Source organism: Populus trichocarpa, chromosome 2 (assembly GCF_000002775.5).
Source record: "Populus trichocarpa isolate Nisqually-1 chromosome 2, P.trichocarpa_v4.1, whole genome shotgun sequence".
NCBI lineage: Eukaryota > Viridiplantae > Streptophyta > Magnoliopsida > Malpighiales > Salicaceae > Populus > Populus trichocarpa.
This window is the reverse complement of record NC_037286.2, coordinates 18,031,027-18,103,115: the sequence shown is the minus strand read 5'-3', so window position 1 is coordinate 18,103,115 and position 72,089 is coordinate 18,031,027. Positions and strand designations below refer to the sequence as shown.

The 72,089-nt window shown below is 35.8% G+C and overlaps 1 protein-coding gene across 4 annotated transcripts; it reads left to right on the top strand.

Moving 5' to 3' along the window:
• The first annotated feature begins 13,375 nt into the window (after nucleotides 1–13,375).
• Nucleotides 13,376–25,117, top strand: LOC18111287 (auxin response factor 2). Of its 4 annotated transcripts, none has more exons than XM_024595075.2 (14): nucleotides 13,376–14,244; nucleotides 14,559–14,671; nucleotides 15,020–15,115; nucleotides 15,271–15,327; nucleotides 15,611–15,769; nucleotides 16,007–16,091; nucleotides 16,517–16,607; nucleotides 16,874–17,038; nucleotides 17,160–17,279; nucleotides 17,499–17,592; nucleotides 17,686–17,857; nucleotides 17,958–18,607; nucleotides 24,256–24,446; nucleotides 24,602–25,117. In XM_024595075.2, the coding sequence occupies exons 1-14, from the start codon at nucleotides 14,109–14,111 to the stop codon at nucleotides 24,696–24,698; spliced, it is 2,226 nt and encodes a 741-aa protein (XP_024450843.2). In that variant the 5' UTR covers nucleotides 13,376–14,108; the 3' UTR covers nucleotides 24,699–25,117. The 4 variants fall into 4 exon arrangements, with proteins under 4 accessions (XP_024450843.2, XP_052306274.1, XP_024450844.2 ...); XM_024595076.2 differs by lacking the exon at nucleotides 13,376–14,244 and adding an exon at nucleotides 14,246–14,381; XM_052450314.1 differs by lacking the exon at nucleotides 14,559–14,671 and having other exon boundaries at nucleotides 14,103–14,244.
• Nucleotides 25,118–72,089: the final 46,972 nt, after the last annotated feature.

The following is a 72,089-nucleotide window of genomic DNA, read 5'->3' as shown; positions in this document are numbered from 1 at the left end:
AAAACAACCTTTCTTTTGAGGAAAAGAGATCGTACACTGACTTATAAAAAATTAACTGGCTTTATGGCGTCATTCATATACTTAGGGTTCTTAGATACTTTATCTCTGGATCCAAGTCTTTTTCCAATACTTTGGTTCTTAGATACAAGGTTACCTTTGGTTCAAGGTTCTATCAAACCTGATTTTCAGCTTTTTGAGTTGTTATCTACTTCATTTGGGGTTGCTTGACCACGTGATCAAGATGTTCACATCTATTGATATTAGAGCTAGGCTCTAAAAATTAGGTTATATCCTTTATTTTCTTCTTGTTAGTTTTGGCTTCCTTAGGTTTAGCTGTCTTTTATTCGGTTTTTCATTATTTTATGTCTAGAGCTTAGTAATTTATGTCTAAGGTTCTTTAAAAAAAGGGTTTTGTTTTATTTTATTGCTATCTCAAAATATATCAGTACTATAAAGAGTAAAAAAAAGTCTAAAAATCACTTTTGTCGAATCTATCACAGTACATAAATAAGGGAGAATTTGGACCAAACCAATACACCAAATTTTATGTACTAGGTCCAAGAATCCTAATCGCACCCAATATATATTTTAAACTCATTTGGAGTCCGTTTGCTATAGTAACCAAGGTCAGGATTAAAACTTGTCATAATGGGTCTAATTTGCGTCAGTAATTCAAACTTGTTGTGCTGCTGTTATTTTTCAATTATGATAGTATAATAACATCATAATTAATATATTTAGGTGTCATTTAAGTTTTTTTATATAACCTTTGCATCTTTTTTTCTTTCACATCTTAAAAAACATCTATTTTTTGTACAAATTTGCTTGTTACTCGTGAAATTGTAATCGTAGTTTTGTCTTTACTTCTTTTCATATTTTTCTTACTTCTTGAGTCATATACACATACTTGGATACACTTTTATGGCTGTTATGTTTAGTGTTGATTTCAATTCTACTAGAGTCAAAGAAAGGTGAGACAAGAGGAAAAAGGTGTAACGAGCATATTTGGGTGAAACATGAGAGGAGTATAAACACATAAGGGAGTGAGTGAGGAATATATATTTCTTGTCAACTAACAAAATTTTCAGATTCAAAGATGTGGAAGACAAGTAACAATATGGCACCACAGAGAGGAGACAATAAAATTACAACTCAGTTATGTATTATGAATCAACTGATGAATCACCAATAAATTTAGAGATAGGTTGGAAAAGCAACATGTTAATGATCATGTTAGGGTTCAAATTAGGTCTGAGTGAAGAGAATTTAATGTTAGAGGGGCTATTAAACAAGTTAACACTAATATGGATGAGTTTGTGGCTGATAATGTGGACATGAATGATGTTGATTTTGAAGATGTGTTTATGGGACATGGGGAGCATTTTAGATAACAACAAAATTGTCAGTATGTAAGGGAAAGATATGGTGATAATTTTGGCCAGAGAGGTAATTATAGGTACTAGGACCATAATGCCAAGTTAGGTGGAGATTTGAGTATAATTAAGTTGAAAATACCGTCTTTTCAGGGGAAGAATGATCCTGAAGTTTATTTAGAATATGAGAAGAGGTGAGTGAATTTTTTAGTGTCATAATTATCTGGAACCTAAGAAAGTCAAGTTTGCTATGATTACTTTTACTGACTATGTTATTGTGTGGTGGGATTAGTTAGTGAGAAACTGCAGGAGGAATTATAAGAGGCAAGTTGATACTTGAGATGAGATGAAATCCCTTATAAGGAGGAGATTTGTGCCTACCCATTATTATAAAGAATTATATAAAAGGTTGTAGAGTATAAGTCAAGGTGCAAAGAGTGTTAATGAGTACTTTAAAGAGATGAAACTTGCTATGATTTGAGCTAATGTTGAGGAGGATAAAGAGGCTACTATAATTAGATTCGTGAATGGCCTTAATCATGATATAGCTCGTATTGTGAAGTTACATCATTATATGGAGTTGGAGGAGATGGTACATATGGTCGTGAAGGTGGAGAAACAACTTAAACAGAAAGGTACCAATCGACAAAGCCAACTATTAAGCCCTTTGAGACCTTGAAAACCCAATTGGAAGGCTAACACTAAGGGTGGTCCATCATAGCAGAATGAGTAGGGCAAGGTCGAATACCCTAGAGAAAAGAAAGACACCTCAGTCATTGTTAAAGGTAACAATGTTACTCCTACTTTTCGTAATCATGATATTAAATGCTTTTGTTGTCTGGGTTTTGGTCATGTTGCTTTATAGTGTAAAAAAAACATTATGATTATGAAAGCTAATAATGAGGTTGAGACTGACGGGGAGGAAGAAAAGGAAAAGATGCTATCATTGGAGGATATCAATGATGTTTGTGTTGGGAATCTGATTGAGGGAAAGACACTTGTGGTGAGGAGAGCACTAAATATGCATGTCAAGATGGATGATTCAAAGGTCAGAAGGAGAATAAATTCCATACGAGATGTCATGTTCATAATAAGTTATGTAGCTTAATTATAGATGGTGGTAGTTGCATTAATGTAGCTGTTATTAAATTGGTGAGAAAGTTGAACTTACATACTACCAAACATCCTATACCTTATAAATTATAATGGTTGAATAATGGTGGTGAAGTGAAAGTGAATAAACAAGTTTTGATTGTTTTTTCTATTAATAAATATTGTGATGAGGTGTTATGTAATGTTGTGCCAATGCAAGCTAGTCACTTGTTGCTTGGTAGACCATGGTTGTATGATAGGAGAGTTATGCATCATAGAATGACAAATAGGTATTCATTTGAGATGAATGAAATACTTATAACTTTTGTATCTTTGACACCTAAGTAAATATATGAGGAGCAACTAAAATTGAAAAAGGAGAAAATGGTTAAAAAAAGAGAGCTTGTATATCAGAGGGACCTTCTTTGCTAACAAGGTTTTTGGTTTTGATGATGATGCTATTCTTTTTCTTGATATAGATTTTTTTACCTTAAAAGATGTTTTCCATGATATAGATTTGAGGTCAAGTCTTTTTAAAGAAGGGGAGGATGATATGAACCAAGTTAGGTTCGAAATTTGGCTTTAAAATATCCGCTGATTAGTTTTGTAAGATCATGTATATCTCTCAAATTGTACATTGTAATGAGCTAAAATTTTATAGGAAGATACTAGAGACATGGAATTATAATTTGGTAAATTTATAGGTCAAATGGAGTTCGAGAACATATTATTTTAGAGGGTCAAAGTTACTAGACAAATCTTATCAAATATGCCAAACTAGACCTTTGTGTACTGTTTGGGACATATATTTAGATATAAGTGGAATTGTTATGTGATTCAAACTGGTCTAGAAACTAGACATCTCAAGCCTTCCAACCATATATGGTAAGCTCAACAATTCATCCAGACAAAAGAGAACGGTGTGTTTGAAGTCAAGATTGAAAATCTGCAAAAATATTCAAAAATTAGAGATTCATGCTACATGGAGGAATTTTAACATGAAGACTTTGTTTTTATTATCCTATTTTATTTATTATATAATTTTTAATAATTAATTTTAATTTGGGTTTGTTCTGGCCACTTAGACATTGTTTTAGGAGTTTATTTCATTATTAAACTTATGTTAGTTGATTACTAGTTTAGACTCATTAGCTTGCAAATAAAAAAGGATCCATTAGGGTTAGTTAGAGAAGAGTATATTATGTTTTTTTAGCTGTAAATTTAAGTAGTAAGTTGGAGAATAAACGTGTGTCTTCCTTTTGTTTGTTTATGACAAAACAACCTTTTTTTGTAAGGACAAAGATCGTACATTGACTTATAAAAGATTAACTGGCTTCGTGGATCATTTACATACTTAGGGTTTTTAGATACAATGTTATCTTTATGTCAAAGTCTTTTTCCAATACCTTTGGTTTTTAGGTACATGGTTACCTCTGAGTTAAAGTTCTATCAAACTTGATTTTTAGTTTTCCGGGTTGTTATCTACTTTGTTGGGGGTTGCTTAACCACATGATCAAGAGGTTCGCATCACTTAAGTATTTGAGGGTTAACTGAGTGTTGAAGTTGTGCAAACTTTCACTTTTAAAATTAATGATTTGTATTATAGTTAGTAAAGGTGTTGTCCTAAAAAATTAAAGTGTTTAAAACTTAATTACCTAATCAAAATAAGTTATTTAACTTTAAATTAAATTTATATGGTTTGAATTCACTAAAAGAATTAAACTAATCTAAGCTAGTTATTATCAAACATAACAAAACTATTAAACATACTAGTTTGACTAAATTAACTAATATATAATTTAACAATAAGTAATTAAAAATAGGGTTTTGTTTATAAATTAAACTAACTAAAAACAACTTAAAAAACTAAGAAAACAAAAGAAATCAATTTTGAAAAGTAAACAGCATAATCGACATAATGTAAAACATATAAAGATAAAATTTTAATTTTAATTGTAAGAAGGTGTTCCTTAAGGATAATTAAACATTAATCATTTAATTTATAATCATGAATAAGTCAACCAAAACATGTTTTCTAATATAATTTATGATCATGAAGAAATCAAAAATGCAAAACAAGTTTTTCTACTTATCTTTACTTTTTAGTTAACCTAGCACCCATATATCAATTAAACCTAATCATATAATAACTTTCATTAAGCATACAATATTTAATTATGTGATAGCATTAAGATTAAGATATGTGCAATTAATTTATGATAATTAAACACGTACATAGAGTTAATATAAAAAATAATTATGTTGTTCAAATAACAAATAATCAAACATGAGTTCAAAAATTATATACTCTTACTACTTCAGTTAATTAGTCATGCATCTGACATAAAATAATCAACCAATAATAGATTTAAAATAAAAAATACATATTGTGCATCATATAGAATTTTGATCATCAATCATCAAGTTTAATCATAGAAAAATATAAGATAAATATGTATCACAATCGGATATAAAATAATTTTAAACATGAATCCTTATGGTAATCTAATAACCAAGAGCATTAGCCTTTTAAAATTAAAAATTAAGCTTGCATATAATTCATGTGTCGTAACTTCAAAAAAAAAAAATTACAACAATAAAATCCTCTTATGTTCTCATTTTCTATGCAAGTGATCTGTTTTTTTATAAAGGTCAGGGTCGATTATAGGGGATTGAGGAGGTGGAGAAGTTTTTCTAGTTAATAACTAATTCTTAATTAGATCACTTTAAAGTTTTCTTATACTAATTTTGATTTCTTGAATTGTGCATTGATTTTAACCTTATAGAAGAGTCTTCCTAGTCATGTGTGACCCTTTTCATATCATTAATGACTTCTGATGCGAACCTCTTGATCACGTGGTCAAGCAACCCCCAACAAAGATGATATTTCTCTAAGAAAGTCGAAAATTAGGTTTGAGAAGTGTGACACAATGAAAACCTATCCTAAGGCACCAACACTATCGGAATTGAATCGAATGACGCCACATGGTTAGTTATACCTTGATAAGTCAGATTTGATCTTTGTCCCAGCAAAGATAATGTGTTGCATCACGCAAAACATAAGTTTATTTCATAATCCATGGCCACCTTCTTTTCAGCATACAAAACACTTATATAATGCTTCAAATAACCCTAATAGATCCCTATATATGGGCTGATTTGAGTCCACTTGCAAAATTGATTCAAATAAGTAATAATAAACCAGAGACTAAGAAGAAAATAATAAAAATCCAAAATTAATATCCTAGATATGTTAGAATTAGATTTGTCACCCTTAAAAAGTCCCATTTAAACTAAGAAATCTGATCTGAATGTGAAATTAATTCTGAAATCTTCTTGCCTTGTTGTGTTTGGTTTCCTTGTTTTACATGGACAATTAATGTAGAAAACCTCCCTCTTTTATACCTGCCAATTTAGTTTCTTTTCTAGACTAGGAAAATAATTAATTAATCCTTCCTAGCTTAGGAAATTATATCTGGCAAGCCCCCCTAGCATCCTTTGTTGATAAGGAAACTTCCTTCTTTGTTAATAATATTCTCCTAAATAATAGGGAGAGTAATGAATGAAATTTCCTTGAATTTTAGGAGAATATTTTACTGATTTAAGTCCTCGTAAAATTAGGAAATCAACCCCAAACATTGATCCCAACATTTTAATTAACCCAAGTCAACTTTAGACCCCATGTGGCCTAAATCCATATTCATTAATAGGGACCAAATCAGACCCAAAATACAATTTAAATACACTTTTTTCGCTACCAACATCACATGCATAGCTTATCCTGATTTGGCTAAATTACCTACCAAAAGAATTGGGTCGAACCCATCATCCATAAAAACCTCAATCTGACCGAATACATCCCTAGGTAAAACCCCATTATAAAAAACCCAAGGCTAAACCATATACTGAATTGTATCAACAACCAATCTCAAACACATAATTAAATGCTTAATATAAGAAATCCAAGGTTGAACCTGAACTGTATCATCCCTTCCCTCTTCAAGAAGATTCACCCTCGAATCTTGAATAGGATTAGTAGCGACTTTATTAGCCTCTCGTTTAAGCCTTTAGAATTCTCTTATTGCTAACACCTTTCTCCAACAGTACTGTATGAAGTAGTGACTGATAAGAATTTAAATAAGCACATCGTACTAACCACTTGTGTACATACTTTTGAATGATAACCACAACGGTTCTCCTTCATCTTTCATTCTTTTGGCGTTGTACCTCTTTTTCCCATGAAGCTTGAAATTCATAGAATAATCTTCTACACTTATCAACTTCTAGTTCTAAAACCCCAAAACCATGGCTTAGTTTTTTGCATCCTTGAGCTAGAATCCTCCTTCGTTCCCTCTCCCTTACTAAATATATGACACAAATAGGAAAAAAAGAAGAAGAAGACGAAGGCACAACAAGAATAGAGTTTACTACATAAAGAACACTGATTTAGACTTGAACTTGCAAATCTAACTTTTGTTTGGACCAAAACTAATAGAAAACAAACATATGTGAAAGTAATGAAAATGACTAAAACAACAACCAAATATCCCAAATATAACGATAATATACTAGTAGGAATGAAATCAACATAAACAAAACAAATTTTGAAAGCTAACTCAAAACAGACTCGTTACGGCAACACAAAACCCAATTCTGGAACCTAAAGAAAAATATATCCAAATTACCTCAAATTTAGAAACTTTTGCAATTAGGACCCCCAGTAAACATAATATAAAATTTAAGCTGATTCCGAGTTGAATTGATATATAGACACGAAACAACCTTTTTAAAACTCGAATTTAGAACCTAGGCCTAACGATGTCCAAATGACTTGAAACTTGATATTTAGTGCGATTTCACACTAAATAACCAGAATATTTTTGAGTTAATTACAATAAGTTTTGATATACTGTCGCGAAACAGATGTGTTACAGACTTGTTTTAACCCAAATAATGTTTTCTAATTGCTTCCTCTTGTTTTTACTCTAATAAGAACACAATAAACACAAAATAACAAGGATAAACACAAGAAAGAAAACAAACACTGACCTGAAACAAAACAAAGATAGATGAAGAGAAACTGATGTGAAACAAATAGATAACGAAAACAAAAAGGATATAACTTGATTCCGGAGCCTAGCTCTGATACTAACTGATGCGAACTTCTTGATCATGTGGTCAAGTAACCCTCAACGAAGATGATACTTCCCCAAGAAAGCTGAAAATTAGGTTTGAGAAGTGTGACACAATGGAAACCTATGCCAAGGCACCAACACTATCAGAATTGAATTGAATGACGCCACAAAGTCGGTTATACCTTGATAAGTCAGCTTTGATCTTTGTCCCAGCAAAAATAACGTGTTGCATCACGCAAAACACAAGTTTATTTTATAAATCCATAACCACCTACTTTTCAGCATACAAAACACTTATATAATGCTTCAAATAACCCTAATGGATCCCTATTTATAGGCTGATTTGAGCCCACTTGTAAAATTGAACCAAATAAGTAATAATAAACCACAAACTAAGAAGAAAATAATAAAAATAATAAAAATCCAAAATTAATATCCTAGATATGCTAGAATCAAATTTGTCACCCTTAAAAAGTCTCAAATATACTAGAAAATCTGATCTGAATGTGGAATTAATTCTAAAGTCTTCTTACCTTATTGTGCTTGGTTTCCTTGTTTTACATAGACAATTAATGAAGAAAATCTCTCTCTTTTATACCTGCCAATTTAGTTTCTTTTCTAAACTAGGAGAATCATTAATTAATCATTCCTAGCTTAGGAAATTAGATTTGACAAACCCCCCCAAGCATCCTTTGTTGACTAGGAAACTTCCTCATTTGTTGATAATTATTCTCATAAATAATAGGAAAAGTAATGAATGGAATTTTCTTGAATTTTAGGAGAATATTTTATTGATTTAAATTTTTGTAGAATTAGGAAATCAACCCCAAATAAATCTGATTTGATTCCAACATTTTAATTAACCCAAGCCAATTTTGGACCCTATGTGGCCCAAACCCATGTTCATTAATAGAGACCAAATCAGACCCAAAATACACTCGAAATAAACTTTCTTTGATACCTAAAAACATCTCATACATAACCTATCATGATCTGACTGAATTACCCACCAAAAGAATTAGGCCGAACCTATCATCCATAAATACCTCAATCTGACCGAATACATCATTAGGTAAAACCCCATCATGAAAAACCTCAAGCTGAACTGTATACTGAACTGTATCAACAACCAATCTCAAACACATAACCGAATAATCACAGTTTCTCAAAATTTCCAACTATAAACCCATATAAACATAACATATATGTTCTACTAGTCCTTAGCCAGAGAAAAAAATGAAAAAGTCAAGGCTCATAAAACATAGGTTAAGCAAATAAAAGATAAATAAGCTCAAAATGGCTCATTAATGGATAACATGCTCTACATTGGCCTTTTAGGTTCAAATGGTTAAATTCTTACTTACCCTTATCATGTTCATGCATATATGTAATATAAATGTAATCTCTACAAGATATTAAACAAGTTTTGGAAATACATAACCTTTGAATGAATATCACACATCAAATATTCATGTTAGAGTCTTAAAAACTCATAAAAGTTAAAATCATCTACTAAGCTAACAAGACATATTTTCAAAGTCAATCCCTAAATTAATTAAGCTTTAAATATTACGAGTAAACCTTTTTATTTAGTTTATACCTTCTTCAAACTCACCTAGTTTAAGGACTCATGAAATCAATACCCCAAATATAAAACAATTTAGGATGAAATTCTTACAAGATTATCATCATTCTTGCATGACAACCTACTTAAATGATCAACAATATGGTTCTTAACTAATTTCTTGTTGTTTATTTCAAGATCAAATTCTTGCAAAAGCAAGATTCAACTTATTAATCTAGGCTTTGACTCTTTTGATATAAAAGGTGTTTAAGAGTTGCATGATCAGAAAACACGATCACCTTAGTTCCAAGCAAGTATGATTTAAACTTTTTAAGTGCAAAAACTATATCAAACAAATTTTTTCATTGTATGATAGTTGCATTAAGCCTAATCAAATGTGTGTGATGCATAAGAGATAACATGTAAATTCCAGCCAACTCTTTGACCTGACACAACTCTAACTACAAAGTCACTTGCATAACATACTTAAAATAAAGGTTTTAATTTGGTGGTTGCACAACGTGTTGAAGTTAGTTTCTTTTTAAGTTCATTAAACACATATTTACAAGTATTGTCAAACATAAACTTTGTATCCTTCACCAATAATTTGCATAGGAACAATGTTATTTTTAATAGTTCTTGATAAATCTTTGATAGAAACCTGTATGTCCAAAAAAAGAATGAACTTCTCGCTCACTTATGAGATAAGACAAGTAAAAGATAATATCTATTTTAGCTTTATCAACTTCCAGACCTTTAATAGAAACTACATGCCCTAAAATTATTTCTTGTTCAACCATAAAATGACATTTTTAGTTTTCATAAATCTTTTAAAAATAAGAGTTAAGTTTTCAAGACATGTATCAAAATAATTATCATAAATAATAAAATCATCCATAAAAATCTTTATGATTCTTTCTATATAATCTTAAAATATAATCATCATTCATCGTTGAAAAGTACCTAGTGCATTACATAAACTAAAAGGCATTCTCCTATACGTGAAAGTACTAAAAGGGTAAGTAAAAGTAGTCTTTCTTCTTCAGGTGCAATAACAATTTGATTATAACCACAATATCCATCAAGAAAGCAATAGTAAGACTTACCCATCAATCTCTCAAACATTTAGTCCCCAAAAAGGTAAGGGAAAATGATCTTCATATGCGTTCAAGTTCAATTTGCGATAATTAACACACATTCTCCACCCATTTTTAATGCGTGTAAGGACAAGTTCAACATCTTTATTTTATACAATAATAATCCTTAATTTTTTAGGAACTATATAAATTAGACCTACCCATTTGCTATCCAAAATAGGATAAGATTACTCCAACATCCAAAAGCTTTAAAATTTTAGCTTTCATTATTTCTATCATAAACGGATTCAAACACCTTTGCATCTCTCTTGTTGACTTTGAGTTCTCTGATTAAAGCATTTGATGTATACAAGTAAAAGAGCTAATTCTTTTAAAGTCATCCAAGTTTCATCTAATTACGGTTTATAGTCATGGAGATACACACAAGTCTATCTTCTTACATGTCTGTCAAGTTCTTTGTAATGATCATATATAACATCACATTCTTACTTAAAAAGATATACTTTAAGTAATTGAGTAAAGGTTCTAATTCAAGCTCGTGTGCTTGCAAAACAAAAGGTAAAAGCCTCTTGCGAGAGATAAAATAATAATGAAATTATATATGTATGACATAGCTTATAAAGCTTGCAATATCGTGACCGAATAAACCAAATCATCATTGATAACTAGCCCTATTTTTGTACAAGTCAAATCCAAACTTTGGCTTATCGCCACTTTTGCTACATACAAATAACATAATATATATTACCAGGAAATATTATGACACTAAAAATATTGAATTCAACTATTTCACCATCAAGTTCCATAGTTAATGTTCTTACGTACACATCAATCTTAGTTTTAGCTGTTATAAGAAATGATCTTCCTAAAAGAATAAGTGATGATTTAGTTGAGTTATCATCTTTAACGGAAAAAAATAGACCTTTAACTTGCACTAACACGTCATCAAACATGACAATATAATAAACAAATGAATGATCAACAAATTGAATAATAATACCAGTTTCAATTAAAAGACCAAGGTTAAGATTTTCATAAATAAATTCCAACATTACACTAATCGAAGCTCTTAAGTGACACATAACCTTTTTAAAACTTGTATCACTAATATAACTAGGAATACAAAATGAACCTTTATATTTTTCTTGGAGTGGGAATTTCTTTTGAATAATAGTAAATACATTTTCTCAATATACTTACTATTTCATTACCTTTGAGTTTCTCATTCCTTTTTGTTATGCACAACTTCTTAAGAAATTTTGCATAGTAAATGATATGCTTAATTGCATCAAAGAGTGGAATATTGATTTTAACATTTCTAAACATCTCTAAAATCTCCTTCTCTTGTTCTTCTCTCTCGCGTAACCTAAAAAGGTGAAGTTAGCTTAAAGGGATTGAAAGGTTGAGAATTTACCTCAGGTGGCATGAAGAATGGTTTGGTCATGTTTTGAGAAGTTCTAGAAGGTTCGATCATAAATGGGGATGTTTTGACCTCAACTTTTATTTAATCTTTCAATTTGTTAATATACTTTTCTGGTCCTCCCAATGATTTCCCCCCCCCCCCCAATGTGATAACATATTTATTCTCTCTACTAAGCATAGCTTGTAAAGGCAACTTTCCAAAAACTTGTGATTTCAACTTACTAACAACTTGAACTTGTTGTCCTATTTGTTTCTCCAAGTTTTGGATACTTAACCTTATTTTATGCTGAAATCACTTCATATTTGTTGTATTGACAAGGTATTTGAACCAAGTAATTTCATCATCTCCTTCGTATCCTCAATTTACGTTCCCCTATTTAATTGATTAACTTGGGGTTGTTGTGGTATAGGTTGATATTGTGTATGTTTTTGGTTTATGATTCAAAATCACCTCATTGATTTTCATATCTGGATTTGAACTTATAAAAATCTTGACTTTATGTCAAATTTTAAAATATTGACAAGTGGTGAAGTCTTTCGATTAGACATGTTTTATTGAGAATAAAATATCTAATCTATTGAAGTATTTTATTGAATGATTTATATTTTATGATAATTCTTGGTGCACCTTTTTTTATTTCAACTTGATTTATGTGTAAAAAGCGACACACAACCATGGTAATTTATTAGTTCTTATAGAATTCTTAGTTATAGTAATTCATTGATTTAGTTTTATAATATATGAATATTTTGATTTTTCTTTTCATTGAAATAAATGTATAATTTATAAAATCATAAAGATTAATTGACTAATTTTGCTCAACTATAGATACTGAGTTATAATTGACTCACGTTTAATTACACTATCTAAGAGTTGTTACACAATTCAAAAATATTATATTTTAAAAAACTCATTTGTTAAAATCGTATACACGTATCATCAAATAATTCAGGAATCCTGCCATTCCTACTTGACGAAGCCTTTATTCAGGAAAAAAAACACAAATAAAAAAGAAAAAAATATTATTCTAATTAAAAAAAAAGAATACACGTATCATCAAATAATAATCCAGAATAGCAGATGTCATAAGAAACTAATCTAATAGTTGTTATTATTATTATTTTTTACGAATACTCGTATCAATGCAAATAAAGCCTATGCCGATATTTCTTTTTAATGGTCCTGTATCAACATTTCATCTAATTAAGATATTTTTTTTTAAAAAAAGATATTTACATTTACTTTGAAAAAATTATCAATATTATTTTGGAATCGAGTATCATTTCATTGTATTAAAGATGGATGAAGATATGATCTGTTCATAGATGGAATAATGGATCACTGGACAAGGGATGATTATTAAATAAACTGATGACTTGATTAATTTAACTCTTAACCCATTCGATTCTTCCAGTAACAGTTCAACACATAGTCAAGGAAGTTGCTACTAGCTCCAGAATACAAACCTTACAATTTTCCCACGAGATTCATGGAAAAGATTCAAGTATCTACGTTAATTTGCAGTATTTAATTCTTGTCCTGGAGACAATGAACACGAAAGTCAGCACAGAACTTAAGACAAAGGGAGGTGTCCTGTCCTATGTAACTTTCTTGCACTAGATTTGCCTTAATGGACATATTAACAACTGTAGATGTTAGAGAAGAAATAAAGAAAAGTCAGCAGAGAGAAATTAATGAGATGAACCGGCCAGGGAAGGAGACGGTGCTTGCAATAAAAGACAAGGGGCGGGACACGGTGTCAGCTGACAAAGTATAGAAAAAGAGAAAAATATGAAGGAGAGGGGACGGAGATTGCCACGGCAGAGAGGGTAAAAGCAAGGTGCATAGGCAATCAAAGCACACATAGAAGAAATCGGCCAGCAAAGTGGCAAGTATCGCCAATACAGAAAACAAATGAGAAAAACACGGACCCCATATGGCTTTCAGCTTCTAATTATCAAGAGAATGAAGAAATACAAATAGTACCGCCACTACTACCTTTCTCCTCCCTACTATTCAGAGAAACACACTCACACATTCACGGAGATAGAAAGAAAGAAAGAGCAGTTTTAGCTTGTGTGATGCACAAGAAGTAGCGCAACAAACCGGCATCTCCATCTGGTATTCCTCCCCCGTTGCACTTCAATTTCAAACGTTACATTGCAATTTGAGCAAACCAATGTTTGTTACGCACCGAGGGCGTGGCGTGGCGGTGGTGGAAGAAACGGATCAAAAATTTAAGAAGAGCAAAATCAGTAATGGTATCACAATATTCATTGCATAGGTGGACACGGGACACCTGATTGTTAACTTTGTTATTTGTCTTCTTCTAGACTGTGTTGTCAGCCAGTCACAAGCAGGGGCAAGGCCAGGGCCTTTTTCTCTTTCTCATTTTTACTTACATCAATCTTGTTTTTAGCGAAAATGAGAAAGGGGGAGACGGGTAAGAAGAGGAGTGTCGCTGGCGAAGCAAAGACGTCAGGAAGTCATGAGGTTGGAGTACTTGAGACCACAAAATGGGTCAAAAATGGCTTGCCTCCTCCTCCTCACAACCCCCAAGGTTTTTTTTTCCCTCCAAATTTTCCCATTTTCTACTTTTATTTCTTATTACCATCCTTATTTTGTTATACATTGTGAAATATTTAGATGGTGTTTTCTGTAGACATAGAGAGAGCATAAATTTTCTTTAATGTTTCAGTATGTTTTTCTTTCTTATTTCACTCCTTTTTTTTTATATATAAAAAAGAAAGTTTGTTATGTCTCTTCATTCAACCATAATTGGGAACCTGAAATGATATTTTTTTAATTTTGGGATATGTGAATTTAATTTCGTAGTTGATCTTTTTTAATCTTTATATATTCATGATGTCTCAGAAAATAAAAACGATCTATATACTGAACTGTGGTATGCATGCGCCGGTCCTCTAGTTTATGTACCGCGAGTTGGTGACAAGGTTTTCTACTTCCCACAGGGTCACCTGGAACAGGTTCTACCTTTTTCTGTTTAATTGCTTTTTTTTTTCTTTCTGGAATTTATCTGTCACTTGATTTTTTTGCACATTTCAATGGTGTGTGTGTGTGTGTGATGAAGAAACAAGATTTTATTCCATTTTGTTTCGTACGAGAATTATTGCCTTGAATTGTTTCCATCAACGAGTGTGAATTTAAAAGAAACAAGACAAGATTACTTCTACTGGATTCCCAAAATGTTTTAATGCATTACAAGATGGTTCTGAATTCGTTTGTAATACCCACACAGAAGTTTAGAAAACTAAATGTTAATTTTATTTGCCATGTACGTTTCATTTTATATGGTGTTCTGTAATCTGCTACAGGTTGCTGCATTCTTGAATGAAGATAGTAAGACGGCAATGCCCATCTACGATTTACCTTACAAGATCCTCTGCAAGGTCGTCCATGTTCAACTTAAGGTATGCCACATTCAGGGCATTGTTTGTTTGTTTTATTTATTTGGAATGATGTGTGTGAATTATATGGTCTGAGAATCAGATAGGTTAAAAATTTGTTGCATTTTGTGAAGTTATGGAGTCTTGTAGTGTTCTAAGTGTTTATTGTCATCTTGCAGGCTGAAGCTAAAACAGATGAGGTGTTTGCCCACATAACTTTGCTTCCAGTAGCAGAGGTTAGCTAGCTGCTGATATTGTGATCCAATCTGCAATATGTTATGTTCATAAATGAGTGGATTCATTTGGTTTTTCGACGATGGTATTTCTATTTATATTCAGATCTTATTGATTAGTTAATATACATGACTGTACTCATTTTCTTGACAATGGAAAATCAGGAAATAAAATTTGTCCATTAAACTTCCATGGAGATGCCCGAATAATTTTCCTAAACCTTGTTTATAAATGTTTTGTTATTTACCTCAGCTATCACAATTTTTATGTGTTGTTTGCCTGCAGGGAGATGAGCTAAGCTCAAACAAGGATGGAGAGTCCCTTCTGTTGCATAGAAAAACTCGTGTGCTATCCTTTACCAAGAAACTTACTCCATCTGACACAAGCACACAAGGTGGATTCTCTGTTCCAAAGCGACATGCAGAAGAGTCCCTTCCACCTTTGGTTAGTATCCTTACAGTGATTTATTTAAGCAATCAACAACATCAAATCATACTGTACAGTCTGAACCCGTTGAGCTGTCATTTTTACTCATTAAACTACACATGATTTTCTTAGATAACTTCTTTGTGTTAGGCAGATGGGGATCAATTCCCCTATTGAATAATTGCAATTTGCCAACCTATGATGAACTATTTGTACAAGGAGATTTTGTATTCACATGTTATAGTGGTGGTGCAGGACAAGTCTCAGCAACCCCCAGCACAGGAACTTCTCGCCAAAGACTTGCATGGTTCTGAATGGCGCTTTAGACATATCTATAGAGGTAAATCCTACTTAACTATAGATCTCGAAACATCTAGGCCTGCAATAATTCATATGTACTTCTATTTGTCAATGCAGTGTTCAGGGACATGCATGATCATGTGAGCTTATTTGTGTGTGAAAAAGGAAGCATAGCTTCTTCTTTTTTTTTCTTTTTTTTTTATCTTATGTCCATATTATCATGTTCATATGGATGAAGTGTTTTTCTTTCAAGATTCAAAATGTTCTTCTGTTTCTACATAATGCTGAGGGAAAAGAAAAGGAAAATGTATTTAGCTTTCAAAATGAAATGACAATAGGCTCACTTCAATTCCTGTGTAATAGTCCACAATGAATTAACACCAATAAAAAATTTATCATATGAATCTCTAATGTTTTGTGGAAAATATTTCTTTTTAACCTTTGTTTTTGCCTGAATCATTGTAGGCCAACCAAAGAGGCATTTGCTTACTGGTGGTTGGAGCACATTTATCTCTTCAAAAAGGGTTGTTGCTGGGGATTCTTTTATCTTCCTTCGGTAATCTCTCTCTCTCTCTCTCTCTCTCTCTCTCTCATTGGTGTTTGTGTGTCAAAGGATTTGACATTTACTTAAATAATCTTTTTATAACTGATGTTTTCATGTATCCACTAAGCACTGCCTTCAGTGACTAACAATGATAAATTTTGAGGCTATAAGTCCTGTTTTGTATCTATATTAATTTTAGAGTAATTGTAATATGTTACAGGTTCCAGTTTTATTGATATCTCTTGATTTGTCAGATGAATAACAATATTTGTTTTCAGAGGCGAATCTGGAGAACTTCGGGTTGGGGTCCGTCGAGCAATGAAACTAGAGAACAATTTATCAGCGAATGTCGTAACTGCCCATAGCATGCAACTTGGAATACTTTCCAGTGCTTCCCATGCCATTTCTACTGGAAGCATTTTTACAATCTTCTTCCATCCTTGGTGAGTAATAGTTACGTGATGATTTATGAAGTCTTTAGAAATGGGTCGTTGACTCTAGCAGTTGGAATGGGCTTGCTATGTTTTTATGATTTGAGAAAAGAACTTTTTATCTCTTTTTCAGGACAAGTCCTGCTGAATTTATCATTCCATTTGATCAATACATGAAGTCAGCTGAAATTGAGTACTCCATTGGGACAAGATTCATCATGCAGTTTGAAGGAGAGGAATGCACAGAACAGAGGTGCCAAAACTTTTGGAACATTTTGCACTCTTTAACATATTTGAAAATCTTAGGATTCCTGGATCTGCCAACTGTTAATGGCATTTTATCTGTTATCTGTGATGAATTTGGAAGAACAGCTTAGCTATTCAATATTACTGTGATTTCACATTCTATAAACAGTAAATACGTGACAACAATGCACAGTTATGGCATATAATTCCTTCCTTTTGTCATCAGTACCTTTAGGATCGAAAGATGTGAGGGCACTGTAGTTGGTGCTGAAGATGTTGATCATATTCGGTGGCCCAACTCAGAATGGAGGATTCTCAAGGTAACAAGCCATTTTCTATGATTTAAATACATTATCTAGCCTCTTAAATAGATTCCATTTTTTTTACTATTTAATAATCTTGAGCCTTTATAGGTAAAATGGGATGCTGCTTCAGATGCATTCGTGCATCCAGAACGTGTTTCTCCCTGGAACATTGAGCCTATAGAACCTATAAGAAAGAAGCATGCTTCTCTTGTACATCAAGGAAAGAAGGCATGTATAGCAGACAAATCACTGCCTAGGTTTCTTATCTCTGTCAAGGATGGTCAGTTGCTATTTATCCATGGCTTCTCCTAATAATAGAAAATTGGAAGTAAAGTGTTTGCTTCTGCAATTTATGTTCTGAAATTCCTTTTTACTATCAGGCTTATTGCATAGTTCAGTTGAGTATGCAAATCGAAGCCACTTAAAGGTCTTCCAAGGTCAAGTAGATAGGGATACGGGTGCTAATAAATTTGGTGCATTTAAACAGCCTACAATAGCACATTTGCTTTCCCCTCCAAATCCTGAATGGAACTTCTCACCAATCGGAAAAGATAATCAGGAGCAGTTTTGGATGCATGGCCCCGTTTATCCGTGTCCCAGCAGTACAGTATCATTTCCTGGTGGAAACATAGCAAGGCTGGGTAATCCTAATAGCTGGTGCTCCACACCTAGCTCTTATGGAGTCCATGATAATGCTGTTGGAAGCAGAAGCTTGTCAGTTCCATTTGTCTCTCACAATTCTGGGTCTCAGAAGTGGAGAGGTTTTGAACTGAAGCATGCAAACGAAGTTCCACTTGCTGCCCCGCACAGTGGTGGCAGCAGTTATATGCTTTTCGGTGTCAATTTAGAAAATAATCCACCGGAGCTCCCTTCACCACAAGTTGCCACTTCTGTTGTGCTTGAAAATCACAATTATGTTCCCCTAACATCTCAGTCGAGTGTTTCAGAGCCATCAAAGAGTACATCAGGTGTTAATTCTGATAAACAATGCAGGAACTGTTCCTCGGCTGCTATTCCTAGTTGCACAAAGGTATTCTATTGTCTCTAGTTTTTTTCTTTCTTTTGTTTTAGGAAGTAGACCTTTTGAATTGCATTTTTAGAGGAGCTGCATACATTAAGGCTTAATTTGGTAATGCTGTTTGTTTTTGCTGTAGTTGTGGCTTTTGGAATGTGTTTGGGAAAAATTATTGTTAAAAAGTGGTGCACAACTAAAATGAAAAAAAATTAAACTTTAATAAAAAATAATGAAAATATTATGTTGTAGCTAAAAAATTAACATGTTTTTGTTATTTTCAAGCATTTGTTATTTTTTTCATCAAGTGTTAAAAAAAAAGGCACATGCATGCTATTTCTTATTTATTTTACCCCAGATTTTTTTTTTAATATAATCTTAGAATGCATGTCAAGATTTAATAGGATAACATCAGAAATTAAAAAAAAAATAATTTGAATAGAGGATAATAATTGTACTTCCATTCTCCTCAAGACCCATCATGCTACAAACCAAGTAATAAATGGACAAACAATTTAAAATATATTAAAAAAACATTTGTGTTCAGAATTGTCCATTGCATAAGCATCAAATTGATGCTTGGTTCTAGATGTAGTTAAAAGTGTGTGGTGAGAGCTCTCTTTTTTATTTTTTATTAAACACTTTTGGTATTGTGGTGGGAGTAAAAGTTGTTGGGTTTCTCTAAACACATATATACAGTAGAAACAATAAATTTAAATTTTTTTAGGAGTCCCAAAGATCCCGTTAGACGTATCTAAAGTAGTTTAGACTTTATGTGAATATTACCTGAAGATTATATGTTCTTTTCGGCTTTGAATATTTACTTTAAGATTGGGTTGTCGCAAACCACAAACTGTCCAAATATCCAGTCTCTAATGGTAATTCACACAACCATCAATGAGAAATCTTCTAAACTCTTTTAGAAGAGAGAAATTGCTATACTTTTGAGTGCTAACTCTTTTATGTTTTAGGTGTTTATGTACTGTACTCTAGTCACATTAGAAAATACGAGGTATGACATTCTATTTATGGAGAAATTTAAAAACCCTATAAATAACAAAATACCATATTTCCCATTCAATAATATTACATATATTATTTTAAAATAATTTTATAAATTTATTCGATCAAGTCCATATTTGATTTTTTTCTAGGTCTAGAATTGTAATCATCTTTATTAATTATACTCTAGTCTTCAATTTTTAAAATGTATTTACAATTAAGTCACACTTGATTAGTCATCCCATTTTAATTTTTGACCAATGATTATTTTGTATGTGATCCATTAGATTTCCTAATAAGTTGATCAAAATATAAATTATAATCTTAAATAAAATAAGATTAAATAATTTAATTTATTATCAATTCAACAATTGATTGACTTATATTAGAAGATCAAATACAATATTTAGCAACCTGTCATGATCTTCTAAATATTAAGAAAGTCACAAGTGGTTTGACTTAACTTTTCGGTGACTATTTTCTTAGTGTAATTATTATCCCTTCATCATGAATGTTCTGATTTAGTTATTATAGTATGAAATATGTGTGATTTGTTAAATCATGTTAGTTTTCAACACTATAATAATTGATTATTTGAATAAGATTTAAAACTCTTTTTAAGATTTTATTCCACCTTGGCCATGAATTTCATAATCAATACTATTTGAGAATAGATGAAATATTTTCTCTAATTTACCTAGGATGATGAATCCTCTCTTGATTACTCAAATACTTTTATATAGTTTATGTTATACCCAATATCTTTTCATTTGCTACCCTTGATTAGGATAAAATGTGATCATGATCAAAATATAATACTCCATATATAAGATAACTTAGTGATCTCAAGTCTAAGAATCACTTACACAACTATTACGTGATCCTTTTCATAGACATGTGATTTCTTCATATGGAACTCTCTTGTGGACCAATTCAATTTACATGTCATTTAACAAGTACTTGCATATTAGTTTTAGGTATCCCACATATCTCAGTTTATGAGAGCAGCTGATTTCTTCCATAAAGGAACATAATATACATTGGTCTTAACAACTTTAATTAATGTCCAATTTTAATAGAACACTGACTAGGAATATTTAGGAATAATGTTTTGATGCAATATAAATCTCATAATTATAACAATTTTATATCTTTTCTTTCTATAATTTCTCTAATAAAATAGAATCACCTAAATAAATGATGCGAACCTCGTTATTACATGGTCATGCAATTCACAATTAAGATTGAGATCTGATCTCGAAAAGCTGAAAGAGGTTTGATAGGAGTGTGACATAATGAAAACTTGTCCTAAGACACCAACACTATTGGAATGAAGTTGAATGACGTCACGAAGCTAGCTAGTTAATCTTCGATAAGTCAAATTTAGGTTTTTCAAGAACCAAAGAATGCAAGAATTTCTCTCCGATGTTAAAACTGAAAAGTTCAGATGTATTATTCATCAAAGTGTTTTATTTTTTAAAACAAATTTAGGCTTTACATGTGTTTAAAAACCTTAACGGATCTACCCTTGTGGGTTGAATTGATCCACTTACAAAAACTAACCTAAAACTTTTACTAGCAATTCCAAACCCTAATCCAAACAAATCTTAGATCTTAGTTTAAAACCAAAGTATTAATTAAGCTTAAACATAGAAATAATAATGAAAACAACAAGTTTGGGTGGTAACTTGTTGAAGCCGCATGTAATAGAAAGAAAAACAAGATAAAATATCTTAATTTCATAGCTTAAATAACTTTTGGCTGAGATCCACCTTTCTAGATACTCTAGGATTGTTTAGTCAACTTTTAAAGTCCTTTAGATGCTAGGAAATCTGATCTAAATAAAAATATTCTTAGAAATTAATTCTTCTTGCATCCACCTATCACTTTTCTTCCTTGACTAGGAGAATCAAATCTTTAGTATTAAATAATCCTTCCAAGTTTAGGATTTAGATCTGACAGCTCTCTTTAGTTTCCTTGCATGACTAGAAAACTTCTTTCTTTGTTGCTAAATATTCTCCTAAATAATAGGGGCAATAATGAATGAATTTCCCTTTCAATTCTAGGATAATATTTTGTTGATCCTTGTACGAAAAACATCTTAACATCTTAATTTGTCCAAGCCAACTTTGAACCTCATGTGGCTCAAACCCATACTTGTTAATATAACTCAAATCAGACCTAATACAAGCTCCCAACAAACTTACTTTGCTGTCCAAATCAGACCCATACATGGGCTGACCTGATTTGGTCGAATGAACCATCAAAGTGATTTGACTGAATCCATCATCATGTACAAACCAAGGCTGCCCAAAACTATCCCATGCCAAAAACTCATCATAGTCGTATGGAACACAAGTTAAATCCCAAGAAAAAAACACAATCTTGGCCAAATAGCCTCCCCATCAAACCCAAGCATAAAATCGAAGGTCTTTTATGATAAATCCATGGTTGAATTGTATCAATAAATGTTTGGATCTTTGATGAGACCTTAGTTTATTTGCTTATGCAATGGCTCCATTGTTATCATAGTTCATGGTTACTAGATAAACAATGCTAGGAATCACGCCTAGTTCAGTGATGAACTTCTTGATCCAAACAACTTTTTTTCCATCTCTGACGCTTAGATGTATTCAACTTCAGTTGTAAAATCTATTGTGATCTCTTGTTTGTGACTCTTCCAACTTACCACACCATTATTTAGAGTAAAAACATATTTTGACTGAGATTTGCTATCATCAATATCAGATTGAAAACTAGCATCTGAATAACTATGAACTTCCAATTCATGTCCTCTATAGATCATAAAGACATTCTCAGTTCTTCTTAAGTACTTCAAAATATTCTAAACTATCTTTCAGTGACTTTGACTTGGATTAGATTGATATCTACTTGTTATGCTCAAAGCATAAGATATATGTGGTCTTATACATAGCATCACATTTATAATGGATCCTAAATGAATCTTTTTCATCATATCTCTCTCAATTCATGTCTTAGAATATATTTTTGGAAAGATGTATTCCTTGTAAAATAAGTAAGTGTTCTCTTTTGAATTCTTTCATGCTAAATCGTTTTAGCATTTTATCTATATACGTGGATTGAAACAATCCAAATAATCTTCTAGATCTATCTTTATAGATCTTTATTCCTAATATATAGGCTGCTTCTCCTATATCTTTCATGCAAAAATTCTTGGACAACTAGATCTTTACTGATTAGAGTAAAAGAATGTCATTTCCTATCAATAATATGTCATCTATATATCACATTAAGAAAACTTCATTGAGTTCTATTCCTCTTATTGATATTTTCAAGAACAAATTCTTTCACTACAAAAGGTAATATATTTTAAGACAAACACCTTTTGCTCAATAGCCAACTAGTTTTTTTGATACCCTACTAGTTTTTTTGATACCCTATAAACTTAATATTATCTGACTTGACTTCTACATTTTCATATATTAAATGCTTCACATAAACATTACATCCCAAATATTTATGTATGATAGGTTTGGTTTCTTACCATTCCATATCTCATATAGAGTCTTATCAATAAATTTTGAAGGAACTCTATTTAAAAGGTAAGAAACAGTTTGCAGGGCATAGCCCTAGAAAGAAGGTAAAAGGTTTGTATAGTTTATCATGAACCATACCATATCCAATAGGGTACGATTTTTCCTTTCAGAAACTCCATTGAACTGTGGTGTTCTAGAAGGTTTTCATTGTGAGAGAATCTCATTATCTTTTAAATAATCTTGAAATACTTGGTTCAAGTATTCACCACCTCGATCATATTAAAGTATTTTGATACTCTTTTCAGAATTTTTTCAACTTCATTTCTGAATTTCTTAAACCTTTCAAATGATTCAGATTTGTGTTTTATTAAATACACATAACCATATCTAGAATGGGCATTAGTAAATGTAATGAAATAAGTATATTCACATAAGACACGAATCGTCATTGGTCCACATGCTTCTGTATATATTAAAACTAACAATTCTTTGGTCATCTTACCTAATATACAAACTTAACAAGTTTTGTACGATTCATAATAAAAAAGATCAAAACACCCTTCTTTATGTAATCATTAATATAACCTAGTCTACAATGCCATAAATATGAAAGATATTGATTATCTAATATATTCTTCTTGGAGTTTATATTGAACATGATCATTTTAAAATCAAGTAATACAAACTATTTGTATAATAATTGAATTCATATAAAAACACCATTATTATAAAAAGAACAATATTTGCTCTTAATAATAAATTTAAATTCATTCAAAGCTAAGTAAGAAACATTAGATTCATTAATAAAATATAATTGAATATTAAAGATAAAAAAGCTTTATTAATAATAAATATGTTTTACATGAATAAAATCAATATTATGTGTAACGAACCGATTAACTATAAGACATATTTACTAACAAAAATATCCTTATCACATTACCAAACGGGCACTAAAACAACTACAAGCAAAAAAAAAAAAAATCTAATTTTCTTGGTAGGGATCCCATTCAAATTACATCATTTAATGAGAAGGCCAATGAAGTCATCATTTAATCGTCCTTCTTGAAATTTCTTTGGCGCACCCTGTATGTGCCGAATGATTGTTTTCTTATTTTAATTTTGAGATAGTTTTCTTTCTTTCAGGTGCTCAAATATGGAACTGTACTAGGAAGATCAGTTGATCTCACACAATTCGATGGGTACAGTGAACTCATTTGTGAGCTTGACCTGATGTTTGACTTCCAAGAAAGTTTGATTGATGGGACCAGCGGGTGGTGTGTAGCGTACTCGGACAATGAAGGGGACATGATACAGATTGCAGATTGCCCATGGCAGTTAAGTATCAAAACCTCTTAACAGCTTGTCTAGTATTCAACAAAAAACAAAGGAAAAAGAAAGAAACGAAGTAGCATTTCATGGCATTGTTTTTTGCTGCGTTCGTAATGGTTAGCTGTGAATTAATTTGGTGCTACTGTTATTTAAAATGCAGGGAATTCCTATCAGCGGTCCATAGGATTTTCATCTGTCCCAAGGAAGAAACTGGCAAGCTGAATCCAGTCTCACCAAATCCATCACCTTCAGAGTAACTATTGTTCACTAGGTCACTCCGTGCCTTGTGTTCATGGGCTTACATTCATAGATGTGTGTTTGCACTTATTCTAAGGCAATTAAATATGTGTGGCATTATTTTGATGCAAGTAAAATCCGAACGCAGTGCTTATGCTCAGAACAATTTTTTTTTTAAAATAATACTTGGAAAAGGCTAACCCAGACTAGTGTGGGATTAACAAGTCTTTGTTGTTGCTCTTGGAAATAGTGTTGATACAGGCAGACAGCACAACGTTTATCACGAGGATGTTATACACTGATGCATCATTATATGTGAGTGCACAGGGTTTATATATCCAGTGAAGGATTAGGTGTTTGTAGGTGCCTTGTTTGAGGGAATTCTAACACTATATTTTGCAAGGATCCCTTTTGAATATATTGAGTTGTTTCATTTTCATTCTTCCATGTTTTAACTTGCCTAGGAAAATTGGCTTTCCTTCCTATAAGCTTCCAGAGATTTTGCCAGAGTCACTTGATGAAAAATTCGCCCCTTGACTTGCCAGGTGCTGCACACAGTAAACATCTGCCTACCTGTTTCATTAGTTTAGGAAAATGCACAAGTAGAGAATTATTTAAATCAAAAGGGAGAAGTATGAACAAGGCTTGCTAGCATAATTAATTGATTTTATTCAAACGAAAGCCAAAATCTTTCCTCTATTGTTGACATCCTACTTGTATTTGATATTGATGTTTAAAATATAGTCAAGCAATATATGAAGTTACAAGGAACACTCAAGTGTTTGCTAACATTCACATCCATTTTCCACATCAGTAGGGATATCGCTGGATGGGTACCTGCTTTATACCTAATCCATGGTCAACCCACACTCATCAGGTAGATCCTGTTACCCAGGCATCTCGGTGTAATTGAGATTTCTCTCTCGAGAGCAGATTCTGTTTTTGTCATAGCAATTGACACAACTAGTAAAATATCAACCGGGATAAATTGTACAGGAGTAAATTATAATTAAGTCCCTCCAGTTTCTTAGATTGAATTAAATTGTCCTTCATAATTTAAAACTAATTAACTAATCCCTTAACCGATATTGCAATGCTTAATTTTTTTTTATTTTTTCCAAAAATATCTTATTTTCTCTTTAATCTTTTCATATTCTCTATTTTGTTCTGTTTCTTAAAATAAAAATCAAATAAATTAGAAAAGAACATGAAACAAGTGAAAAGATCAAGCAGCAAATAGATTTTAAAAATATAGGGACTAATTAATTATTTTTTAAATCAAAAGGACTATTTAATTTATTTTACAAGCAAGAGAGCCTAATTTATATTTTACTCAAAAGTTTAGAAAATAATCTAAATTCCCTCTTTTACTGGTTGTTCACCTGCCTGCCTCCTCCCGAAAAAAGCAAAAAAAAAAAAAAAGATGGAGGAAACCAATGTTGAAATCAGTAAGGTTGCTTTTCAGTCACACTATGAGTTTTTGCTAGAGAAACAAACGGACCTGGTGATGTGCATTAGCTTCCTAACCCAAACAATCTGATGTGAAGATAAAGGAAGATAGGTTTAGTTATATGGTTTTTCTTATGGTGTTTAGGTTGAAAATTACATATTTTATAATGAAAATGAGGGATAAAGTCTGAATGAAACTCTTTGATAAGTCAGAGACGCCACAAAGGAATTTCAATCAAGATAAAGATGCCATAATTTTTGTGATTAAGAGTGATAAGTCTGATTTTTTCTTCAGCAATTTCTAGAAATGGAAGAACAAGGACGAAAACTTTCTGAATGAGAAGTTGAAAAGTTTAATATTATTACCAAAAGTCACAAAATATGGTCTGAAACATCATTATATACTTGGAACAACCCTCAAAGTTTAGGAAATACCAAAATAACATAATGGAGACCCAAATAAATGACTTTGTTCAGAAAACTAGACAAATAATAAATAGCACGCGTTTTTGACTTATAGCAGACAAACAGACACAAAAAACTAAAACAACTATAACTTTTTATACAAAACTCCAATGCATGCATGGTTAAACAATATGGAAAGATGATATTTTGAACTTGAAAACCATGTAGAATAGGCTTTATTTTTCCACGCATTAAACATGAGCAAAATTCGGGCCAAAATTGGTCCATGGACTGACAGCAAACCCAAACTCATTAAAACTCCCAAATCATGATCCAAGCGTTATTTGTAGACAAACAAACATATATGAACCATTTTCATTCAGTTCGCAAACCCTTAAACTCATCGAAGCTTCAGTCGTGCTAATCTGACTTGTTAAGGCACTTTGTAGTTGTTTTGCTTGAGCTCTTTTTATTGGACCATCTGAATGCCCATAGACATTAGAATCAACCCCTTCCATGTTAAAATCATGATGCATATCATCACCCTTGGGTTGAAAGTGATTTGTCCTCAAATCAGAATCATCAACATCTTCCAAGTAAGGTGACAAGTCTTTTACATTAAAAGTAGTTGAAACATTGTACTCACTAGAAAGGTCAACCTTGTAAGCATTATCATTCACCCTTTCGACAACCCAAAATGTTCCATCAAACTCTTGGCATCACTTGCTTGGAAATCTACCTTGGCTAAGATGAATCCAAACAAGATCTCTCGGCTCAAACCTGACCATTTTCCGCCCTTTATTAGCATGCTTGGTATACTTTGTCGTCTTCTCCTCAATATGAGATCGAACCTGTTCATGGAGTTTTTTCATCATTTCTTCCTTTTTAACCCCATCCATAGAAGTCCTCTCATTAATTAGAATAGACACCAGATCAATAGGAACACAAGAGTTAAAACCATACATAACTTCAAATGGTGAAAATTTTATAGCTCCATGCATACTACGATTATAAGCAAACAACACAATAGGCAAACAAGTGTCCCAACTCTTCAAATTTTTACTTATAATAGCTCGTAACAAAGAAGAAAGAGTTCGGTTCACTACCTCCATTTGTCCATCAGTTTGCAGATGACATGCTATATTGAATAATAGTTTCGTTCCAAGCTTCCTCCAAAGAGTCTTCTAAAAATGGCTTAGGAATTTTGCATCATGATCAGATACAATACTTTTAGGGACTCTATGCAAGCGCTTTTGAGGTGTTTTGCTAGTCTGGCACGACGAGACCTGCTCTTAACCTAGTAGTGATTCCATGGCTACCATAGGGAAAACAGCCTCCAAAAACTACTGTAAAAATTTGAGCACGATCCAATGGTTGGATCAAAAGTTAGAGCCCTTTTGAGTCGTTACTCTTGTTTAGTGTGACCGGACCACCACTACACCGAGACGCGATTTCATACCTACTCCAAGGAAAACAACCTCCAGAAACTCCTGTAAAAATTCAGGAGTGATCCAACAGTCGGATCAAAAGTTAAGGCGCTTTTGAGCCATTATGTTGGTATGGCATGACCTGCTCTTAAACAATTAGCGATTTCATTTATACCATAAGGAAAACTACCTCCAGAAACTACTTTAAAAATTTAAGGACGATCTAACGGTTAAATCAAAAGTTCAAGCCCTTTTGAGTCGTTACTCTAGTCTGGCGCGACTGGACCTCCGCTTCACTGAGTAGCGATTCCATACCTACTCCAAGAAAAACATCCTCCAGAAACTCCTGTAAAAATTCGGGAGTGATACAACGATCGGATCAAAAGTTAAGGCGCTTTTGAGCTGTTATGCTGGTCTGGCACGACGAGACCTGCTTTTAACCAATTAGCAATTCCATTGCTTACACAAGGAAAAAAACCTCCGAAAACTACTATAAAAATTTGAGCACGATCCAACGGTCGGATCAAAAGTTAAAGCCTTTATGAGCCGTTACTCTCGTCTGGCGCGACCGGACCTCTGCTTCACCAACTAGCGATTCCATACCTACTCCAAGAAAAACATCCTTCAGAAACTCCTATAAAAATTCAGGAGTGATCCAACGGTCGGATAAAAAGTTAAGTCGCTTTTGATCTGTTATACTGGTCTGGCACGACGAGACCTACTCTTAACCAATAAGTGATTCCATTGCTATGACAAGGAAAACAGCCTCTGGAAATTATTTTAAAACTTTGAGCACGATCCAACGGTCATATCAAAAGTTAGAGCCCTTTTGAGCCGTTAATCTGGTCTGGCGCGACCGGACATTCGATTCATCGAGTAGCGATTCCATACCTACTCCAAGAAAAATATCCTGAAGAAACTCTTGTACAAATTGGGGAGTGATCCAACTGTCCGATCAAAAGTTAATGCGCTTTTGAGATGTTATGTTGGTGTCATGACAATACTTGCTATTCACCAAGTAGCGATTCCATGGCTACTCCAAGAAAAACTGCCTCCGAAAAGTACTGTAAAAATATGAGTACGATCCAATGGTCGGATAAGAAGTTAGAGCCCTTTTGAGCCGTTACTCTGTTCTGTCGCGACCAGACCTCCGCTTCACCAAGTAGCGATTACATACCTACTTTAAAGAAAACATCCCTCATAACCTCCTGTAAAAATTAAGGAGTGATCCAACGATCGAATCAAAAGTTAAGTTGCTTTTGATCTGTTATGCTGGTCTGGCACGACAAGACCTGCTCTTAACCTAGTAGCGATTCCATAGCTACCACAAGGAAAACAGCCTCCAGAAACTACTAAAACATTTGAGCACGATCAAATGGTCGGATCAAAAGTTAGAGCCCTTTAGAGCCATTATGTTGGTCGGGCACGACAAGACCTGCTTTTAACCTAGTAGCGATTCCATGGCTATCAAAAGGAAAACAACCTCCGCAAACTATTGTAAAACTTTGAGCACGATCCAAAGATCGTATCAAAAGTTAGAGCCTTTTTGAGCCGTTACTCTCGTCTCGCGCGACCTGACCTCCTCTTCACCGAGTAGCGATTCCAAACTTACTCCAAAAAAACATCCTCCAGAAACTCCAATAAAAATTCAGGAGTGATCCAACGGTCGGATCAAAAGTTAAGTCGCTCTTGATCTGTTATGCTGGTTTGGCAGAACGAGACCTGCTCTTAACCAATTAGCAATTCCATTGCTACCACAAGGAAAACAGCCTTCGAAAACTATTGTAAAACTTTGAGCACGATCCAACGGTCATATCAAAAGTTAGATCCCTTTTGACCGTTACTCTTGTCTGGCGCGACCTGACCTCCTCTTGACCGACTAGCGATTACATACCTACTACAAGGAAAACATCCTCAAGAAACTCCTGTAAAAATTCAGGAGTGATCAAACGGTCGAATCAAAAGTTAAGGCGCTTTTGAGCCGTTAGGCTGGTGTGGCACGACGAGACCTGCTCTTAACCAATTAGCGAATCCATTGCTACCACAACGAAAACAGCCTCCGAAAACTAGTGTAAACATTTGAGCACGATCCAACAGTTGGATCAAAAGTTAGAGCCCTTTTGAGTCGTTACTCTATTCTGGCACGACCGGACCTCCGCTTCACCCAGTAGTGATTCCATACCTACTCCAAGGAAAACATCATCCAGAAACTACTGTAAAAATTCAGGAGTGATGCCACGGTTGGATCAAAAGTTAAGGCGTTTTTGAGTCGTTATGATGGTCTGGCACGACGAGACATACTATTAACCAAATAGCGAATCCATTGCTACCACAAGGAAAATAGCCTCCAGAAACTACTGTAAAAATTTGAGCATGCTCCAACAGTCGGATCAAAAGTTAGAGCTCTTTTGAGCCGTTACTCTGGTCTAGCGCGACTTGACCTCCTCTTCACCAAGTAGCGATTCCATACCTACTCCAAGGAAAACATCCTCCAAAAACTCCTGTAAAAATTCAGGAGTGCTCCAGCGGTCGGATCAAAAGTTAAGGAGCTTTTGAGCCGTTATGCTGGTCTGGTACGACGAGACTTCCTCTTAACATAGTAGCAATTCCATGGCTACCACAAGGAAAACGGCTTCCGGAAACAACTGTAAAAATATGAGTACGATCCAACGGTCGGATCAAAAGGTAGAGCCCTTTTGAGCTGTTAATCTAGTCTGGCACGACCGGACATTCGATTCACCGAGTAGCGATTTCATACCTCCTCCAAGGAAAACATCCTCCATAAACTACTGTAAAAATTCAGGATTGATGCAACGGTCGGATCAAAAGTTAAGGTGCTTTTAAGTCGTTATGCTGGTCTGGAACAACGAGACATATTATTAACCAAGTAGCGATTCCATTGCTACCACAAGGAAAACAGCCTCCAGAAACTATTGTAAAAATTTGAGCACGATCCAATAGTGGGATAAAAAGTTAGAGACCTTTTGAGCCGTTACTCTAGTCTGGTGCATCCTGACCTCCTCTTCACCGAGTAGAGATTCCATACCCACTCCAAGGAAAACATCCTCCATAAACGCTTGTAAAAATCCGGTACTGATCCAACGGTCAGATCAAAAGTTAAGGCGCTTTTGAGCCGTTATGCTGGTTTGGCACGACGAGACCTCCTCTTAACCTAGTAGCGATTCCATTGCTACCATAAGGAAAATAGCCTCTGCAAACAATAAAAATTTGAGCATGGTCCAAAAGTCCGATCAAAAGTTGAAGCCCTATTGAGCCGTTACTCTAGTCTGGCCCGACCTGACCTCCTCTTCACCGAGTAGAGATTCCATACCTACTCCAAGGAAAACATCCTCCATAAACTCCTGTAAAAATTCAGGAGTGGTCCAACGGTCGGATCAAAAGTTAAGGCACTTTTGAGTCGTTAGCTGGTCTGGAACAACGAGACATATTATTAACCAAGTAGCGATTCCATTGCTACCACAAGGAAAACAGCCTCCAGAAACTATTGTAAAAATTTGAGCATGATCCAACGGTTGGATCAAAAGTTAGAGCTCTTTTGAGTCGTTCCTCTAGTCTGGTGCATCCCGACCTCCTCTTCACCGAGTAGATATTCCAAAGTTACTACATGGAAAATGGCCTGCAGAAGCTCCTGTAAAAATTTGGGAGTGATCCAAAGGTCGGATAAAAAATTAAGGCGCTTTTGAGCCGTTATGCAGGTCTGGTAGGATGAGACCTGCTCTTAACCAAGTAGCGAATCCATTGCAACCACAAGGAAAACAGCTCCCGAAAACTAGTGTAAAAATTTGAGCACGATCCAACGATCGTATCAAAAGTTAGAGCCCTTTTGAGTCGTTACTGTTGTCTAGTGCAACCGGACCATCGCTTCACCGAGTAGCGATTCCATATCTACTCCAAGAAAAACATCCTCCAGAAACTCCTGTATAAATTTGGGAGTGATCCAACGGTCGGATCAAAAGTTAATGCGCTATTGAGCTTTTATGCTGGTCTGGCACGACGAGACCTGCTCTTAACCTAGTAGCGATTCTATAGCTACCACAAGGAAAACAGCCTCCGGAAACTACTGTAAAAATTTGTGCACGATCCAACGGTCGGATCAAAAGTTAGAGCCCTTTAGAGTCGTTATGCTGGTCGGGCACGACAAGACCTGCCTTTAACCTAGTAGCGATTCCATGGCTATCACAAGGAAAACAGCCTCCGCAAACTCCTGTAAATATTTGAGCACGGTCCAATAGTCGGATCAAAAGTTCGAGCCCTTTTGAGCCGTTCCTCTCATCTAGCGCGACCTGACCTCCTCTTCACCTAGTAGCGATTCCATACCTACTCCAAGGAAAACATCATCAAGAAATTCATGTAAAAATTCGGGAGTAATCCAACGGTCGGATCAAAAGTTAAGGCGCTTTTGAGTCGTTATGTTAGTCTGCCACGACGAGACCTGCTCCTAACCTAGTAGCGATTCCATGGCTATCACAAGGAAAACGGCCTGTGCAAACTACTGTAAACATTTGAGCACGGTAAAACAGTCGGATCAAAAGTTCGAGCCCTTTTGAGTCGTTACTCTCGTCTGACGCGACCTGACCTCCTCTTCACCGAGTAGCGATTCCATACCTACTCCAAGGAAAACATCCTCCAGAACCTCCTGTAAAATTTCGGGAGTGATCCAACTGTCATATCAAAAGTTAAGTCGCTTTTGATCTGTTATGCTGGTCTAGCATGACGAGACCTACTATTAACCAATTAGCGATTCCATTGCTACCACAAGGAAAACAGCCTTCGAAAACTATTGTAAAACTTTGAGCACGATCCAACGATCGTATCAAAAGTTAGAGCCCTTTTGAGCCGTTACTCTCATCTCGCGCGACCTGACCTCCTCTTCACCGAGTAGAGATTCCATACCTACTCCAAGGAAAACATCCTCCATAAACTCCTGTAAAAATTCAGGAGTGGTCCAACGGTCGGATCAAAAGTTAAGGCACTTTTGAGTCGTTAGCTGGTCTGGAACAACGAGACATATTATTAACCAAGTAGCGATTCCATTGCTACCACAAGGAAAACAGCCTCCAGAAACTATTGTAAAAATTTGAGCATGATCCAACGGTTGGATCAAAAGTTAGAGCTCTTTTGAGTCGTTCCTCTAGTCTGGTGCATCCCGACCTCCTCTTCACCGAGTAGATATTCCAAAGTTACTACATGGAAAATGGCCTGCAGAAGCTCCTGTAAAAATTTGGGAGTGATCCAAAGGTCGGATAAAAAATTAAAGCGCTTTTGAGCCGTTATGCAGGTCTGGTAGGATGAGACCTGCTCTTAACCAAGTAGCGAATCCATTGCAACCACAAGGAAAACAGCTCCCGAAAACTAGTGTAAAAATTTGAGCACGATCCAACGATCGTATCAAAAGTTAGAGCCCTTTTGAGTCGTTACTGTTGTCTAGTGCAACCGGACCATCGCTTCACCGAGTAGCGATTCCATATCTACTCCAAGAAAAACATCCTCCAGAAACTCCTGTATAAATTTGGGAGTGATCCAACGGTCGGATCAAAAGTTAATGCGCTATTGAGCTTTTATGCTGGTCTGGCACGACGAGACCTGCTCTTAACCTAGTAGCGATTCTATAGCTACCACAAGGAAAACAGCCTCCGGAAACTACTGTAAAAATTTGTGCACGATCCAACGGTCGGATCAAAAGTTAGAGCCCTTTAGAGTCGTTATGCTGGTCGGGCACGACAAGACCTGCCTTTAACCTAGTAGCGATTCCATGGCTATCACAAGGAAAACAGCCTCCGCAAACTCCTGTAAATATTTGAGCACGGTCCAATAGTCGGATCAAAAGTTCGAGCCCTTTTGAGCCGTTCCTCTCATCTAGCGCGACCTGACCTCCTCTTCACCTAGTAGCGATTCCATACCTACTCCAAGGAAAACATCATCAAGAAATTCATGTAAAAATTCGGGAGTAATCCAACGGTCGGATCAAAAGTTAAGGCGCTTTTGAGTCGTTATGTTAGTCTGCCACGACGAGACCTGCTCCTAACCTAGTAGCGATTCCATGGCTATCACAAGGAAAACGGCCTGTGCAAACTACTGTAAACATTTGAGCACGGTAAAACAGTCGGATCAAAAGTTCGAGCCCTTTTGAGTCGTTACTCTCGTCTGACGCGACCTGACCTCCTCTTCACCGAGTAGCGATTCCATACCTACTCCAAGGAAAACATCCTCCAGAACCTCCTGTAAAATTTCGGGAGTGATCCAACTGTCATATCAAAAGTTAAGTCGCTTTTGATCTGTTATGCTGGTCTAGCATGACGAGACCTACTATTAACCAATTAGCGATTCCATTGCTACCACAAGGAAAACAGCCTTCGAAAACTATTGTAAAACTTTGAGCACGATCCAACGATCGTATCAAAAGTTAGAGCCCTTTTGAGCCGTTACTCTCATCTCGCGCGACCTGACCTCCTCTTCACCGAGTAGCGATTGCATACCTACTCCAAGGAAAACATCCTCCAGAAACTCCTATAAAAATTCAGGAGTGATCCAACGGTTGGATCAAAAGTTATGTCGCTTTTGATCTGTTATGTTGGTCTGGCACGACCAGACCTGCTCTTAACCTAGTAGCATTCCATTGCTACCACACGGAAAAAAGCCTACGGAAACTATTATAAAACTTTTAGCACGATCTAACGGTCGTATCAAAAGTTAGAGCCTTTTTGAGCTGTTATTCTAGTATGGCACGACCTGACCTCCTCTTCACCGAGTAGGGATTTCATACCTAGTCCAAGGAAAACATGCTCCAGAAACTCCTGTAAAAATTCAAGAGTGATCCAACGATCGGATAAAAAGTTATGTCGCTTTTCATCTGTTATGCTGGTCTGGCTTGGTCAGACTTGCTCTTAACCTAGTAGTGATTCCATCGCTACCACACGGAAAACAGCCTCCCGAAACTATTGTAAAACTTTAAGCACGATCCAACGGTCGTATCAAAAGTTAGAGCCCTTCTGAACCGTTATTCTAGTATGTCGCGACCGGACCTGCGCTTCACTGAGTAGCAATTGCATACCTACTCCAAGGAAAACATCCTCCATAAACTCCTGTAAATATTCGGGAGTGATCCAACGGTCGGATCAAAAGTTATGGCGCTTTTGAGCCGTTATGCTGGTTTGGCACGACGAGACCTCCTCCTAACCTAGTAGCGATTCCATTGCTACCACAAGGAAAACAGCCTCCGCAAACTACTATAAAAATTTAAGCACGATCTAATAGTGGGATAAAAAGTTAGAGCCCTTTGGAGCCGTTACTCTAGTCTGGCGCGACATGACCTCCTCTTCACCGAGTAGCGATTCCATACCCACTCCAAGGAAAACATCCTCCATAAACTCCTGTAAATATTCGGTATTGATCCAAGGGTCGTATCCAAAGTTAAGGCGCTTTTGGGCCGTTATGCTGGTCTGCCACGACGAGACCTCCTCTTAACCTAGTAGTGATTCCATTGTTACCATAAGGAAAACAGCCTCAGCAAACTATAAAAATTTGAGCACGGTCCAAAAGTCCGATCAAAAGTTAGAGCCCTATTGAGCCGTTACTTTAGTCTGGCGCGACTTGACCGCCTCTTCATCGAGTAGAGATTCCATACCTACTCCAAGGAAAACATCCTCTATAAACTCCTGTAAAAATTCAGGAGTGGTCCAATGGTCGGATCAAAAGTTAAGGCGCTTTTGAGCCGTTATGCTGGTCTGCCACGACAAGACCTGCTCCTAACCTAGTAGCGATTCCATGGCTACCACAAGGAAAATAGCCTCTGCAACTACTGTAAAATATTGAGCACGGTCCAATAGTCGGATCAAAAGTTCGAGCCCTTTTGAGCCGTTGCTCTCGTCTCGCGTGACCTGACCTCCTCTTCACCGAGTAGCGATTCCATACCTACTCCAAGGAAAACATCCTCCCTAAACTCCTGTAAAAATTTGGGAGTGATCCAACGGTCGGATCAAAAGTTAAGGCGCTTTTGAGCCGTTATGCTGGTTTGGCACGACGAGACCTCCTCCTAACCTAGTAGCGATTCCATGGCTACCACAAGGAAAACAGGCTCCAGAAACTATTGTAAAAATTTGAGCACGATCCAATGATCGTATCAAAAGTTAGAGCCCTTTTGAGCCGTTACTCTCGTGTAAAACCTCCGGGCGAAAAATCATAAATTGACTAGTTTTAGGTAAAACAAAAAAATTCATAACTCTTGATCGGGTTATCAGCAAATTCTGAAAATTTGCATGGAGCCTTCTAGTATGATGCCTTATCTTGGGTTAAAATTTCAGAACTTTTAGAGAAATTCGGAAATTTGACGAAAAATCACAATTCAACTAGTTTTACGTTATTGGACGTAATTTTCAATCCGACCATCGGATTGAGCTGAAATTTTATGAGGAACCTTAAAATATAGTGAATAAAATCTGGTTAAAATTTTGAGATGAATGGAGCTCGGCAGTGCTAGCAAAAAAAATAAGGACCGTCAAATAGAGGCAAAAATACTCATTAAGGGTAGAATAGTTATTTGCCATTGAAAAGAAAACATATAAGCTCTCCTTCTCTTTTATTAACTGCCGAATGGGAAGAAACAAAAAGATGAAAAGAAAAACAGAGCATAATGTGAGAGAAAGAGAGAAAAGTAAGGAAAAACAATAAGGAAATTGAGAGAATAACTTTATAAACTTGCAAGTTCAACCTATAAAACACTAAATCAAGTGAAGGAAGGAGGATTTGAGAAGGGGAATTCAGCTAACCTTGGAAGAGAAGAGAAATTGGAAGAAAAGCAATAGGTAAGCATGAGAAGTTTGGATTTAATGTTTGATTTAGATGTTTTCCTAAGCTTATTTGATTAAGTTAGGAAGTAATTTCATGGAATTTTACCCTAGTTTCCCTTAAATCCTAGATTTTTGAACTTAGGGTTCTTATGTGAATTTGGGGGAATTAGGAGGGGAAGGAAAAATGATGAAATTGAAGTGGAATAGAATGAAAACAAGTTGAAATAACAAGTAAATGAAGAAAAATTTGGGGGAGGAAAAAGAAACATCACATTCGGCCAAATGAAGGAAAAAAAATAGGAGAATGAGTTTTGATGTTAATGTTTAGAAAAAAAACCATGTTTAATCATGATAAATGAAACTAAATGAAGAGATATTATAATTATATATAAATTCAAATTAAAAGAGAAATAATCTAGTTAAAAGAAAATATGAAGACAAGATGTCTAGATTGTGTTTGAATATAGTATTTAGATAAAATAAATAATATGATGTGAGGGTATAAAGAATAGAAGAATTATTTGATGGAGGATTTATGAACAGTAAGCAAAGAAGTAACTTGAGTTAAATATGAGGTTGTATGTAAAATAATGATGTTATATTTGAGAATGAATTTTTATTAGAACAAATTACAAATAAAAATATTACGTGCTTTGTGTTTCAGCACGTAAGAAAAATATTGATGGACTAATGATATAATGACACTTGATTGATTCAGGAGTTGTGTCTGGAGCTGGTTATCAGACAGGAGGAGCTGGGTCATCCCGAGCAGAAGGTAGGTGATTCGTCACCTTATTTTGTAATTTTTAGTTTCCCTAATTATCTATGTTGCTTATTTAATTGATATTAAATGAATGGAGCAAATGAATAATTTGAGTTATGATTATGTGAATTATCGGTAAATTATGTGAAATTACCGGTTTTATTGGTTAACAAAGAGGTTAACCGGATATGGGGTAATTCGTATGGAATTACCGGATTGTTTGGCTAATAAAAGAGATTAGCCGGATGCTGGGTAATTGAATGGAATTACCGGATTGATTGGCTAACAAAAGAGATTAGCCGGATACTGGGTAATTCATATGGAATTACCGGATTGATTTTGCTAACCGAAATGGGTTAGCTGGATTTTTGGGTTATCAAGAGAATTACCGGGTTTATTGGTTAACAAAGAGATTAACCGGATAAGGAGGATTAATTCATATGGAATTACCGGATTGATTGGCTAACAAAAGAGGTTAGCGGATGATGGGTAATTCGAATGGAATTACTGGATCTATTAGTAACCGAGGAAGGAAAACCAAATTTCTGAGTAATTATATGGAAGTGTTAGATTTATTTGGTAATTAAGATGAGTTAGCTGGATTTTTAAGTTTTGAAAAGATTATGTAAATTATGGGATTAAGTTATATTGAAGTACAAGTATTAAATTTCAAAGGTTAAGAGTAATTAATTAATATTAGACTAATATAGTGAGTAAGTTAATTAATATGGTTATTGTTGAAACAGGTACACCGCGAGGTGATGCAGATCATTAGATGTAGGAATTCTCCTGTTTATGAATTACCATTTTGGAATGTAATATTCATGTTTTTACTTTCAGTGTAAATCCTTTCGTGTTGCAAAAATCAAGTAGAAGGTGTAATAGGTAGTGGATGTATTATATATATGTATAGTTGTTAGTATGACCAAATCATTTTCAAAATGATAAGATAAGATTTATTATAAATATAATATGACTCTTAATCGTAATGTTGTATTTATGTAGTTTAAAGGCATATATGTAGTTAGTTAGCATTTATTACGTTTGTGATGAATTTGTTTATCTTTTGAGTTGTTTTGGTAGTACATTTATGTTGATTTACTAATTGATATTATGAGACTTGAATATATTGATAAGTATAAGTATTGAGTTATTGTTTGATGAATGGAATGTGATCCAGGATGATTGGATCAAGATGGAAGTCCTAATGACATATAATAAAAGTGTTGTCGATAACTTGGTACCAACAAAAATAGAGGAAACTCTGCCGAAATTTCAAAAAAAAATCCCATAAATTTAGACATATTACCCAATACTTGACATTGGTAAAGAAATGTTTGGAGATTTCATGACATTATGATTTGAGGGTGTTACACTTGTCTCGCCTGACCTGACCTCCTCTTCACCGAGTAGAGATTCTATACCTACTCCAAGGAAAACATCTGCCATAAACTCCTGTAAAAATTCAGGAGTGGTCCAACGGTCGGATCAAAAGTTAAGGCGCTTTTGAGCCGTTATACTGGTCTGCCACGACGAGACATGCTCCTAACCTAGTAGCGATTCCATGGCTACAACAAGGAAAATGGCATCTGCAAACCACTGTAAAAATTTGAGCACGGTCCAACAGTCGGATCAAAAGTTCGAGCCCTTTTGAGCTGTTACTCTCGTCTGGCGCGACCTTACCTCCTCTTCACCGAGTAGCGATTCCATACCTACTCCAAGGAAAACATCTTCCATAAACTCCTGTAAAAATTCAGAAGTGATCCAACGGTTAGATCAAAAGTTAAGGCGCTTTTGAGCCGTTATGCTGGTTTGGCACGATGAGACCTCCTCTTAACCTAGTAGCGATTCCATGCTACCACAAGGAAAAACAGCCTCCACAAACTATAAAAATTTTAGCACGGTCCAAAAGTCTGATAAAAAGTTAGAACCCTTTTGAGGCGTTACTCTAGTCTGGCGTGACCTAACCTCCTCTTCACCGAGTAGAGATTCCATACCTACTCCAAGGAAAACATCTTCCATAAACTCCTGTAAAATTTCAGGAGTGATCTAAGGTCGGATCAAAAGTTAAGGCGCTTTTGAGTTGTTATGCTGGTCTAGCACGACGAGACCTTCTCTTAACCTAGTAGCGATTCCATTGCTACCACAAGGAAAACAACCTCCGCAAACTACTGTAAAAATTTGAGCACGATTCAACAATCGGATCAAACGTTAGAGCCCTTCTGAGCCGTTACTCTGGTCTGGCGCGACCTGACCTGCTCTTCACCGAGTAGTGATTCCATAATTAGTCCAAGGAAAACATCCTCTAGAACCTCCTGTAAAAATTCCAGAGTGATCAAACGGTCGGATCAACAGTTAAGTCGCTTTTGATGTGTTATGCTGGTCTGGCATGACGAGACCTGCTCTTAACCAAATAGCGATTCCATTGCTACCACAAGGAAAACAACCTCTGGAAACTAGTGTAAAAATTTGAGCACGATCCAACAGTCGGATCAAAAGTTGGAGCCCTTTTGAGCCGTTACTCTGGTCTGGTGTGACCCGACCTCCTCTTCACCGAGTAGCGATTCTATACCTACTCAAAGGAAAACATCATCTAGAAACTCCTGTAAAAATTCGAGAGTGATCAAACGGTCAGATGAAAAGTTAATGCGATATTGAGCTTTTATGCTGGTCTGGCACGACGAGACCTGCTCTTAACCTAGTACCGATTCCATAGCTACCACAAGGAAAAAAGCCTCTGCAAACTAATGTAAAAATTTGAGCACGGTCAAACGGTCGGATCAAAAGTTAGAGCCCTTTAGAGCCGTTATGCTGGTCGGGCACGACGAGACATGCTCTTAACCTAATAGCGAATCCATGGCTACCACAACGAAAACAACCTCCACAAACTCTAGTCTGGTGCGACCTGACCTCCTCTTCACCGAGTAGCGATTCCATACCTACTCCAAGGAAAACATCATTAAGAAATTTCCCGTAAAAATTCAGAAGTGATCCAACTGTCGGATCAAAAGTTAAGGCGCTTTTGAGTCGTTATGTTGGTCTGCCACGACGAGACCTGCTCCTAACCTAGTAGCGATTCCATGGCTACCACAAGGAAAACAGCCTCCATAAACTACTATAAAAATTTGAGCATGGTCCAACAGTCGAATCAAAATATCGAGCCCTTTTGAGCCGTTACTCTCGTCTGGCTCGACTTGACCTCCTTTTCACCGAGTAGCGATTCCATACCTACTCCAAGGAAAACATCCTCCAGAACCTCCTGTAAAAATTCAGGAGTGATCCAACAGTCGTATCAAAAGTGAAGTCGTTTTTGATCTGTTATGCTGGTCTGACACGACGAGACCTGCTTTTAACCAATTAGCGATTTCACTGCTACCACAAGGAAAACAGCCTCCGGAAACTATTGTAAAACTTTGAGCACGATCCAACGATCGTATCAAAACTTAGAGCCATTTTGAGCCGGTACTCTCGTCTCGCGCGACTTGTCCTCCTCTTCACCGAGTAGCGATTCCATACCTACTCCAAGGAAAACATCCTCCAGAACCTCCTGTAAAAATTTAGGAGTGATCCAACGGTCGGATCAAAAGTTAAGTCGCTTTTGATCTGTTATGCTTGTTTGGCATGACGAGACATGCTCTTAACCAATTAGCGATTCCACTGCTACCACAAGGAAAACAGCCTCCGGAAACTATTGTAAAACTTTGAGCACGATCCAACGGTCGTATCAAAAGTTGGAGTCCTTTTGAGTCATTACTCTAGTCTGGCGCGACCGGAGATTCGATTCACCGAGTAGCGATTCCATACCTACTCTAAGAAACTCCTGTACAAATTTGGGAGTGATGCAACGATCGGATCAAAAGTTAACAATTATTTTATCCTTGTTTAATCCTTATATCAATATCACATCTTAAAGCTCTCTTCAACTCCTTTTCTGTTATTATCTATTTCTTTATTTGTAGTTTATACAGTTAACCTCCCTGTGGTTCGACTCCGGTCTTGCCGGGTTATTTATTACTTTGACACTCCTACACTTGAGAGAAGACATCAACTCTTTGGTCGTGTCAAGTTTTTGGCATCGTTGTCGGGGAGGTAAATTCTTGTATAAATTATAATATTTATTTTATTTTCTCTTTTCACTTTTCACTTTTCTTGTATCTAACTTTTGTTTCTTTTGTTTTGTTTTGTTTTGTTTCCTTCTGTTTCCTTTTCTTACTTTTATTCTCTTCCTACATGTGCATGAGAGTTTGGTCACGTATATTAAGTGGTAGACTTTGTAGGGTATCCTCATCATTTTCAGAAAATATGGCCGAAGAAGATAACCAGTCGTTTCATAATGAGAATAACCGTGTTAGAACACTTAGAGACCACATGAATCCCACAAGAACAAGTGCACCCTCATGCATAGTTTTCCCCCCTGATGTATCTCATTTTAATTTTAAGCCAGGCATTATTCAACTTTTACATTCTTTTCATGGCTTAGATCTAGAAAATCCATACTCGCATTTGAGAGAATTTGAGGAGCTCTGTAACACCTGTATTGACTTAAATTGTAGCATGAACACCATCAGATTAAAGCTTTTTCCTTTTTCATTAAAAGATAAAGCTAAAACATGGCTACAAAATCTTAGGTCAAGATCCATTCGTGCTTGGGATGAAATGCAACAACAATTTTTAAAGAAGTTTTTTCCATCTCACATAACAAACTCTTTCAAAAGACAAATCACCACTTTCACTCAAAAACCAGGAGAAACATTTTACCAATGTTGGGATAGGTATCGAGACTTGCTTAATACTTGCCCTCATCATGGTTTTGAAACATGGAGATTGGTTTCACATTTTTATGAAGGGTTAACACCTAAAGATAGACAAATGGTGGAATTGATGTGCAATGAAACTTTTGAAGATAAAGACCCTAATGAAGCAATGGAGTACCTAGACTTGCTAGCTGAAAATGCTCAAAATTAGGACACTAAAGGCACTTACGAGGCACCAAGTAAAACTCAACCTCATACATCTAGTGGAGGAATGTACAACCTTAGGGAAGATCATGACCTCCAAGCCAAGTTTGCATTTGTAGCTAGAAAAGTTGAGGCACTAGAATTGAAAAGGAGTGGTCAATTAAAATCTATTCAAAATATTATGTGTCAAATCTGTGAAACCAATGAACACTCAACAAATGATTATCCAACTTTGCCTTCTTTTAGGGAATGCCTCCATGAACAAGCCCATGCTTTAAATAGTTTCCAAAGGCCCAATCATAACCCATACTCGCAAACATACAACCTTAGTTGGAGAAATCACCCAAATTTCAGTTAGAAGAGTGCTAACAATAATGCACAAATGTTGCAATGTCGCGGTCGCATAAATTAATTATCCTAGCTTCAAACACAACACACAAGATAGTATAGAGCAAGCAAGGGGTCGATCCCACGAGGAAGATTCAAGTCAGATTTTTATGCTAGATGATATGCAATTTGGGGGGGGGGTTTGGACGTTATCTAGGCTAAAGCAAAAGAAAACAGAAAACTATCAAACAAAATTTAATAAAATCAGAAAATTATCAAGAGAACAAACCTTAGTCACAAGCACACATCCACCTACAGAAATCAGAACTGATCATGGAAACAAAACATCAATTTATATTCTGAATATTTATCTCTTCTTAACATTGGTTAGTTAACGGATCCGCCGTATAACTAACCTTAACCATCAAACAACCACAGTGTCCGCACTAGTAATTTAATTCAATGGCAGCCTTAAGAACTAGATAAGTTGATTAATCAAGAAAACATAACTGTCCTGCAGTCTATGTTTGATTTGATTGAATGTTCTCCCTAAGATTAATAACGTAGATCCGCCATAATTATTAAACTCAGTTGCTTCACAAGTTCATATACCACAACTCCGGTTTTGATATCAAACTTAGCAATAGATTGTCTATAATAATAACTTAGAGTCCGCTCTAGCAATTAAAATAAACAATCATAGGAAAAATAAGCATAGAAGAACAAACATATTCATCATATAAACTGAAAAGACAAGGTAAAATAAATCTCACAGTTCTTGAAATCCGAAGGTTTCCGTGTCCTTACAACCAAGAAAAAGTGTTTAGCCTTACTTGTTTGTTGAACAACTAATCAAAAAGAAGGAAAATGCATAATTTCATGTTTCTTAGAGGAGGGGGGTGTTTTTCTCCTCTTGGCTGGCTGCCCCCCTTCTCTTCTCTCATTCTTTTTATATCCTAGGAAACCCTAGTCTCTATTTTACAAAATAGTCCTCCCTTAAGTAGACTGTTTACATTTAAGTACTTCAATAACTATTTTCCTAAAAAAGGAGAAATAGCCTTGCATGAAATCTTCAAGTTTTGACTTAGAGGAGCTAAATTGCTGAAATAAAAACTTGGATATCGGTTTAGATGCTTCAGAACGTAATTTGGACTCGTTTCTTCACGAAACCTGTTTGTTGGCAGAATTCAGTTGTCATCTTTGTAAAATCATATCTCCCTCATATGACATCGTTTTTGGCTGAAATTTAGAGCGTTTATAGAACTTTGAGTCAGGAATCCAAAACAAGTCGGATATTCAAGTCGGAATGACCGAAGGTCAACACTGGCTGATTGCGAGATTTGACTTTGAAGGCTGCGATTTCCATTCTCTTCCTTATTTTATTTTCTTGCCTTAGATTTCCAGAAATGTATGGATGTTATCTTTTTAATGCCACTGGAATCACTTCATTTCAACCTCTAGAGCTCATGCTCTGCACAAAACATCGACTGAAGGTCAAATCTGCCAATTATCTCCAATTTACTCCTTTTTGCATCTTTCATCCAAAAGTGCCTTCAAAACATAAAACAAAGAATATCAAGGCATTTTATATATAAAACATAGGCAAAACACTAGTTAAATGTGGGTGAAACTATCGAATAATATGGTTGCATCAAATACCCCCACACTTAGATCTTGCTCGTCCTCGAGAAAGGATAGGTAAAATCAAATTGAAGTTAAATTAAATCAAATCACTATGACTAATCTCCTAATCTCCCATCAATATCCAAGAATATATGCATTATAAACAAGAACACAATTAAGAAGGATAAAGAGTATAAATTTTCATGAATTTATTTACATGCAAACTTCAAAACTCAATTAATCGTCGGGATTTAAATGAAATCTATGTCATGCCAAAGTGATAGGTCCTCTCATTGATATACACTCCAACACTCACGTGTTTAAGGCTTATGTGTTTAAATCTCTCAAATTCAATCAATGAATATGTTCTACCATAAGCTTGCTCTTCAATCTCATCTCCATTACTAACATATTACAAACAATACATGAATCAAAAGGTCTTATTTTCTGGTTGTAATAGGGCTAAGGTTAAGGTGAGGTAAAAGATAGTAAAAGAAAAGGTTCAAACCAAAGAAAGTAGAGCATTCTGAAAAATGATATTTCAAACAAGATATTCCATCAAAGCACATAAATTTTCCATCTTTAATCACCAATGCTTAACTTCTTTTGATTTCAAGCTTTTTCAACGTAAAATCTTAAGAACATAAAGGAACACTTTTTTTTTTTTTTACTTTTGGCAACTTTGCACATCTTTTCATCCAGCATCACTGTGAAGCCCGAGAATAAAATATACAAAGAGGGGGGGTTTATAATAATTCAAAATGTTGTTATAATATAAAATAAAGCAAAAAAAAAAAGGTGAAAGATGGGGCCAAAATGGAATTAACAAGAGATGGGACTATAAATACCCATCCCTTCTCTCATCCATGGCCGGCTGATAATAAGAATAAGGAGGGGAGGAGAATTTCATATTTTTCCTTCATCAAAACTAGGAGTAAACACTTAAAATTAGTAAACCCAAATAAGCCTTGGAATTATTAAGTGGAGGAACACAATCGGGTGGAAGAATTAACAAGAAGAAAAGTGAAGAGTTGGTGAAGAAAAGAGGGGGAAGAGTGGCTGACTATATACAAGGTGAAGAAGGCTAAGATTCTTCTAAAAATTTGTGAAGTAAAGTTTAGATTTCCATCCAAGTAAGGAGTTCTAATTCCAATTTCTATGAAATCAACTTCAATTTGATTAGAAGTTTATGCTTTTCTTGAATTGGGAATTAGGGTTCTTTAACATAAAATATGGGGAAAATGCAGAAATGAGTGAGGTTAAATGGATTAGAATAATCTAAGTGCCTTAAAGAAGAAGAAGAAATGAGTGCATAAAAGAGAGGAAGGGAACTCTTGGTTCCCTTGGGCACGTTCTCTGCTGGATACTGCAGAGGGGGAATGAGAACGTATGATGTGCTTAATTAATTAATTTGGTACAAGTGACCTTAAGAGGACATAAAATGAGACGGGAATGCCATGAATAAAGGGAAGGCATGGCTGTGACTGATGAGGAAGCAAGGATTTAAGATGAAATGGAGATACTTTCTCCATTAGCAAAACAGGGCAGGTTCGCTGCCTTGTTTCCTGGGGGGATTTTGGACCTGAAAACTATAGAATTCAGGGAGGGTCCCCTCATAGAAGTTGTAGCCAGAAGTGTTAGCTTTCCAACGAATCTGACCCTGCCTAATTTGGAGTCCTAGAACTCCAGATACAAATAAAAAACTGAGGAGAGGTCAAGCTGCCACCCCTGTTGGCAGATTCGGCCAAGTTGATAAAACGGCGAAATTTAGCCATATTAAGGGTAGAATTTGTTTTCTTGCCCTTCACAAAGTGTGTCTTGATCTTCAAAAAGAATAAACGGTAATCAAAATTGAATTTATGATGTCCACTTGGACTACAAATGAGCTGAAAAGTTAGAGGATAATAATGAGGAATGTAAGTGAGAAAGAAAAGATTTGGTAAAAGAGAAATGAATATTATTTCCATTGTTGCTGTTGTGTGTGATATGTGGACTAATATGGAATAATGATGGGTGTTTGTAGTTTCAGGAGGAACCGCGGGAGGAGTACAGCAACCACAGGGGAACGCAAGTCGAGCGTCTACAACAGGTAGGTACTTGGTACCTATATCTCCTCTAGTTAATAATTATTTTAACTAACTTTTGAACTATAAAAATTTGGTGCTTATTGATGAGGAAAAGAAAAGGGGGGGGGGGAAGGAAAGGAAAGGTTAAATGACGAAAAATAAAATAAAATGAAACGGAGGACTAGATTTAATTTATGGGTTCTTTTGGAGTAACAACGAATTTTGATAATGACTGTTTCTCGAATTTGATTTGTTTGTCCCTGATATGGGAGGCTGATGATGTTAACCAAGCTGGATAACATTGGCATTACCGGTACGTGAAAGGAGAAATATAAACTTGATTAACTATTCGGTTTCAGAATAGTTAATGATATCGGCGGGTGACGTCGATATCGGCAAAATTTATAGACTTGATTAGCTTTCCGAGGTGAAAGCTAATGATGTCAAGAATTTTTGACATCGGCATACCTGAGAACCTCCCAAGGTAATATGGAACAATGATTAACTATTTTAGTTTAAAAAAAAAAATAGTTAATGACAACAAACAGTTACGTTCGTGTCGGCATTTTCATGAAACTGATTAGTTGTTCTAGGATGGGCAACTAAAGACACTAATGGAGGTCAATGGTGTTGGCAATAGTCTTTCTGATGTGGAGGGGGGGGGGAGAAGTAGTCAACAGAAACAAAAAAAAAAAGAGAAAAAAAAAAAGAGAATTCTTATATAACCATTAAAAGGGGTTTATATGATTTAAGTAGATAGATATGCTGTTTATTTTTCTTCCGTAAAGTTGCCTTGTATTTTATAATCATTTATTTTTAATTATATGGAAAATATATTTTCTGTAGCAGGTCCCTCCCATTCACGTCAGGAATAGATTTTAAGTTCTTTGATCCCTTTTTTGTATAAGTTAAGAACTTAGGGATTTGTGGTGTAATTTGTCATGCAATAAACATGTAACCTGGTATAGAATATATATATATATATATATATATATATATATATGTGTGTGTGTGTGTGTGTGTGTGTGTGTGTGTGTGTGCAATCTTCGTGCTCGAATTTGGCTATTTTAATTATTAACTTATGCGTGTGATGTAAGATGGTGTTTGGGAATGAATATGGTCCTGAGCATATTCTGGAATGAATTATGCAGTTGATTGTACTAAACATGGATGTGATTGTGGATGAGATGTGATTCTAAATGTGTGCAGGGTACATTGTCGATAACTTGGGATCTCCCGGTATAGAGGAGACTCTACCGAAATTTCGTTAGAGATTTCGGCGAGTAAAAAAAAAAAAGAAAAATTTTTTTTGCTCCATCTACCCTTTATATGGGGGAAGATTAACGGATAAACTACTAGAAAAATTAGGGTTGTTACAATCACTTCTTCTTTCTTTTCACATAATTTCCAACCATAATTCCATGAGATATCATAAGTATATGCTCTACTAATCCTTGGCCAGGGGAAAAGGAAAACATATAAAAAGTTAAGGCTTATACATGGATAAAGTAAAGAAAAGATAAACAAGCTCAAAAGGGGCTCACTAAGGATAATATGCTTTAGGTTGGCTTTTTAGCTCAAGTGGTTAAAATTCCTAATGCCTTTATCATCTTCATGTATATATGTAATGTGAATGTAATCTCAACTATATATGAAGCAAGTTCTAGAGATACATATCATTGAAAGAAGGCACAATTAAAGAATATAATGTTGAAGGCTCAAAAGCTTGCATTGGTATAACACTATAAAGTCAACATGACATATTCTCAAAGTCAATCCCTAAACCAATTAAACCTTAAAACTTGCATGCACACTCCTTCATTCGATTCATATCTCCATCTATCTCAATAATTCTCATATGTAATACTCACATTCTCATAAACCAATAGGAGTTCAAAAGATCAAACATAGAAATTTGTTTTTTTTTTTGGAACAACAAAGAAAACCAAAATAAGAAAACCAACATTCTCCCAATACCCCCACACTTAAAACACAACATTGTCCTCAATGTTGAAATAAAAGAAAAGAATATAGGAGAATGACAAAAATAAAGTAAAATGCGAAAAATAAAAGATTAGGGAAAAAGAAAGCAAATCTGTTTTTTTTTCTTTTTTGTGCTGGGTTGCCTCCCAGTAAGCGCTTTTGTTTTAGGTCATTGGCTTGACATGTTGCATGCTCATTCTTCATAGATTGGTTCAGATAACTCCGCAGAAGCGGTGAGTTCTGTCGTCCAACCTTCATAGAAAGGTTTCAAGCGATGCCCATTGACCTTGAGTACTTTGTTGGTTTCTAAACTTGTAATTTCAACTGCACCATAAGGAAAAACATTAGAAACAACAAAGGGTCCAATCCAATGAGAGCGCAACTTTCCAGGAAAAAGTTTCAAACGCAAATGATAAAGAAGGACTTTGTCTCCAACATTAAACTTTTTTCTTGTAATCATTCGGTCATGGAGACTCTTCGTCTTTTCTTTGTAAATCCTTGCATTCTCATGAGCATCATTTTGTATTTCTTCCAAGGTAATTCCAATCTTTTTAGGCACCAAAAGGATAGGCGCCACCCATTCACTGTCCATGATGGGGTGAATGACTCCTGCATCATAGGGAACAATTTGCAAAGCTTGCAAAGCCAATGCTGATTCATGCATGTTTTGGGGAACACATATATGCCTCTCCATCTCTTCTATCTTGGTAAAATCATAGCCATAGCTAAAAGCTACGCTTAATCCATCCTCACTATCAAAATCACAAACTTGCTGCACACACTTATCAACTTGGTCATAACATGTGATAGAATAAACCTTGCTATAAGGATATGTCATTGCATCATGAAAATTAAATTCAATTTTTTCATCTCCTACCTCCATAGACAAAGTATCCTTACCACAATCAATTTTTGTATTGGCAGTTTTCAAGAATGGTCTCCCAAACAATATAGGAGTGCTATTTGATGAATCACAAGAATCATGTTCCATATCAAGAATATAAAAGTCGCATGGAATGACCAAACTATCAATCTTGACTAGGACATCTTCTATCACACCAAGTGGGTAAACAAAACTACGATCCGCAAGTTGTATTACAATGCTAGTTTTATTCAAAGGCTCGAGACTAAGAGAATCATAAACATGTTTAGGCATAACACTTATGGATGCACCTAAATCACATAAGGCCCTTTTGAAACTAGCATTACCAATAACACATGGGATAGTAAACGCACCTGGGTCTTTTTGCTTCAAAGGCATATTCTTTTGAACAACAGCAGATACAACTTCACCCATACTTACCATTTCATGACCTTTCAGTTTGAAAGCTCTCTTGGTAGTACACAATTCCTTCAAGAATTTGGCATACTTGGGAATTTGCTTGATAGCATCAAGCAAAGGAATGTTGAGTTCCACTTTCTTGAAAACCTCTAAAATCTCTTTTTCTTTGTCTTCTTTTTTTGACCTAGAAGAACTCATAGGAAAGGGTGGAATTGTTTTAAAACTAGAATTCATTGAGTGAAGAGTTACCTTTGGAGTGTTGGTCTTTGTTTCAGTTTGTGGAGGAAGAGGATGTTCCTTCTTTGTACTCAATTCGGTTTCTATCTCTTCTTCTTCCTCCATCTCAATTTGTTTCGACCTTTTCTCTTCAAGTTCTTTCCCACTTCGTAGCATGATCACACTAACATTCTCTATTGGATTTAATGCTTGGGAGGGCAATTTTCCATTCATTTGTGCTTCCAATTTCCCCACACTTGAAGCTACTTGCCCCATTTACTTCTCCAAGTTGTGAATACTTGACCTTGTTTCCTGTTGAAAAGACATGACATTTTGTTGCAAGGTCACAGTGTTAGAAGCCAAAGTTTTCATCATCTCACGAAGATCATCACTGGATGACGACCCCATAACATTGGAGTTTGTGAATGGAGGGGGTTGTCTTGCTTGATAATTCTGTTGGGGCTGAAATCCATGGGGATGGAACTGTCAGCCTTGATTGCCTTGTTGAGGTGGGTTCCCATAACATAAGTTTGGATGATCTCTCCATCCGGGATTGTACGTGTTGGAAAAGGGATCATATTTACGCTGGGACTGTCCGTTGAATCCTCCATCAATTGCATGAACCTGTTCAATGTAATCTTCTTGCATTGTTGGGCACATATCTGAGGTATGTCCTTGTAAGGAACATATGCTATAAACTTTCACCTGCTGTACATTTCCACAAGCCAAAGAATGCACAAGAGAAGTAAGATCATTAACTTTATTTTCAAGGTTAGAAATACTTACCTCATTTACTCATTTGTTTGCGAAGTCTCCACGCGTGCCAAATTGTTTCGAGTTGGCTGCCATGTTTGAGATCAATTGACGTGCAGCCTCGGGTGTCTTATCTACCAATGCCCCTCCACTTGCAGCATCAATGATACTACGGTCAGTAGGCATCAATCCTTCATAGAAATATTGAATGAGCCGCTGATCGGGTATTTGATGATGAGGGCATTGAATGCACAGTTGCTCAAATCTTTCCCAATACTCGAAAAGTGTCTCTCCATGAGATTGTCGAATCCCACATATTTCTTTCCTTATGTTGGCAACTCGAGATGCTGGGAAATACTTTTCAAGGAAAATCTTCTTCATGGCATTCCAAGTTCAAATGGAACCTGGAAGAATAGAGAAAAACCATGCCTTTGCTGCCCCTTTTAAAGAGAAAGGGAAAGCTTTCAACTTAACTTGTTCTTCGTCAACTCCATTCGGTTTCATGCCAACACAAACCATATGGAACTCCTTGAGATGAGTATGAGGATCTTCTCCTACAAGACCATTAAATGTTGGTAGCAAATGTATAAAACCAGATTTGAGCTCAAAGTTTACATTATTGTCGATGTTTATGCACAATGGCTGATTTTCCACGTTAGGAGCAGCAAGCTCCTTGAGTGTTTGTTGTTGTGCAATAGTCATATTGTTGTTGTGCAATAGCCATATTGTTGAGGCGAGCTTCCTTTCGTAACCTGCGTAAAGTTTTTTCTATTTCGAGATCCAACTGCACTTGACTTTGGTTAGTAGAATGGGTTGCTGGCATAAATCATCAAGAATACTCAAAAGAAACCAACCACACAAGAGATCGAAAACAATGCAAATTGTACGAAAATCCTACGCTAGAAAATTAAAACTGCCTAAAAAACTAGAAAACAGAGGAATTTGGCCTCGATAGGGTGGGGCTAGTGGTTAAACCACTAGACCTGTTTAGAACGTCGTTTCCTTTCAGGAAACAAAAGGCCGATACCTAATTCCACCAAAAAATATGTTTTGAACAGGACCGCTGCCGTAAGTGAACAGTACCGCCGCAAGCAAAAAATTTGTTTCTCTCTCTCTCTCTTTTTTTTCTTGAATCACAGCAAATAAAAATAACAGTAGAAGCACAAGAATCAACTAAAATTACCTCCCCGGCAACGGCGCCAAAATTTGTTGCAATGTCGCGGTCGCACAAATTAATTACCCTAGCTTCAAACACAACACAAAAGATAGTATAGAGCAAGCAAAGGGTCGATCCCACGAGGAAGATTCAAGTCAGATTTTTATGCTAGATGATATGCAATTTGGGGGGGTTTGGACGTTATCTAGGCTAAAGCAAAAGAAAACAGAAAACTATCAAACAAAATTTAATAAAATCAGAAAATTATCAAGAGAACAAACCTTGGTCACAAGCACACATCCACCAATAGAAATCAGAACTGATCATGGAAATGAAACATCAATTTATATTCTGAATATTTATTTCTTCTTAACATTGGTTAGTTAACGGATCCGTTGTATAACTAACCCTAACCATCAAACAACCACAGTGTCCGCACTAGTAATTTAATTCAATGGCAGCCTTAAGAACTAGATAAGTTGATTAATCAAGAAAACATAACTGTCCGCAGTCTATGTTTGATTTGATTGAATGTTCTCCCTAAGATTAATAACGTAGATCCGCCACAATTATTAAACTCAGTTGCTTCACAAGTTCATATACCACAACTTCGGTTTTGATATCAAACTTAGCAATAGATTGTCTACAATAATAACTTAGAGTCCGCTTTAGCAATTAAAATAAACAATCATAGGAAAAATAAGTATAGGAGAACAAACATATTCATCATATAAACTGAAAAGAAAAGGTAAAATAAATCTCACAGTTCTTGAAATCTGAAGGTTTCCGTGTCCTTACAACCAAGAAAAAGTGTTTAGCCTTGCATGTTTGTTGAACAACTAATCAAAAAGAAGGAAGAATGCATAATTTTGAGTTTCTTAGAGGAGGGGGGTGTTTTTCTCCTCTTGGTTGGCTGCCCCCCTTCTCTTCTCTCATTCTTTTTATATCCTAGGAAACCTCTCTATTTTACAAAATAGTCCTCCCTTAAGTAGACTGTTTACATTTAAGTACTTCAATAACTATTTTCCTAAAAAAGGAGAAATAGCCTTGCATGAAATCTTCAAGCTTTGACTTAGAGGAGCCAAATTGCTGAAATAAAAACTTGGATATCGGTTTAGATGCTTCGGAACATAATTTGGACTCGTTTCTTCACGAAACCTGTTTGCTGGTAGAATTCAGTTGTCATCTTTGTAAAATCATATCTCCTTCATATGACATTGTTTTTTGCTGAAATTTGGAGCGTTTATAGAAATTTGAGTCAGGAATCCAAAAAATTGAGTTTGCATCAATTGGACTTCTTTAGCTCCAGATATTCAAGTCGGAATGACCGAAGGTCAACACTAGCTGATTGCAAGATTTGACTTTGAAGGCTGCGATTTCCGTTCTCTTCCTTATTTTATTTTCTTGCCTTAGATTTCCAGAAAGGTATGGATGTTATCTTTTTAATGCCACTAGAATCACTTCATTTCAACCTCTAGAGCTCACGCTCTGCACAAAACATCGACTGAAGGTCAAATCTGCCAATTATCTCCAATTTACTCCTTTTTGCATCTTTCATCCAAAAGTGCCTTCAAAACATAAAACAAAGAATATCAAGGCATTTTATATATAAAACATAGGCAAAACACTAGTTAAATGTGGGTGAAACTATCGAATAATATGGTTGCATCAACAAACTTCACAGCCACCGTTTCAAGCACATCATAATTTCCAAAATTCTCATGGATATGCACTTCCTTATGCTCCACCTCCTAGAAGAAATCTTGAGGAAACATTGCATGTATTCATTGAAAAGCAAAACATAATCAACACTCAAAATGCTCAAACCATGGCAGATCTAAAAGATGCTCTTGTAAAGTTCACATTTGCTCTCAGTTTTCAAGAGAAAGGTAAGTTTCCATCTCAACCACAGCAAAATCCTAGGGGGCAATACAAGTAGTTCCGGAAGCCAACACATGGATCTAGTCAAATCAGTCATCACTCTTCGCAGTGGTAAGGTTATTGAAAAACCCACTCTTGAACCTTGTAAGAAAGATGATGAGTCAATCTTTGAGGGTAAGGAAGGGGTTGAATCTGAACATTGCAAAGAAAAGACTGATTCCCCACCAACACTTCATTTTCCCCATGCCATGACCAAACAAAGGAAAGTCAATCACAACTCTGAAATCTTTGAAACTTTCAAGCAGGTAAGGATCAATATACCTAAGGGAAAGGGATATTATATAATTTGCAAAAAAAAAAAATTGATAATATTGATGATAATAAAAACATAGATAAGTTTGGTTTCATAGCCTCTCTAACCTAAGCAATTAAGCCTGAAGGGGTGTTTTAATACTTTATACCCTAAAGTCAATTGACTTGGGAGCTAGTGGCCCAAAGCTTGTTACATGGGTTAAGGAGAAAAGCTTAAGGAAATCAAACATTGCACTATCTACGTATCAATATCTACAATACGAGTTACTAAGCTCGTAGGGGTGTCTCAACACTTAATGCCCTAAGACCAACTGGTCTGGGAGTCATTAGCCGAAAGGTCGTTACATGGGTTAAAGATGCATTGTGTTTTAAATTATATGTATATATATTAAGAAAAAAAAAAGAAAAAAAAAGAGAAAAAAAGATAATAATCCCAACCCAAGGAAGTTAACCTTAAGAATCTTGGAGTGATCCAACGGTCGAATCAAAAGTTAATGCGCTTTTGAGCCCTTATGCTGATCTGGCACGACGAGACCTGTTATTCACCGAGTAGCGATTCCATGGCTACTCCAAGGAAAATAGCCTCTGAAAAGTACTGTAAAAATATGAGCACGATCCCACAGTCGGATCAAAAATTAAAGCCATTTGCGACCGCACCTTCGCTTCACAGAGTAGAGATTCCATAGCTACTACAAGGAAAATGGCCTCCAAAAACACCCTTAAAATTTTGAGAGTGATCCATTGGTTGGATCAAAAGTTAAGGCGCTTTTGAGGTGTTATGTTGGTCTGGCGTGACAAGACCTGCTATTCACCAAGTAGCGAATCCATTGCTACCACAAGGAAAACAACCTCCATAAACTACTGCAAAAATTTAAGCACGATCCAACAGTTGGATCAAAACTTAGAGCCCTTTTTAGCCTTTACTCTGGTTTGGCGCGATCGGACCTTCGCTTCACAGAGTAGAGATTCCATACCTACTACAATGAAAATGGCCTCCAGAAACTCCTGTAAAAATTCGGGAGTGATCCAACGGTCGGATCAAAAGTTAAGGCGCTTTTGAGCCGTTATCGTGGTTTGGCACGGCGAGACCTGCTCTTAACCAAGTAGTGATTCCATTGCTACCTCAAGGAAAAAAGGCTCCAGAAACTACCACAAACATTTGAGCACAATCCAACAGTTGGATCAAAAGTTAGAGCCCTATTGAGAAGTTACTCTCGTCTGGCGCGACTGGACCTTCACTTCACCGAGTAGAGATTCCATAGGTATTATAAGGAAAATGGCCTCCAGAAACTCTTGTAAAAATTAGGGAGTGGTCCAACAGTTGGATCAAAAGTTAAGGTGCTTTTGAGCCATTATGCTGGTCTTGCAAGACAAGACCTGCTCTTAACCAAGTATCGATTCCATTGCTACCTCAAGGAAAACAGCCTCCGGAAGCCACTGTAAAAATGTGAGCACGATCCAACGGTCGGATCAAAAGTTAGAGCTCTTTTGAGTCGTTACTCTAGTCTGGCGCGACAGGACCTCCGCTTCAGCGAGTAAGATGTGAAAGTGTCAAGTATTTGTTGTACCAAGGGTTGGACAACACAAATCTAGATTAATCATTTAACAAACAAGGTATTAAGAGTGAGTAAGATAACAAATACAAAACATGTTAGTATCAAACATTAAAGTTCATGTTGAGTTTATACTATACTTATTCTTACACCATCAGTGTACCCTTTTCACCTTGACAAAATAAACTTAGCTAAATATAATGAAGATGAGAAACATAAATAAACAAAATAGAAACATAATAATGATATACATTAACTAAGTAAAGAAAAGGAAATGAAAAGCATAAACAAGAGATTAATATAACGTGAAATAAAACTTAAACATTACAAAATACAAAGAAAGAGAGCAAGAGAAAGATCTTGATCTGAACACCAAGATACCTAAATTCATGGCAAATGCCTCATTTTATAGGTTAAAATTCGGAACTATTGATTTGATGACTAATTATTGAGTAGGTGGCCACCTCTTGACTTGGTGACAATCATTATCTTCTTGTCTGAACAACACGTCATTGCTAACATCAGAATTTGAATAGATAGTCTTCATAAAAGTTCTAGGCATTTGTCTCCTCTTTCCAACAAAACAAGAATAAGCTCATTTGGACTTCTAGAACTCGAGATATGGGCTGAACACTGAATAGTGTTTGGGCTGCAGGACAGATTCCGACTTCTCTTTTGTTTCTACAATTTGAAGTTGAAAACAACCTTTTTGAATCTTGGACTTCATGAAAGTTTTAGGCCTATGTCTTAGCTTTCTATCCATATAAACCATACCTAAATCCAAGTTCTACAGCTCCATTTATGATCCAATAACCGAATGGTGTTCTAATTTGAATTGAACCAGCATCTCATCTTTAAGCTTAGCTCTCTCTGTCTTTTCACTTTCGATAGTTAAACACATCAATCAATCCTTTAAATTGTGAGATATGCCTACATTCAACATAAGCATTTACCATAATTAAAGATATCTTATGTTATTGTACTTGCTATTATAAAACATGCTCAAGTTAAGGAATTTAATGATACTTTAAGTGCAATATAATGATATAAAACCTTGATAAAAATGCACTTTTAAGTTCTAATCAAGTAGCGATTCCATACCTACTCCAGGGAAAACAACCTCCAGAAACACCTGTAAAAATTCGAGAGTGATCCAACGGTCGAATCAAAAGTTAAGGCACTTTTGAGTCGTTATGCTGGTCTAGCACGACGAGACTTGCTCTTAACCAAGTATCGATTCTATTGCTACCACAAGGAAAACAGCCTCCGGAAACCACTGCAAAAAATTGAGCACAATCCAACGGTCGTATCAAAAGTTAGAGCTTTTTTAAGCCACTACTCTGGTCTGGTGTGACCGGACCTTTTCTTCACCGAGTAGTGATTCTATATTTACTCCAAGGAAAACATCCTCCAGAAACACCTGTAAAAATTTAGGAGTGATCCAACGGTCAGATCAAAAGTTAAGGCGCTTTTGAACCGTTATGCTGGTCTTGCACGACGACTCCTGCTGTTCACCAAGTAGCGATTTTGTGGCTACGCCAAGGAAAACAGCCTCCGAAAACTACTATAAAATATGAGCACGATCAAATGATCGAATCAAAAGTTAGAGCCCTTTTGAGCCGTTACTTTGGTCTGGCACGACCAGACCTTCATTTCACAGAGTAGAGATTCCATATCTAATACATGGAAAATGGCCTCTAGAAGATCCTGTAAAACTTCGGGAGTGATCCAACGATCGGATCAAAAGTTAAGGCGCTTTTGAGCCGTTATGCTGGTTTGGCACGACGAGACCTGCTATTTACCAAGTAGCAATTTCATCGCTACCACAATGAAAACAGCCTCCGGAAACTACTGTAAAAATATGAGCACGATCCAACGGTTGGATCAAAAGTTAGAGCCCTTTTCAGCCGTTACTTTGGTCTGGCGCGACCGGACTTCCGCTTAACTGAGTAGCAATTCTATACCTACTCTAAGAAAAACATCGTCCAGAAACACCAATAAAACTTTAGGAGTGATCCAACGGTCAGATCAAAAGTTAAGGCGCTTTTAAGCCGTTATGCTGGTCTAACATGATGAGACCTGCTATTTACCAAGTAGCGATTTCATGGCTACCACAAGGAAAATAGCCTCCGGAAACTATTGTAAAAATATGAGCACGATCCAACTGTCGGATCAAAAGTTAGAGCCCTTCTGAGCCGTTACTCTGGTCTGGCGCAACCGGACCTTCACTTCACAGAGTAGAGATTCTATAGCTACTACAAGGAAAATGGCCTCCAGAAACTCCTGTAAAAATTCAGGAGTGATCCAACGATCGGATCAAAAGTTAAGGCGCTTTTGAGTTGTTATGCTAGTTTGGCATGACGAGACGTGTTCTTCACTGAGTAGCGATTCCATGGCTACCACAAGGAAAACAGCCTCCGAAAACTACTATAAAAATTTGAGCACGATCCAATGGTCGGATAAAAAGTTAGAGCCTTTTTGAGAAGTTACTCTCGTCTGGCGCGACTGGACATTCGCTTCACCGAGTAGCGATTCCATACCTACTCCAAGGAAAACATCATCCAGAAACACCTGTAAAAATTTAGGAGTAATCCAATGGTCGGATCAAAAGTTAAGGTGTTTTTGAGCAGTTATGCTGGTCTGGCACGACGAGACCTGTTATTCACCAAGTAGCGATTCTGTGGCTACGCCAAGGAAAACAACCTCCGAAAACCAAAGCTAAAATCCTCTGTGTGGTTGGGCTAACCTGAGATCCCGTTTGACGATCCCCTTTAACCAGAACCAAATCCTGTGTGGTTGGGCTAACTTGAGATCCCATCCGGCGATCCCCTTTGACCAGAACCAAAAGCTGCGTGGTTGGGCTAACCTGAGATCCCATCCGACGATCCCCTTTCACCAGAACCAAAATCTGTGTGGTTAGGTGTGGTTGGGCTAACCTGAGATCCCATCTAGCGATCCCCTTTAACCAGAACCAATATCTATGTGTTCTTCCTGATGGCAAGGTTTGAACTTTCTTCTTTTGTTTTGAGAATTTCCTAATGGTAAGGTTCTTCTCATTTTTGTTCTTGATGATAAGGATGATCAATTTTTTCACTTGATGATTTTGTTTTTTTGACTTTTGTGATTTTGCAGGACTGACATAAGTCCTTCCTGATTGCAGGGTTGACATCTATCGTTCCTGATGACTAAAATTAACTTGATTTTTCTCGATGACAAGGTTGGAAAACTTGGTGCTTTCTGATTGCAGGTTGACATCTGTCCTTCCTGATGACTGCAATTAACTGGATTTTTCTCGATGATAAGGTTGATCTTTGAGATTTTCCTAATGGTAGGGTTTATCTCATCTTCTTCTTGTTCCATGGTCAAAACTGTGATTTATTTCTATCATCAACTCAATGATTCTTTCTTTGTCCACAATCTTGCTAGATTTCATTGAGGATTTTTTTTTGTAACAAGTCAAAATATATGTGCAATGCTTTGTGGTTAGATGACATGCATGCATTCATACCTTGTTTTGAATTATAGGCCCCCCTCTTCGATGGTCCATCATTATAAGGTGTCTTCCAAAGACTTCTTTGTTCTTCTTATTCATCGGCTCTTCCGTGTGCTAGCCTTTCACTCAGTTGTAAGTGTAGTGCCTGTTCCGAGCTATCCACGATGATTACTGCTCTCGTTGTTTATCAAGCATGACTGTGCCCCCAAGTGTGGTGTTGCTTGATTCATCATGAATGAGCTTAACCAATCATTCATCTTCTAGATTCTCCTGAGAATTGTTCTCTCCTTGATTATGTGCATCGTGCCAACACTCATCAAGAGGTTTTCTAGTGTCGTCCCCATCCTAGATTGCCAATCGGCCACAAACTTCCCTCCCGTTGAAACAATACTCTTCAAGTATATGCTATCATCAGCCTTCTTGGAAACTATCTAGTCATCCAGACATGCATCTTATAGCTTGTAGTAAAAGACTCTTTATTGTAGGCTCCATGCTCTTCTCAATGGATCCCTTTCAGCTCGTTGTCTAATCAGGTTGTGAAAATGAGTGCATCGACATCATCAATGATGTCCATCACCCATATTCATGTGGTGAAGTGCGTCTTTGGGTTTCAAAACAGATGGTCCCACAGTCAGTCTTGGTGGTGTGCATCTTTCTGACATTCATTCAAATGCAACTATGCAATAACATCTGTCATAGCCATGTTTCAAAGGGTAACCCCAAGATGAAGATACGAAGTTGTCCCTCAAGTGCAGCGTTGTTTTCAATTACTGCTAGAGTTCACTAGATCATGGAATGTTTTTTAACAACATTGCCCCCAGTATGATCTGAATGTCCTTGTTCATCTTATTATCTTTCTTTGAGCACCATTGTCCTCAGTTCACTGATTCATCATTTAATCATCTTTCATTGCCCCCTAGCTGATCTGAATACTGCTTGTTTTTCCTTCTCAGGGTCCACTGTATTGCCCCCGGCTGCTAAACTTTTCAAGGAGTGTCGAGAAGTGTCAATGTCATTTCTATCAAGGATTTCGCAGACTCATTCGATGTTCTTCTTTGTTCGACAATCTTTCTTGTTCTGGAATCAACTCTTGCATTTCAAAGATCATGTATATTCAAGTCTAATTGTTGAAATGAAATCAAAGATGTTCGTTTTTGAAAGGATCTTTTAAAAATCAAGCTTTTTGGTCAAAGACCCAACACACGTCATTCAAAATACACAGTCCTTTTATTGTCTTGTATTTTGAAAACAGAAATTGACCCATTGTAAGATTGAAATTGCTTTTTTATGGTTCTTTGTGTCAATCTTAATCTCTAATCTTGGGTATATCATTTAATGGTACATGATGAGATGACCTTCTGTGAATTTCAAGAAAAACAAGATACTCAAGTCAAAACTCGAGGCTTTATCAAGAAAGGTTGTTTCTTTTTTAGCTCCTATTTTATCAGTATGCATAATAACCAGTAGCTTAATTCATGAAGCCACGACTCTTATGAAAAAGCTCTTCAAGTTTTGAGAGCGTCATTTATCGGTTCAGATTGCTTACTTGATCAAAAAGGGCTTTTAAAAGCACGTAATACAGGCTATGGTTGATTGTTTTTCCTTCTCAGGGTCCACTGTATTGCCCCCGGCTGCTAAACTTTTCAAGGAGTGTCGAGAAGTGTCAATGTCATTTCTATCAAGGATTTCGCAGACTCATTCGATGTTCTTCTTTGTTCGACAATCTTTCTTGTTCTGGAATCAACTCTTGCATTTCAAAGATCATGTATATTCAAGTCTAATTGTTGAAATGAAATCAAAGATGTTCGTTTTTGAAAGGATCTTTTAAAAATCAAGCTTTTTGGTCAGACCCAACACACGTCATTCAAAATACACAGTCCTTTGATTGTCTTGTATTTTGAAAACAGAAATTGACCCATTGTAAGATTGAAATTGCTTTTTTTATGGTTCTTTGTGTCAATCTTAATCTCTAATCTTGGGTATATCATTTAATGGTAGATGATGAGATGACCTTCTGTGAATTTCAAGAAAAACAAGATACTCAAGTCAAAACTCGAGGCTTTATCAAGAAAGGTTGTTTCTTTTTTAGCACCTATTTTATCAGTATGCATAATAACCAGTAGCTTAATTCATGAAGCCACGACTCTTATGAAAAAGCTCTTCAAGTTTTGAGAGCGTCATTTATCGGTTCAGATTGCTTACTTGATCAAAAAGGGCTTTTAAAAGCACGTAATACAGGCTATGGTTGATTGTTTTTCCTTCTCAGGGTCCACTGTATTGCCCCCGGCTGCTAAACTTTTCAAGGAGTGTCGAGAAGTGTCAATGTCATTTCTATCAAGGATTTCGCAGACTCATTCGATGTTCTTCTTTGTTCGACAATCTTTCTTGTTCTGGAATCAACTCTTGCATTTCAAAGATCATGTATATTCAAGTCTAATTGTTGAAATGAAATCAAAGATGTTCGTTTTTGAAAGGATCTTTTAAAAATCAAGCTTTTTGGTCAAAGACCCAACACACGTCATTCAAAATACACAGTCCTTTTATTGTCTTGTATTTTGAAAACAGAAATTGACCCATTGTAAGATTGAAATTGCTTTTTTTATGGTTCTTTGTGTCAATCTTAATCTCTAATCTTGGGTATATCATTTAATGGTAGATGATGGGATGACCTTCTGTGAATTTCAAGAAAAACAAGATACTCAAGTCAAAACTCGAGGCTTTCTCAAGAAAGGTTGTTTCTTTTTTAGCTCCTATTTTATCAGTATGCATAATAACCAGTAGCTTAATTCATGAAGCCACGACTCTTGTGAAAAAGCTCTTCAAGTTTTGAGAGCGTCATTTATCGGTTCAGATTGCTTACTTGATCAAAAAGGGCTTTTAAAAGCACGTAATACAGGCTATGGTTGATTGTTTTTCCTTCTCAGGGTCCACTGTATTGCCCCCGGCTGCTAAACTTTTCAAGGAGTGTCGAGAAGTGTCAATGTCATTTCTATCAAGGATTTCGCAGACTCATTCGATGTTCTTCTTTGTTCGACAATCTTTCTTGTTCTGGAATCAACTCTTGCATTTCAAAGATCATGTATATTCAAGTCTAATTGTTGAAATGAAATCAAAGATGTTCGTTTTTGAAAGGATCTTTTAAAAATCAAGCTTTTTGGTCAAAGACCCAACACACGTCATTCAAAATACACAGTCCTTTTATTGTCTTGTATTTTGAAAACAGAAATTGACCCATTGTAAGATTGAAATTGCTTTTTTTATGGTTCTTTGTGTCAATCTTAATCTCTAATCTTGGGTATATCATTTAATGGTAGATGATGAGATGACCTTCTGTGAATTTCAAGAAAAACAAGATACTCAAGTCAAAACTCGAGGCTTTATCAAGAAAGGTTGTTTCTTTTTTAGCACCTATTTTATCAGTATGCATAATAACCAGTAGCTTAATTCATGAAGCCACGACTCTTATGAAAAAGCTCTTCAAGTTTTGAGAGCCTCATTTATCGGTTCAGATTGCTTACTTGATCAAAAAGGGCTTTTAAAAGCACGTAATACAGGCTATGGTTCATGGCTATGAAAGAAAGGGAAATTCACAAGCTCAAAAAGGTGTTTGAGAGTTTCAAAGACCTAGGATCAACATTAACTATTCATCAGTTCTCTTTCTCTTGTTGTCTTTGTAGAGGAAGTGACATATAACCTTATTAACCTTAAAGATCAAAATTCTCTTAACATGGGTCATAATACAAATCCAACTTTTTCTTTAATGAATAATCAGTCTAATCATTGGAAGTCATTAGAGGCTTTATCATTGATACCAAAAGACAATGTTTGTAACTCGATATTTTTTCTGGTGTGGACTTTTGGCTTTTTTTGTGTCTATTAAATGTGACATAATCAATTCCAACGCTCATCTTCACTGCTTTGTGTGGATGGTAATGAAAAACCGGCATCAATATTTTTTGCCCCCTAGTCTATGTCTCTTTTCTCTTTTGGCCCTCTCTCTCAAACGTTAGACTTTTGTTCTTAACCTTCTCCATTGATTCTAACATTGTCTTCATATTTTCAACCAAACATGCTCATTTGCCCCCAGTGTGGGGTGTGATCCTGGTCAGGGTTTCTTCTGAAAAGAAATATTCTATCAGGCTCAAATGGGGACCATAAGGGATATAATCTTTAGAAAGTGAAGAGATAAACAAAGATGGCCTTTTCTCATTTCAAGCAAGGTCGGTTAGAACCGATAAATTTTGACCTCGTCCAATGTAATGATTTGGACTTGTAAGAATCATGATTTATGAGTCCATAACTACCAAATCCACTACTCGTCATTATGCATATTGCTAAAACTTAGCTACATTGTGTGTGGTTTGATTTCATATGTGATCTCAAAATTTGTTTGGTCACCTCATGTCATTTTAACAAACATCGAGTCATTTCTGCAATCAAAATACTTTTAATCTTTTAGGATTCACTAGCCTTAATTTGGCATGTTGGAGTTTGATCAAAATATTTTATCAAAAATGAAATGCTAAACATCTCCTGACTTCAGAACTACAAAGAGACAAAGAAAAGACATGTTTCGTTAAAGGATGTGAAGTGATTCCAAAACAAAATGTCGAGCATCAAAATTCCATAACAATATTTGACACAACCAAAAGATTGATGTCTTCTCCCAAGTGTAGGAGTGTCGAAGTAATAAATAACCCGGCAAGACCGGGGTCGAACCATAGGGAGGTTAACTATATAAATTATAAATAATAATAATAATAATAATAATAATAATAATAATAAGTTAAAGAGAGCTTTGAAATGTGATATTGATATGAGGATTAAACAATGATAAAGACAATTGTCAAGGTTAGAGGATCCATTAATGGTATTTCAAACAAGTATAATATAAACTCTTATTACTCAACTGGAAACCACACACAAAGGAGGTTCCAATCGGATTATAAATTGTTAACATGATTACATTAGTTATCTTATTTGAATAATGCTAATACTTGTAAATGTTGTCAGGTATTCATGATTATAACTTATGTTAACAACAAATCAAGTTCCTTTCATAGCACAAGTGTCGGTTATACCATACGGTTTGGGCTATAAAAGTGCCAAGTATTTGTTGTACCAAAGGTTATACAACATAAATCTAGATTAACCATTTAACAAGCAAAGTATTAAAAGTGAACAAGATAACAAATATAAAACATGTTAGTATCAAACATTAAGGTCCATGTTGAGTTTATACTGTACTTATTCTTACACCATTAGTGTAACCTTTTTACCTTGACATAATAAACTTAGCTAAACATAATGAAGAAGAGAAACATAAATAAACAAGATAAGAATATAAATAAGATATAAGTTAACTAAGTAAAGGAAAGGAAATGAAAAGCATAAACAAGAGATTAATATAAACAAAACTTAAGCATTACAAAGAGAGAGAGAGAGCAAGAGCATGATCTTGATCTGAAAACCAAGATGCCTAAATGCATGGCAAATGCCTCCTTTTATAGGCCAAAATTTAGAACTATTGATTTGATGACTAATTGTTGAGTGGGTGGCCACATCTTGACTTGGTGACAATCCTTATCTTCTTGTCTGAACAAAACGTCATTAATAACATCAGAATTTGAACAGACTTAAATCATGAAAGTTCTAGGAAATTGTCTCAGCTTTCCAAAAAAAAAATCAGTGCATTTGGACTTCTAGAACTAGAGATATGGGCTGAACACTGAATAGTGTCTGGGCTGCAGGACAGATTCCGACTTCTCCGTTGTTACTAAGATTTGGACTTCCAAACAACAAAATTGATGTTGTACTCCTCATGAATGTTTTAGGCCTATGTCTTAGCTTTCTAGCCATATAAACCAAATTGAAATCCAAGATCTACATCTCTAGATATGACCCAATGACTGAACAGTGTTCCAGTTTGGACTGAACCAACATCTCTTTTCTAAGCTTAACCCTCTCTTTGTCTTCTCAATTTCAGTAGTTAAACTCATCAATCAATTCTTTGATTTATGTGATAAGCCTGCATTTAAGATGAACATTTACCATAAATTAAAGGTATCTTATCGTATCAGACTTGTTATTATAAAACATGCTTTAGTTAAGGAGTTATTGATACTTCAAGTGCAAAATGATGATATAAAACCTTGATAAAAATGCACTTTTAAGTACTAATCAATATCACTTGTCATTCTGAGGATGTTCTGGTAACAATATGGCTGATAACATCATCTTTCACAAAATCAACTTGCCTCTTGCTCACCAACTTCCGGACTCGATTTTTGAAATACTTGCAATTGTTCCACTAAAATAGCCCAGGACCCCACCATGATATTTATATCTCTTGTCTGGATGATACCGCTTAGGAAACGGTGGTTGTATGGGATTTGACAAAGTCGAGGCAATAAGTCTCGAGCCTAACAAATACTTGTTGTGATGTCACGGTCGCACAAATTAATTACCCTAACTTCAAAAACAACACACAAGATAGTATAGAGCGAGCAAGGGGTCGATCCCATGAGGAAGGTTCAAGTCAGATTTTTATGCTAGATGATATGCAATTTGGGGGGGTTTGGACGTTATCTAGGCTAAAGCAAAAGAAAATAGAAAACTATCAAACAAAATTTAATAAAATCAGAAAAATATCAAGAGAACAAACCTTGGTCACAAGCACACATCCACCTACAGAAATCAGAACTGATCATGGAAACGAAACATCAATTTATATTCTGAATATTTAGCTCTTCTTAACATTGGTTAGTTAACGGATCCGCCGTATAACTAACCCTAACCATCAAACAACCACAGTGTCCGCACTAGTAATTTAATTCAATGGCAGCCTTAAGAACTAGATAAGTTGATTAATCAAGAAAACATAATTGTCTGCTGTCTATGTTTGATTTGATTGAATGTTCTCCCTAAGATTAATAATATAGATCCGCCACAATTATTAAACTTAGTTGCTTCACAAGTTCATTTACCACAACTCCGGTTTTGATATCAAACTTAACAATAGATTGTTTACAATAATAACTTAAAGTCCGCTCTAGCAAATAAAATAAATAATCATAGAAAAAATAAGCATAAGAGAACAAACATATTCATCATATAAACTGAAAAGAAAAGGTAAAATAAATCTCACAGTTCTTGAAATCCGAAGGTTTCCGTGTCCTTGCAACCAAGAAAACGAGTTTAGCCTTGCATGTTTGTTGAACAACTACTAAAAAAGAAGGAAGAATGCATGATTTTAGGTTTCTTAGAGGAAAGGGGTGTTTTTCTCCTCTTGCCTGGCTACCCCCCCTTCTCTTCTCTCATTCTTTTTATATCCTAGGAAACCCTAGTCTCTATTTTATAAAATAGTCCTCCCTTAAGTAGACAGTTTACATTTAAGTACTTCAATAACTATTTTCCTAAAAAACAAAGAAATAGCCTTGCATGAAATCTTCAAGCTTTGACTTAGAGGAGCTAAATTCCTGAAATAAAAACTTGGATATCGGTTTAGATGCTTCGGAACGTAATTTGGACTCGTTTCTTCACGAAACCTGTTTGCTGACAGAATTTAGTTGTCATCTTTGAAAAATCATATCTCCCTCATATGATATTTTTGTTTTCTGAAATTTTGAGCGTTGATAGACCTTTGTGTCAGGAATCCAAAAAAATTAAGTTTGCATCAATTGGACTTCTGTAGCTCTAGATATTCAAGTCGGAATGACCAAAGGTCAACACTAGCAAATTGCGAGATTTGACTTTGAAGGCTGCGATTTCCATGCTCTTCCTTATTTTATTTTCTTGCCTTAGATGTCCAGAAACCTATGGATGTTAGCTTTTTAATTCCACTAGAATCACTTCATTTCGACCTCTAGAGCTCACGCTCTGCACAAAACATCAAATGAAGGTCAAATCTGCCAATTACCTCCAATTTACTCCTTTTTGCATCTTTCATCCAAAAGTGCCTTCAAAACATAAAATAAAAAATATCAAGGAATTATATATATAAAACGTAGGCAAAACACTAGTTCAATGTGGGTGAAACTATCAAATAATATGGTTGCATCAATACTGGTAGACAAACTCAAGTGGCAGAGGAATGTCAACCTTTGACAAAGACATTTGAGCATTGGATGCTACAACGAGACCTGACTAGACCACATAACTAAGGTTTCCCACCTTCAGAGTCATCTCTCATTGTTCTGGAATCCATGGTTGAACCTTCAATCTTTCCCCTCTTCAAAGCTTATTCAATTCTTTCAGCAATCCTCACAACTTCATGAAAATGTTGAGCTGAGCTTCCTATTAAATGCTCATAATAAGGGGATTGAAAGGTGTTGGCAAACAACATCACCATTTCTGTATCCATTAGTAGAGGTTGAGCATATGTTGCTTTATCTCGCCATCTTTGCGCATATGCCCTCACAGACTCTTGGTTTTCCTTCTCTATAGCTATTAGGATGGTTCTGTCAAGAGCAATTTCTAGATTAAATTTATACTGCTTCAAAAAGGCGTCTGCTAGGTCTTTCCATGTCTTGATCTTGATATTGTCTAGTCTCATGTACCAGCTCAAAGCGGATCCAGTAAGACTATCTTGGAAAAAGTATATTAGCATCTTATCGTTATGGATCATTTCAACCATCTTGTTGCAGTATGACCAGAGATGGGTGTATGGGCATTCTAGTCCGGTATACTTGACAAAGTCCGATACTCTAAACTCCTTCAGCACCACAATATTTGGAACCAAACAAACTTAAGCTGCTATCACAGGGTGAATTAGATTATTTCCTTCAACTGCTCTCAATCTTTCTTCTAGGGCTACCCATTTATCATGGCCTGTAGGATTAGTAAACCTATCGTCAGAAGGTCCTTTTGTTGTTGGATTTATGGTGATCTGAGCTTGAGTTGGATAGACAGTGGTGAAAAGGACAAAATGATTCCCGGTTATTGAGTCTGCCCCCAAGTTCTAAGATGTGTGAGGGACGTGGATTGATGGTGTTTTCACAGGAGGTTGTGCAGAAATCCATTTTCCATTCATGGAGCTCAGCACTTGTTCAAACAGATCTGTAAGTCTAGCTACTTCACCTTTGATGCTCTCAATTTCATTTTGATAATGGGCCTCTAACTGTGCTCTTTCTTCATTTTCCATCTTTCAGGTGTAGTAAATCTTAAGTGGGGGACCTACGTTTCAACCTGGCAACATGTATGAGTATGCTTCTATATGATGAGTTTGCCCTTCCAGGGTTGACACATGGTCGTAACCCTTGCATGATGATACAAAAATTTTGATTCTTGCTCTACAACGGAAATTTCCTAAGTAACGGTCATTGTGTCAACCACAAGTCTTGAGTTCAAGATGCTTCAGGAAGGGTTTACTTTGATGCAAAACAAAAGGTAACACACACAACCTAAGGACAGGTTCTATTCATTAAGTGAGACAAAGGGTAGGTTGACTATCTAGTCTCAAAAAGGGTCTCATATCTGCCCAGTGACGATCTTCGTAAAGACAGTATAGGGGCTTTGTGAGAAATGGTTAAGACACATACGCCCACCATTACCAAGCAGACACTCAGATATGATTTGGGTGTTTTACGCATCTGAACCCTGACCAATAGCCATAGGGCAAATCGCTAATCCCCCATCTAACTTAGAAGCTTGTGTGTGCTTTCCAAAAATTAAAGAATGTGATGCATGGGGCAGTTCTATACAATGCATGAACATATATATATACATAAATTAAAACGTGTAAAAATAAATAAATAAAATAAGCTTATTTAACAAAAAAACACGCAAACCAAACAAAACACAATTATGAGACAAAAACAAAGCTTAGTCCACAAGGTCCCCAGCGGAGTCCCCATTTTGTCGCACGTGTACGGCGTCGCGGCGAAAAAATCCACTCTCATATTGGATCTATTAGGCAAACATGGGGAGAAAAGGAATTCTTGTCTTTTATTAGTGAAAAAATGGAATGGGAGTTGCCACCTAGTATTTTGGTCACTAGGAACCCTAACTGATCTCAGAGATCGGGTACGGGGACTGGTTGTGTAAAGGGAAGGTATTAGCACCCAACTACGCCCTACCTAAGGTTAGCTGCATTGTTTTAATGTCTGATAAAATTTAAGGTCTTGTCGTGTTTTCTAGTTGTTGGTCCGTCTATGGTTTAAGAAAAAGTCCACCTCGGTAAGGAAATTCTTGGCCTAGTTCTCGTGGCTTTAATAAACTGGTTATTCAAGCCAAAATGCATACTAATACCTATTTTTTGAATTTTTGTTATATGAAAATATGATATATTTTTTTGAGATACTTGGCCGTATGCATGAAAACAAAACATTTTTTTTAAATTTTTTTAATGTTTTGATGAAAACCGGGTATTGTAATACCAGGTTTGTATCTTTACGGTATAAAAATACAAACCAATATTAATCAAAATTCAATAGGAAAATCACAGATTTTTTAAAATAATTTTTTAGGAAAATTTCTTCTTTTTTTTATATTTCGGGCGTGGACCAGTGACCCGACTGGCTTTTAACCACAAGCATGCATGAACAATTCACGCACGCCTGCTACAGCCACAATGTAATTAAATTTCATATGCACAGTGTTTGTGCAATTTCTCCTGTCCGTCACCTTTTCTGGTTTTTTTCTCTATTTTTCTACTCCACGTCCGTGTATTTATGTTCTTCATTTTGTATTGCTTTGTATCATGCCCTCTCTGTTTTCTTTTTCTCTCCTCCTCCTCTTGGTTTTTTCCTGCCCTGCTCGCTCTGCCTCTCTGTTCTTCTTCCTTTCATTCCCCCTCTCCCTGTTTTTTTTTTTTCATTGTCTTTCTCTGGATTTTATAGGCCAGAGAATGCCCTACGGTGGTAACGGTTGGCTCTTAATCTGCATGCAGAGTGATAACAACCTTAAAATGTGCCCCATAATGGACACAATTTAGCGCCTTTGCTGCAGAAAACGTCTCGGCTTTTACTGCTGAAATGGCTACTGAAGGAGACAATGAATAGTGTCCAAGAAACGGCGCCGTTTCAAAATTCAAATAGATACTTTTGATTTGGTCATTGAATTTTTTGCAATTTTGTTATCAAGCCCCCCTAGAAAAATTATAATTGGATCCCTTGATTTTAGCTCCTTTTCGGTTTGGTCCTTGGTTTCGGATTGTTTCAATTAAGTTTCTAATTGGCCATCAAACTTCAATAGTTATGCAATTAAGCCCCTGATTTGACCAAATCAACTCTTCAAAATTATAATTGGACCCCGGAACTTTAATTTCTTTCAATAAAAGCCTAAATTGATTAAAAATCAATTTTTCTTGCAATCAAACCCTTCATAAATTCAATTAAACCTTAGATAAAATTTAATTGAGTCCATAAACATCTGATTTTGGACTTTTCTTTCTTAAAATTAAATTTTCCTTGTTAACAGGGCTCTCACCAGTTAAAAATATACTGTCAAATTTCAATTCTTGTATTTTTGAAACTCCTCAACCAATTTCTAGCCATTTTATGGGCGTTCCAGCATCCTTTTCTCACTCCTATTATTTTTTTGGATTCCTTCTGAATATATTTTTTAAAAATGTCTTTTTTTGTATTTATTTTTTATTATTTTTTTATTTTTTGTGCGGTGACCCAAAAATGGGTAACAACAACTACCACAAGGAAAGCAGCCTCCGGAAACTACTGTAAACATTTGAGCATGATCCAACGGTCGGATCAAAAGTTAGAGCCCTTTTGAGCCGTTACTCTAGTATGGTGCGACCAGACCTATGCTTCACCGAGTAGCGATTCCATACCTACTTGAAGGAAAACATCCTCTAGAAACACCTGTAAAAATTGGGTAGTGATCCAATGGTCGGATCAAAAGTTAAGGCGCTTTTGAGCCGTTATGTTGTTCTGGCACGACAAGACCTTCTATTCACCAAGTAGCGATTCCATTGCTACCACAGGAAAAATAGCCTCCGGAAACTACTATAAAAATATGAGCATGATCCAACGGTAGGATAAAAAATTAGAGTCCTTTTGAGCCGTTACTCTGGTCTGGCGCGACCAAACCTCCACTTCACCGAGTAGCGATTCCATACCTACTCCAAGGAAAATATCCTCCAGAAACACCAGTAAAAATTCATCAGTGATCCAATGGTCGGATCAAAAGTTAAGGCACTTTTGAGTCGTTTTACTGGTCAGAATCGACGAGACCTGCTATTCACCAAGTAGCGATTCCATGCTCCCATAAAAAAAGCAGCCTCCGGAAACTACTGTAAAAATTTGAGCACAATTTCATAGCTACTAAAAGGAAAATGGTTTCCAGAAACTCTTGTAGAAATTCAGGAGTGATCCAACGGTCGGATCAAAAGTTGAGGCGCTTTTGAGCCGTTACGCTGGTCTGGCACAACGAAACCTGTTGTTCACCGAGTAGCAATTCCATAGCTACAATAAGGAAAAAACAGCCTACGGAAACTACTGTAAAAATTTGAGCACGATTCAACGGTCGGATCAAAAGTTAGAAGCCTATTGAGCCATTACTCTAGCCTGTCGCGACCAAACCTTCGCTTTATAGGGTAGAGATTGCGTATCTACTACAAGGAAAATGGCCTCCAAAAACTCCTGTAAAAATTCGGGAGTTATCCAACGGTCGGATCAAAAGTTAAGGCGCTTTTGAGCGGTTACGCTGGTCTGGCATGACGAGACCTGCTCTTCACCGAGCACCGATTCCATAGCTACCACAAGGAAAACAGCCTCCGGAAACTAGTGTAAACATTTGAGCACAATCCAACGGTCAGATAAAATGTTAGAGCCCTTTTGAGTCGTTACTCTCGTCTGGCGCGACCGGACCTTCGCTTCACAGCGTATTGATTTTATACCTACTGCAAGGAAAATAGCCTCCGGAAAATCCTGCAAAAATTCGGGAGTGATCCAACGGTCGGATCAAAAGTTAAGACGCTTTTGAGCCGTTACGCGATTCCAT

What these genes read in the sequence shown, in the direction of transcription:
- LOC18111287 (XM_024595075.2), top strand. Translation starts at nt 14,109, where the DNA reads ATGAGAAAGGGGGAGACGGGTAAGAAGAGGAGTGTCGCTGGCGAAGCA. An exon ending in TCCTCCTCACAACCCCCAAG is followed by an intron (nt 14,245 to 14,558) that starts GTTTTTTTTTCC and finishes ATGATGTCTCAG; the next exon opens with AAAATAAAAACGATCTATAT. An exon ending in CTTTAGACATATCTATAGAG is followed by an intron (nt 16,092 to 16,516) that starts GTAAATCCTACT and finishes GAATCATTGTAG; the next exon opens with GCCAACCAAAGAGGCATTTG.